The sequence below is a fragment of the Thermobia domestica genome, chromosome 2 (assembly GCF_964235325.1).
Source record: "Thermobia domestica chromosome 2, izTheDome1.hap1.1, whole genome shotgun sequence".
Lineage (NCBI taxonomy): Eukaryota > Metazoa > Arthropoda > Insecta > Zygentoma > Lepismatidae > Thermobia > Thermobia domestica.
Window position 1 is genome coordinate 20686646 of NC_137455.1, and position 72089 is coordinate 20758734.

At 37.2% G+C, this 72089-nt stretch overlaps 1 protein-coding gene across 1 annotated transcript; it reads left to right on the forward strand.

The window, feature by feature from the left end:
* Positions 1-2756: 2756 nt before the first annotated feature.
* On the forward strand, positions 2757-14198 carry LOC145678960 (zinc finger MYM-type protein 1-like). Its single transcript, XM_081749565.1, has 3 exons — positions 2757-2988; positions 7306-7407; positions 12739-14198. Exons 1-3 carry the CDS (start codon positions 2757-2759, stop codon positions 14196-14198), a joined length of 1794 nt encoding a protein of 597 aa, XP_081605691.1.
* Positions 14199-72089: the final 57891 nt, after the last annotated feature.

The window sequence follows — 72089 nt, forward strand, 5'->3', positions numbered from 1 at the left end:
AACCATAGAATGCAAAACTAATACTTCCCGGTTGTGTACCCATTTTCAAGATTTTCTATCCTCAATAAATTCTCTGTCTAATGACATTCAAACTTCTACATACTTGGTTAAATTTCTTTCTAACGGAACCCCTTGTTCAAGGACTCCGAGACCCCAAAGAGGTCTTTTTAACTTCATCGGATCAGCATTAAACTTTCTCACAGGAGTTGCTACTGAAGACCAAATACATTCAACTAAAATTAATTCCGAACAACTAAAGACACACGTACAAGAGCTTGAAAACCATGAATCTGTTCTCAGTTCTAAATTTTCTGATATTTCTCATCAGGTTGCAACACTTGCTGAACAAACTTCTTCTTCCTTCAAAGATGTGCAAACAACGGTTTCTGCTCTCATTGCCGATGAGACACGCCTACTTGAAGCCATGCGCACGGATCACTCCTCTTTTGTTACTTTCTCTAAAATGTATTTAAAATTTGACAACGCGATCCTCCTTATGCTTCGTCAGTTACTTTACTTAATTAATTTTAACGACATTTTTGACCAATGTAAAGAAAACCGGTTATCTCCTCAAATCATACCAGTTCATCAGTTACATTCTGACTTACATGATTTTAATCTCAAATTGGTTTCAAAAAATTTACGCGTCAATCCCGTTTTGACAGCACCGATCATTTACACCCTACCCCTTACCACTTGCTATTTCTTTCCCGATCATATCATTTTACACGTAAAACTCCCTGCTATTCCCCTCCATACGCTACCACGTTTATTTAAATTAGTTCCCTATCCGGTTGCGTCAGCTCAACAAAATTGCTATTTACAGCTTCCTTCCAATTTTGTTGTCTTCATGGATAAGCAAGCTATCCCTTTTTCTCCGGCTGATCTTACATCTTGTTCCTTGTCATCTAAACATTTCTTGTGCAAAATCCCTACTATTTATAATCATACAATAGCTTCTTGTTTACACACTTTGAAATATCAACATATATCGGGCTTACTAAAAAACGCCTGTTCTTACAGCTGCACCCTCACACAACAGTTTACCATCACCCAAGTAGACGATCATCAATTTATTTTAACCCGACCACCCAACAACCTTCATTATCTTTTCCTTAATGGCACTGCCACGCCATTATACATTAATAATTCTTTAAATCTCCGTGTTACTTTACCCTGTGACACAAGCCTCCATTCAGGAATTATCGAACTCATACCCCGCTCTCATTTCTGTCTTCCGACCACAATCATTCCTGTCCATTTAGTCCTTCATCATATCCATATCATTGATTCCGATTTACTCCTCTTACCCGCTGATAGGATTCTCCCTTATAACTCCCTTCAAAATCTTCCCCTTAATTTTAGCCACCGCATAACACCAATCACAGCTACCAATTCTTCCTATAAACCGCCAACTTGGCTTTCCTGGCTTCCCACGGACGACTATCCCACCATCTCTATCTCCTTCTCTCTCATCCTGTTTTCCCTCTCTATGATGAATACCCTCTTCATCTATATTTTACATCGTCGTACACACCAGTTACCTTTAACACCTACCACAACTCAGCCACCCGAACTAATTCCCCTTAACTCACGTTAACTCTCCTTCCGCATCTCTTCCTAAAAAAAAAAAAAAAAAGACAATCTGAAAACTAAATCAAACAACTTTTTGGTACTTACCTCGTACCCTGTCCTCCGCCATTTGCATTCCTCGTTCTAGATATCTTAACAAATCCTCTCATTATGATGTTAATAAAACACAAACCCACCACCACACATTCGCGGACGGCACACATTAATTGCCATTGCTACTCGCGTCTCCATTTTTTTTTCTTAACACCCGTATACAAGCTCCTTTTGCTCACGACTGGCAACCTCATGCAGTTTCTCCCGAATCATTTGTCTTCCAGGTCAACTTACGGTACCTTGGCCAGGAATAAACTACGTCTCACTAATATATATATATATATATATATATATATATATATATATTTCCCCTCTGTCCTACTTAATGGCAAATTCACTCTTCATTTCTATACTTCTTCTACTATAACGGAATCTTTCGCTATCCACGACCATACTTCCGTACACAGCACACACAGTAATAGTAAACATGATCATAAAAAAAAAAAATCAATAAATAAATAAATAAATAAAAATAAAATAAGGGGCTCGTCTCTTACAATTTTTTTTTTCTCTCCTTTCTTTTAGCATCCTCTTCTTTCTGGTTATACCCGGTGTTGCAGCTGGCGACTTTATTCCCATATCTTTATACATTGCAATCCCCCTCATCTTTCTCTTCTTTATCATTGGTGGCTTCTTTTACATCAAGTTTTTTTTAACTCATAAATTTCGTCGCTCCTTTACCCACCCAACGCCTACCAGCCACACTTACACCGTATCTTACACACCTCCCGCTGCTCCGAACCCAATCTATCTTCCTCTTTTTCATACCAATAACGTCACACACCCCGGAATCTCCGTATCTCCCTAAAGATTGATCAGGTGCCTTCTTCATTACAGTTCGCCATTATACATATTTTTACGTTATCCCTTTTGTTCCTTGTACGTTACTTTTGCAATTATCTCTTCTCCCTCTTTTCTTTCTTTTAGTCCTTTAAAAAAAAATAGGTTTTCACAATGGTCTTTAACAAGTAATTCAGTGCCTCCTGTCATGTAATTTCTTTTCCGCATCCGGCCTATTTTCACAAACGCACCTGGGCTACCCATCATCTTGCTACCCGTTTCCATGGATGATGCCTACCAAGTCGCAGTTTCCTTTTCTGGATGATGGACCTCTCGACTTCCAGACCACAAGATGCTGTCCATTCTGGCTCAAGGATCAAGCCTTCCAGATAGCAGACTTCCAGGAGATAGCCCTTGACTCTCGACGTGCTGCACCACCACGATCAGGATTTCCCGAGTTCCAGCCTTCCCGGATACACTATTGGGATCACGCTCGACATCTACACGGATCCAGCAGTTTTAGTGATTTTTTTTTCTCGTGTGTGTGTTTACTAGTGCCTCCTTCCTCTAGTGTTTTTGTTTCTTTCTTTTGTGCACCAGCCTCATGGTTATAAAAGTCAAACGATGAAAAATTTTAAGGGATTCCATGTCACTGGTTCTCATGAACAGTTGACCATTGTACTTTATTAAAAGGGGGATTATTATATTCCCAAAATCATCAAACGATGAAAAGTTTAAAATTATTAAACACTAATATACATCGTGATTTCTCCTTGTGAAAATTCTATCAAGATTAACAATACGATACAACCACGAAAAACAACACGTCCTACGCAAACGGATTTTTCAGTGGCATCAAAACATAAAAACCTTCAAAGTGATAATATCAAGCTTATTCAAGGTGATGGTGTCCAAAACATATTAGTTAAAATCTTCAAGGTGTCTATTTTAAATTGAAAAAAACATATTTTCCAGAATAAACAGTGCCTTGTTAAAACTAAAACAGTTTTTAGTGATACTATAAAACCAGGCATTTTTAAAAATTATCATCATTCGACCTACACCTGCTAAGAGTGTGGTATGGTACAATTATTCTGCGTCCAGAGGAACCACCCAGGACTGACAGCGGTGATGGAAGGCCTGTGTTTGTGAGTATGAGCTTTGCGCTGATGAACTTTTACATGACATAAATGTCGTGAGGGGAGGACTACAAGACATTATAAACACACGAGAGTATCAGGGATTTCTCCTTGATAGACCCTACCATCGTACTACTTATATTTCACATCATGATATTGTAAATATTGTTTGTATCTATATCGTTTACATTTATGGTGACGGTTTTAATAAATACCACAAATATATGACACTTGTCATTTTATTAAAATTCTGACTACTTAACGTGACAGTTTATTGTTGCTACATTCAGTAACATAATTAGTATCATAGTATTAGTATCATATTAAACATATTACAAGGAACTAGGGACAGAAGTATTCACATGATTCGACTCTGCTAGGCTTGTTACACTGATTGCATTGGCCGGGAAAAGACAGTATTTGTATTTCCGAACGATAAAAGCTGGAATGAAAAGACCTTTGGAGGGGGCGGTCGCCCCCTCCGCCCCCCACGTGGATCTGCCAGTGCCCGTAGCCAGCCCAAAAATTTAGGGGGGCCGGTAGAAGTTAGGGGGGGCCCGACCCAATCATATTATACTTCATCACCATATACTTATGGTTCATTTGCAAGCCTACTGTGAAATTTTATGGGGGGCATTCAAAGTTTAGGTGGGGCCCGGTCCCCCCTTGCCCCCCGTGGATACGGGCCTGGATGGATGGTATTCTGGCAAAAGCAGTCATGGTATGTAAGCAGTCATGACATCGTCAGTGACCACAATATTCATCACTAGAGACCGGATGTTTAGGCACTAAAAACCTGAAAAATAGGCAGGCAAATATGCACTGAAAATTTAAAAAATAGGCAGTTAAATAGGCACTAAAATGTAACTCAAAATAATGAAGATAAATACTTAATATAATTAAAAAATAGATTCAAGTCATAGATAATGTTCAAAGAATATAGAAACATATTTCTTTGTTAATATCTTCTTTTATTGTATATATAAAAACGAAGCTTGTAATGCATTCCATATATACTGGGAGAACCTGAAAGATGTGCACATACGTCAAGAGGTGATTCATGACATCAAAAGAAGACAGAAAGTCCCTTTGCATGTTGTCGAATTCCACGTAGTGTAGGAGTGACAGGAGGGCGAAATTTGAATCCAAAATCAAATCCTGATAATTGGAACGAGACATAAAGGTGTGCACATACTTCGGGAGGTGATTCATGACATTCAAGAGGACTTTTTGTCTTTTTTTCATGTCACGAATCACATCTCGAAGTATGCGCACATCTTTCGGTTTCATTCCAATTGTCAGGATTCGATTTTCGATTCCAAGTTGGCACTCTGTCACTCGTACATGACACGGAATTAGACAAAATACACGAGGACTGTTTGTCTTCTTTTCATATCACTAATCACTTCCCGAAGTATGTGCACAACTTTAAAGTACACTCTGTATATATATTGCAACGTACCAGGTGCTTGTGTTTACAAACACCCGATATACACATATATGTGTGTGTTATTTATGTTTATAAATTACATTTTTCCCAATGAAGGCTTAATTTGAAGAAAATGCATAGAATAGGCAACATTAGGCACTAAACCAATTATTTAGGCAGTAAAGGTCGAAATAGGCAAAATAGGCCAAATAAAATTGCCTCAAATCGAAACTATAACCCCACATATAAACTTTAAAACGTTATTTTTGATCATATCTTTAATATTAAAGAATAGGTATTTTGCCTAACATCCGGTCTTTATTCATCACCATACGATGTTAAACCATTTGCAGAAAGCTGGCTAGAAAATGAAGCTCGACATTTATATATGAGGGGGGCGCGGTGGCTCAGTGGTAGAGCGTTCACCTCTGGTGCTTGGGGTCCCGGGTTCGATCCCAGCCCCCGCCAAGTGAACTTTGTGGTGGACAAACACCGTGCTCGTGGGTTTTCTCGGGGTTCTCCCGTTTCCTCCCACTTTCTTCATTCCACCATTTCACTCATCTCTCATCATCACCGTCTCCTTTAGCCTAACCGGCATAACCGTGGGACGTAAAACTCAAAGATTTCATTTCATTTCATTTTCGACATTTATATGGCACATGATCTGACTCAAAAACATTTACTTGATCAAAATTTCTATCTGCTAATCACTACTGAATCATAACAAACTCTAGCCATTTCTGAAGCAGTTTATCACGAGTGATGAAAAGCGGAAAACTTACAATAAGAAGGTGCGACAAAATTGTGGTCGAGGCGAGGAGAAGCTCCATAGTCTGTGGAAAAGCCTCAATGATGCACAGGAAGGCTATTCTGTGCAGCTGCGGATCCAAGGGACGATCGCCCCCGCCCCAGAAGAGGGAACTTTCTTATTTTATATATATATATAAATAAAACCCATCCCAGAGTTTGGAGCTCTTAAAAGTAGCTCTAACTAGCAGTAGTACAATCCGCCGCCCCCTCAAAAGTCCGTCCTGGATTCGCCCCTGATTCTGTGCGTTTGGTGGGATTGGAAGACAGATAATTAGGGTGAGCGCATCTTGCGATTCAAAAGAAACGACTAGAACTGGTCAACAGAATGGATGTTGTATATCACGCTGATAATGCCAGACTGCATGCAGTACATCTTTAACGACCCGTCAGAAATGGAGAAAACTTGGGTGGTAGGTTTTAATGCATCCACTGTATAGCCCGGACCTGGCACCGTCAGACTGTCATTTGTTTCGGTCTCTGAATAACTCTCTGAATGTTTTTTTTTTCTACTATGTATTTTAAAATCTCGAAATTTGGTACATGAAAGATTTTTAATATCAGAAATATAGATGTCTCATTCACTTGCACTAATTTTGGAAACTCCGTCCGAAAGGGCTTACGTAATACAAGGCTAGCATAAATGATTTATTCATTTTGAAAAGGCTATATTTTCAAAAGTATTACACGTACACACATGAAAGATATATCAGGGGTGCCCACAATGGGGGGCTATGACGCAAACTGCGTCATTGAAATATTTGGGGGGGGGTTAAAAATCTATATAAATATGTTTGAGGGGGTGTAAAAATTAATCGAAAAGATTTTTTTTTTCATGGAAGAACACCTATGGATAGACAATTGCGAGGGGGTGCGTCATGGACATAAGGGGGGTGGGCACCACTGGATATATGAAAAGAACCAAAAACTCACCAAGTTTATACAGCCTCTACAAATGTTCAATATGTGCTCCTTTGGTGACACGACACATGTCCAGACGATACTCGAGCTCATACCATATATTTTGGAGCATAGTCCTGTCAATTTGCTGCACTGCAGCACTGATGCGTTCTTTGAGCTCGACTAAGGATTGCAGTAATGAGGGTACGTAAACAAGGTCCTTGGCACAGGAAGAAGTCACAGGGCGTTAAATCAGGAGATCTGGGAGGCCAATGGAACAAAGCTTAGTCATTCGCAGCAATACGGCCAATCCAGTGATGCGGAAGTTCATTATGGGTAGTCACGAACTGGAATGTGCCAATGAGGGGGGGTGCTAAACTCTACATAATACAAATTTGGTGTGTTTTCTTATATTTTTCATGTATGTACGTGGTGTAATAATTTTGAAAATATAGCACTGAATCATTTATACTAGCCTTGAATAACTATTAATTATTGTATCTTTCACTTCAACCATTGGACGTATACTCGAAGTTTAGTAAATAATTTCTTTTTAATACGCAGATTACGAATATACGATTCACTTGCACGAGTATGGTGGCACGGTGGTTGAGTATAGAACGCTTACTTCTGCTGCAAGAGGCCCTCGGTTTGATACCACACCATGTAAGTTGCGGTGGATAACATCATGATTGCAGGTTTTTTCTCGGGTTTCTCCCATTTCCTCCCACATTCTCATTCAAGCAATCTTTTCTCAATCATTAATCGTCTTTACTCATCTGTTTTCTTCAATCTACACGGTATAATCAATCATGGGGTGTAAAACTACAGCTTGCAGTTTCATTTCGCTTGGATGAATATTAGAGAATTAGGCTGAAAGGGTGAGGGTAGGACGTAGGTGGATGAGGAAATCAATAATAGGTATCAGTGGCGTATTTACGATTTTGTTTCGGGGGTGGCTTTGCTAACTTTCGCGGGGGGGGGGGGGGCTTTGCCTGAAAATGTGAAAATTCTGCAAGATATTTCATATACTTTACTATAGTAAATAAGATTTTGGGGGACTTAAGCCCGGAAGCCCCTCCCCTAAATACACCACTGATAGGTATATTTCATGATTGTTCTGAGCCGTTGCACAGGATGTCAACTTTTTTTTGCAAGCCTTAAACGAATAACTATATTTGCTTTGCTTGCACTGAATTTTAAAATTTTACCCTGTAGAGTTTAGGGGACAAAGCTTTAGTACTTTTAACTGACTGTTTTGATTTGTTAGAGCACAAAGACACAAAATCTGTTGGCACGTGACGTATTTTATTTATTAAATAGAATACGATTATTTGTTTTCTCTGCACGTTTGGAAATTTTGATCCCAAAGAGGGAGAAAATGAAAGAAGATTAAATATTGGCTAATGCAGGAGAGTTGTTTTAGAAACTTGGATTAAAGTATGACTTTGAGATGAGGAATCGTTAGTATTCGAATTAATTTGGACTAGCGAGTACATGTTTTTTGGTGCTTGTAACCAGACATTTCTGTGTATTCATTTTTTTTTCTATTTAATTTTGTCTGTTAACAAAACTAGCCATTTGCGTACTGCTTTATTTAGTGCAGATTGAAACAAAATACGCAGAGAAAAGAACGTATGTGGCGTACGTAAAAACGTAGGTTACATACGCAAATCCTGTAGTTTTTGGACTTAACGTACGACTATAAATAACATCCTGCAGCAAATGTATAACTGAAAACTTGTTTTATAATATGGTACTTGTACCGACTATGGCCCGGGTCCCTAATATGGCCCACATACAATATCTCTGCAGATTTACGTTGGTGCTACTAGATGACAATATAAACTATGTCCTCATGACAAGCGTAAACATATTTGCGCGGCCCAGAGGACATAGTTTATATTGTCATCTAGTAGCACCAACGTAAATCTGCAGAAATATGATGGGTGGGCCATATTAGGGACCCGGGCCATAATCGGTACAAGTACAATACTTTCCGTATAAGTGTTCCATCTATGCGTACTTTCCATACGAAAGAAGAACTTTATACGTAGGTTACATACGCAAATCCTGTAGTTTTTAAACTTAACGTACAACTAGTCTACGTAACATCCTTCAGGAAATGTATAACTGAAAACATATGATTTATAATACTTCCGTATAAGTGCTATGAATAAACATACTTTCCGTACGAAAGACGGACAGGATCTCGTATATAGGTGAACGAATATAACATAAGCTGACGTATGTAACATACGTAATATACGGAAGACCCTTAATGTCAAACATCATGCATGATCTAAGAAGGGAAAAAAGACAATACGTATGTAACACATAGATAACGTATGCTTCGTACAGATTTCCGTAGTAAACACAATGATTTCGTATATTTGAACAATATACCGGTGTCCGGATAACGGATTTTTGACTTGACTTGACTTGAGTTTAACGTCCCGTTCAGCAGCGAGGCTATATGAGATGTGGACCTACTGATTCATGTGGAATTCGAACCACATGAGCTCCCGCCGGGAATCGAACCCGGGCCTCCCACGCCAAAGGCGCGTACGCTAACCGCTTAGCCACCGAGGAGCTCATTACGTATTTTTCTCAGTATAGAGTCCCTAGAGCGTTCCATGGCTAAATGAATTTGCTTCCTGATTTTTCCTGCAAATTATACTTCCAATAATCCCACATTACCTTTAACAGATTTCACGTTAAGGTATAGGTTTAGTTTTGCATAATTTCTGCAACGACACATTAATAAATTTGCTTCTGTAGTGAACCAGAGTTCGGTCGGAAACTTCTTTAATATGAGTTGAGTAATATTTATATACATTAATCCGCTTGACAGTATCAATTTTAATTTTCATCTTTTCTTTTGCTTTAGTCCTGAAAATCACTTCATTTCTTCTTTGCTTATCTCGAGAAAACATATTTCCTCCTAGACGAACAATAATAAATCGCTAAGCTCATATTCACGTTTATCTAATATGAACGTAGGATTGTGAGAGAAATGTCAGATATAAACGTTTCCTTTCTGATGAAGCCAACCGCAGATAATTAGTGTTCAGATTAATGAAAGCAATTTCTTGGACGCAGATGCAAGCTTTCCGTGGACGCCAAGTTCTTTTGTATGACAAAATTACATCTGTCTTCTGCTATTAAAGCACTACGTTCTGCTGAAGTCTAACTTAATATTTCATCACACGATAGTGCAACACCTCATTTCTATATATACAAATGCATCAAATGAATAATGTCGTTAAGGGAAAAGAAATTGTCATCGTTATTTTTACAAGACTCTTATTGCCGCGTTAACTGGTAATTTCACGCGTGGAGGAGTCTGTTTTGGAAGCAGAAACTGGAAGGGAAGTGCGTATTATCATATGATCACACACGAGACAAGATTTGAGGCTGTTTCGTTTGAAAAATGTGTTATGAAAGTAACGTTTCTTCTGATTTTATTCGTAGAAGCAGTCTATCTCGTTACGAAAAGTCTGTCGCATCTCATTAAAATGAAATAAAATCCTTAGTTTTATGTCCCACGCTTACGCCAAGCAGGCAAAAGAAGACGGATGATTACGGAAAGAATTGATGGAATGAGAATCTGGGAGAAGATGGGAGAACCCTGAGAAAACCCACGGGCACAATGTTTCTGCCACACACTAACATAAACTTGGGTGCCTTATCTGGTGTATAATTGATAATTATCACATATATATTTCAAAAATCTGGAATTATAATCCGGAATTATGATTAAGATTATTTTAAGTCTATTATCTGGTTAAATAAAGTAGTAATTGGTAAAAAATTTCATAATTTTCACGGAGATCTTTGTATTTCAATAAATAAGATTTTCAATAGACTATATCTTCCATATTTAACTTCATTATACAAAGTCCATTCAATAAATAACCGGAGAAATTGTATAAAAAAAAAATAGAAAACTTCGACAGTTTGTACTTCATTGTTATTTTTTGGTGGTATCCTAGAATTATTATTAGATGGGCCTGGCACGCCTGTGTCTCGAACAGAATGCTGGGAATCAGTGAAATAAGATGGTGGCACCCTTGTAGGTTTCCAATAACGTGGAGCAATGGAGTGTCATTAGATTTCTCTTGGCTGATGGGTTGAAACCAATCGAAACGTAATCCCCATCAAGTTCTATGCACTTATGACAGCGCTGGACAAGTGATAATATGCCTCCGCTTCAGCATTTTTTACTGTAGCAAAAGCTCCCTGCACAAATTCATGCTCCTTTCTTTCATTTATGGTGTCAAATGTTTTGAAACCTACCCGTTTGAACTTATCTACCCACTCATACACAGGCCCGTAGCTAGGAGGGGGCGAGGGGGGGCTGAGCCCCCCCTGTGGCTACCTTCAGCTCCCCCTGAAACTTTCACCAGTGTTTTAAATGCTTCTATATAAAGAAACGAGCAATGCATGGAAACATTGTTTTTGTTTTATCGTATTCAGACTTTGGCCACAAACTAAAGTTATGAGAAATACTTTGTCGGAAGCAACATTTCATTTATTTTGCTAACTACACTCCTTCAGTATTTTTATAAAAATAAACCAGAATAAACCAGATGGTTTTGTCTTCTTATTCAGTTTCAACCCGATTGCAGTTGGTATAGAAATAACGCCGTTGTCAGGCCTGGTGGCTTGTGCCATAAATAAGTCATCTTCGAATTCAAGGAGGAAGGTTAGGGATGGAGAGTTGCTGTTGTAAAATGAGTTTGGGGGGGGGGGGAGCCACCAAACGAAAAGAGAATGAGAGGAAATGTTTTGTCTTTTTCCCCATCTCGCCAATTTTCATCGGCGTACAACAGAGGTTTGAAAATACAGATTTTTCATGGCAGTACAGTAAATCTTCTTCTACGATCCACAAGTACTTTCGTATGTAGGGTCAGTATAGTAGGCGGAGTGGCTGTTTTATTGTCCCTTCTACTGCCTCTCTTGGTGCCAGTCGGTAGCTATCAGATTTTCTTCGACATCAATAGATAACATTTGTTCATACGCGTAGTTCGTGTGCGTGCGTTAGAGAAGTCAATGTTCCGCAGTGGTGGGTGTTTGTGCTTTAGTGCCGCTCGGAGATACGCATAAGTTTGTGTCTTGGTGGAAGCTGTTTGAGTTTTCAGTGCATTAATGACTAATGACTTTTACAGTAATTAAGCGTCTGTTTTAACTGATTGCGTGCGCATCGTGATGTGTTTTGCGTTCTTTCTGCAAGCACAGTGAGTTTTTTTTTTTTTTTTTTTAAATTAAGATTTCAGTGTAAAAATGGATAAATTTATAATACGTACGAAAGTCACTAGTGACCCCGTTGTTTCCGTTCCATCATCAGCGAATGACAAAAACAAGAATATCAATACTATACCACAAGATATTTCAAAACCGGGGGAAAATATTAAACAAATAAAACTAATCTTATCCTCGGAATAAAGACGGACGATGCTTTCAAACGGAATGGTTTCAGAGATTTACGTGGTTGGAATATTCGCAATCCCAGGATGCTGCGTTTTGTTACGCATGCAGACAGTTTCAACCTTATGGATGTAAAGAAGTAGCTTTTACATCTAAAGGTTTTAGTAACTGGAAGGTCGCTCTTGACAAATCAAAAGCAGGTTTAATAAAACATGCCGCAACAACCACACATATCGTTGCGATGAATATGTGGGCAGAGAAACAAAAGCGCACAGCTGTAGGGAAACCAGTGTCACTTTTAGTAAATCAAAGTGTACTTGAAAAAAAAAATCAGTATTATGTAAAGAGCATCACGGAAATTATTCAGTTCCTAGCTGTGAATGAATTACCAATGAGAGGGACTTATAATGTTGAAGAACACGAGGAACAGAGCCTCTTCCGAAATATGTTTGAATATACACTAAGAAAGGACGAGAAACTGGCCGATTGTTACAAATTCCTCAAAATGCTTCCTATTTATCTCCGGAAATCCAGAATGATATAATTCAAGTGATGACTTTTTGACAGATACTGTTCGAGAAAATATTGTTGATGACATTAACAGTGCAGATGTGCCATGGTTCACTCTATTGGAGGATGGAACACGTGACAAAAACAATCGAGAAAATGTGGCTATCGGTATTCGATATGTGAAGGACGGAAAAGTTCGTGAGTCTATTTTAAGCATAGAAACTCTGCCATCTCTTAGTGCCGATTCCTTTGCCGATCTCACACTTAATGTTCTTCGGGACTATGGTTTAGATTGCACAAGACTGTTGATCCAGTGTTACGATGGGGCTTCTGTGATGAGCGGGAAGAAGGGTGGAGTGCAAGCAATAATACAGCAACGACTAGGACGTGATATTCCTTACATACATTGTTTCAATCACAGATTGCATTTAGTAGTAATTAAATGTGTGAACGATATTCCTCTTGTCAAACAACATTTTGATCAGTGTGTCATGCTTTATACTTTCCTTAAAAGAAGTAAAATTGCTACTTTGTATGAAGGTCGGAATCTTGCTCGTCTTTTAGAACACCATTGGTCAGGACATTTACGGGTAATACAAATAATTCGCGACAATTATATGGAAATATTGGAGGTGCTAAAGTTGGTTAAGAACGGGAATTTTAATGGGGATAAATTAGTAGAAAGTACTGGACTTATTCTGACTGTTGGGAAATTGCAGTTCCGATTTTGTTTATTATTGATGAAAAAAATACTTGAAATTCTTCATCCTGTTGATAAAATTCTCCAGTCGCATGAAGCAAGTTTAAGTACCGCACGAAATCTGGTTGATGCTGCTGTGGAAACATTGAACAATATTCGAAATGATGAAACGTTTCGAGATATTGTAGGTGAAGCAAATCGCATGATAGAAGATACCCACATTGAAGGAGCTTCTCAACGCCCTTCAAGGAAAAGAAAAATAAGTACGTCACTACAGGATTTTGTTGTAGCAGAAACAACTGGTACAGGGAATACAGAAGTTGAGTGTTTGCGACAGGTGTTCTACGAGTCGACTGATTTAGTTCTTATAGAAATTAACAGACGATTCCACAGTAACAATGCTTTGTTGGACGCAGTTACTTCAGCAGAAAATCTCGAGCTTCCGAAAACAGACTACTTATCTTCATTAGGAATTACCATACCGTCTAAAGAAGAACTTGCTGTTGCAAAGGCGTATGTTAGCAAATGTAATTTTTCTGACGCCTTCAGTGAAATATATAAGGTTAAAATGGCTTATGAAGATACTTATGCTCTACTTGCTTTTATCCGAACATTTGCATGCAGTACCGCGTTATGTGAATCTTCGTTTTCTGTGTTGGCCCGCATAAATAGCCCAGAAAGACTTTCCATGAGTCAGAAACGATTGGCCAACCTGGTGTTTCTTGCGTTTGAAAAGAAACGAACTGAAAACATAGACATCATGAAAGTTCTGCAGAAGTTCAACGCAATGAAGAATAGGCGATTGCAGCTTTTTTAAGTCAAGTAAGTAGACGCATTTTCTTTTTTCTTTTTTTTTTATAGAATCTTTGTGATTTACGGGCCACGGTTATGCTGAATAGGCTAAAGGGGACGGTGATGATGAGAATAAATGAATGAGCTAGTGGAATGAAGAAAGTGGAAGGAAACTGGAGAACCCGAGAAAACCACGCACACGGTGTTTGTCCACCACAAACTTCACTTGGCGTGAACAGTACCATCATTTCAGATTTTGCTTGGGGGGGGGGGGGGAAAGACCTCTTGATATATGTAAAATTTCGCGTTTTTCACTGATTACTACTAGTCCATTGATACAATCTATATAAATCTCAAACTCAGGGGGAGGGCAATTGCCCCTCCCTGCCCTCCCCAAATAACGCCCCTGGGCGTGAGCTGGGATCGAACCAGCGTGAACGCTCTAACACTGAGCCACTGTTGTCTCCCTCCCTATTGTTTTATTCACAAGAAAAATAAATTGATGAATCAGCTATACATTCATTATTTGTTATTGGCTTTGATCATTTAACTAAAATTTTAAACTTTTACACACACAGTACAGAATTATAGAGGAGTACAGATTGTCCAAATTGTAACTATAGTATAGCTTATTCATCTATTTTATTTCTGTATTAATTCCTTCATATGAATGCTTTATATCTTACTTCAAACAATTACATATCATTGTTTATTCAGTTTTCAATGTAATTCAATTTATACAAACTCTTAGAGTTACTTTTTCTCCAAATTTGTCTTAGAAAAAAAAAATGCATTTAATATGTAGTGAAAAGATTCTGAAATACGCAGTGTGCAAATTACTAGGGGAATGATGGAGAAATTCCTCTCTGTTAAGCTGGATGTCTTATATAAATTTTGAATTTCCCCATGATAATTTTCAAATGTTCAGTTTATTCCTCTTGTAAAATGTTCTTTAATTCACACATTGGAAATACGGATCTATAAATGTAAAATAGATGGGAGTAGGGGGATATTTTTAAATAGCAAGCTGGTCATCTGATATACAGTACATAATGCATTATACAGTATGTTTCACATTACTGACCTTTAATTATTTTCTGTATAGTTTTCGATTATTTCTACTCTGAATTCTTGTTTGGGAATACAATGATCGTAAGTTAACCTTTAAACGCCAAAGGACGCATCTGCTGCGTTTGACTTTAAACCTTAATAACTCAGCCCCTAATTAAGCTAGGAAGATAATTTTGGTATCAAAGTCTTCGTGAAAGATGAAGCTTGTCGCCGATATACATTTTATGTATGTGGGGAGTACCACGGCGGAGACGAGAAAGGTAAATTTCGTGTTTGTTTTTTTTTCGTTAACTTTTTGGGGGGCATTCTCCATTGGGCTGTACAGTGATAAAATTGCACGCTAATACCCTGCAAAAGTACTTGTTACTTATATGAGGGAAGTAGAAAAGGGACAAGGTTGGCCAAGTTTTTAAGTATTTTTTTTTTTTTAACGTAAATTACATTTATTTTCTGGACTTCCATATAAGATGAGATATTTTTTCACTGAATTGGTCTAGAAGCATAACTCTTGTTGTCTCGTTGCAATCTGTGTTCCATAACATATCCAACGGTGTTTCAATCATGATTAGAGGGGTCACCAGGGCCGCCAACGTGATTTTCTGTAACAGCTCTTCGAAAATTATATACAGGGCGCTTTATAGATTTTTTTCTGAATTTTTCTCTCGCTTTGCATTGCAGCATTTGCTACCATTTTTTAAAGTACTATTATAACAAGTTTATTGCATATACATTATCATCGTTTTGTCAGCATTGGGTGTCTGAATGGGTTGCAAGGGCCCCCCAAGTTCTAATTTTTTCGTATTTTAAAAAAGTTTTATGACCTTTCTTCTTCTACGATTAGGGTGGGAATTCCACAAGTGATACCTCGTTGGAATCAGTGTTCCGTAAGCTTTCCAACGAGCTATACATAAGGGGGAATTTGTAATTAGGGGGTCCCCTAGGTCCCCAGCGTGAGAGCCTACGATTTCGTTCAAATTCTTGCCAAGTGTATAAAGGTTAAGTAGCAACAATAGATATGAAAACGTGGAGTCAGGTTGGGCCCCCCCAGAAGTGCTCTCGGCCCCCCCTGCTTTCGAGTTCTGGCTACGGGCCTGCTCATACACTTGTGTTCGACTCAAAACAACTTTCACCATATTGCACTCCCATCCGACGGTAAATTTCCATTGCTTTCAACCAGTGTTCGAAGTGGAAAAAAAGTAGAGGCGGTATGTTTTACTATTATTTTGACTCAACATACCGTATATTTAATTATTGTCTTGATCACTGGAAAAAACAGAAACGGTATGTCCTCATTACTGAAAAACCAGAGGCGGTATGGCATACCACCGCATGCCGTCTCACTACGACCACTGGTTTCAACCCTTCGCTAACAGAAATCTAATAACATTCCGCTGCTCCACGTTGGTTTAAACCTGCAAGGGTGCCGCCATCTTGTTTCACTAATTTCCAGCATCCCGTTCGCGAGGCAGGCGTGCCAGACCTATCTGATAATAGTTCTAGGATATCACCAAAAAAATAACGAAGAAACACAAACTTTGTTGAAGTTCTGTATAATTTTTTTTATCCAACTTTTTCTGTTATTTATTGAATAGAACTTGTATAACTCAGATGATAAAGGCAGTCAGATACCTTTGAAACGTTAGTTCAAATTAAATAAAATAGTAACAAAAGTCTTTTTTGTTGAATTACTAATTGGTATATTTATAAGAAAAATCGTCCCATGTAAGTATAAGGCATAATTTCTAACACAAAGTCATAGAATTCCTATGAATTTCCATATCCAATATATAAGGACATCGTGTCATCTCTATATAGATAGTGATTTCTCTTTAAACAGATTTCATGAAAATGTAATATCAATATTTAAAATAATTAACTACTAATCCAATACTAATGCGCCATATCCACTTCCGATTGTGGTGGACAACATCGTGTCCGTGAGTTTTCTTGAAATATTCCCGTTTCCTCCTCCATTTTCATTCCACTATTTATTCCATCATTCGTCTCCCTTAGCGTACAGGACATAGTCATGAGACGTTAAATTTAAAAGATTTCATTTCATTTTTATTTCCATGTATCTCTACATTACAATATACTCACCAATGCGTCTATATTTCTCGTACCAGACTTCAAAACTACAGTATTAATTTTTTACAATCCTAAGTCTTTTGCGTAGTCTTTTCTCATAATAAACAACAGGACCATAATATTCACTAACGAGGAAACCGATTCAAGTGTGACTCAAAACTGTGGACGAGTTTATGCTCAAACGAAGTGTTTTTGTGTACAATTGAACCCATTAAAGGGAAAAATCCTCGATCTCAACCGTTACGGAGATATAGAGGAATAAGGGGAAGGCTGTTGCTCCGGTATTTTGCGAATTTTTGAGTATGTAAATGGTGGCCGTCCGAACTTTCCAAACATTTATAATTTCTACAATTATTAACCGATTTCACAGAATATGACCCTGTATTTTTGTTCACGTAATAACTTCTCTGTTCCTTTGGCAATATAATTAATACATTTACATATCACCCACCCTCTGACGGATGAAACTCTACCATTGCTTAGGAAAAAAGAAGTGAATAACCTCAACTGTGTTGCCAATTTGACATTCAGTCCTTTGGTCTTGAGTGAAGATCGTAGGCTACTTAGAATAGGTAATAAGACAGTGCACGCCGAAGTCCATGAAATAATTTATTATGGCAACGCTTCCTCATCTACCAATTGAAAGATCTCGGACACACCAGCTTGTGCCTTCTCTTTCAAGGGAAGTACGGGAAAACACACATCGATACAGCGCCAGAAGGGACACAGTTAAAGTAGAAAGGCTCTAAACATCCATCACCATACATGTTAAATCATTCAGACAAAGCTGACTAGAAAAAGAAGCTCGTCGTTTGTGTAGTACATCATCTAACTGAAAAGCATTTTCTCGATCAAAATGTCTATCTGCGAATCTCTGCTGAATTGTAACAAACTCTAGCCATTTCTGAAGCAGTTGATTACGAATGATAGAAAACAGATAACCTATGACAACAATGTGCCAATAATAATAATAATAATAATAATAATAATAATAATAATAATAATAATAATAATAATAATAATAATAATAATAATAATAATAATAATAATAATCATGGTTGAAGTAAGAAGACGTTCTATACTATGTGGCAAAGCTCACACTAACGCTCAGGAAGGTTATACGTGCGTTTGGTGAGATTAGAAAGGCATCGTGAATCACGAGCTGCAGGCGCCGGGAAGAACTATGGATTTGAACTTTTATTTCGGGTGCAATTTAAAAGAAACAGCCGGAGTTGATCAACAGAAAGAGTTTCTTATACTACTCTGACAACGCCAGACTGTATACAGTACATCTTTATCGACTCGCCAGAAATGGAGAGAATTTGGAAATTTTAATGCATCCATCGTATAGCCCGGACTTTGCAGAGCCGAATATAATTTGTTTCGATCTCTGCAAAACTCTCTGAATAATGTTAAGTTAGTTTCGGAAAAAGCCTATGAAAAACCATGTATCATGATTTTTTGACCAGACACCACAAAAATTCGAAAGTGCCAGAGTTCTGGTGTTACCGGAAATATGGTAGAAGGTAATCGAGAATTGTATACATCTGATTCATTAACATACCTATTCTGTCATTATTGGCATGTCACTTGTTGCAACTGAGAAACTTCCACGGTCTTCTGCTAACCTCTTCGTCTTCACACGCGATTGTTCTGTTTTGATATCGTCCATTAATTGTAGTCTTCGCCTCTCCCTCTCTTTCCTGTCACCATACTCTCTAACACGTCTCTCAGTTCCTTGTTATCCAACGTTCCAACCAGTATCTCTTCGTTCCAATCACCATGGCTTTTGTCTTTCTAACATTTATTTTCATCCCATTTCCATAATATTATTTTCAAATTACGAGAAATACATTCTCGATTTTTACCTTCAAACCTTAGTACTTCATTTAGACAACCTGATATGATAAATGCATATTTTTCTTATATTATTCACGAGAAGAGAAATAAAAACCCGGGCTCCCTTTTGACTACGCCACTGTTAGTATTCACATTGAATGAATCGAATGAAGCCCTGACATTTATTTGTTGTGTATTACGCGTATTAAAACACTCCATCATAAATAGTTCCTATTACGACTCTCCATCAAACATCTCAATCTTCCAGTATCTTTATTAAAGAAAGTAAACTGCAGACATGTTGTGTATTAAGGTTGTGACGCTCGTAATGTTTTCCTTGTTTTTTATGTTGTACGTTTATTGCATGCATTTTTCCTGCTGTAGTTGATGTATATATTGCAAATACGTGAGTGAACCAACATTGAAAGAAGGAATGTGATATGATTGTGTATGCGTGATAGAGAGAGAAAGAGAGAGAAAGCGTGTGTGTGTGTATGAAACAAAGTCATGTTGCGAAAAGTGCTGAAAGTGACATACCGCGACAGAAACCACACACATTAAAATAATACTTAATAATCTTTCCACTTAGATAGCGCTCATATAATATCATTGTAGCCAATCAGAATTAACTCGTTTTATGTGTTGCCGACAACACATGTGATCAAGAAAGATAAACTGTTTATACTGCATTGTCTTTTTATATGTGCTGATTACAGAAAAAAAGTAATTTTGAAAATAGTTCGTGACGAAAAAAATATATTGATTATTTCTGTTTCTTTAAATTTATCAGCAAAAATACGTTTACATTTGTTTTCTCTTAGGGTCCTTTCTCCCATTAGATTTTCTGTGGTAGGTGTATGTATATATCAGCCTAGAGTTCCAAGCAAGTTCGGTTTTTGAAATGAAATGAAATGAAATGAAATATTTGAGTTTTACGTCCCACGGTTATTGCTGGTTAGGCTAAAGAAGACGCTGATGATGAGTGATGAATGAAATGGTGAAATGAAGAAAGTAAAAGGAAACGGGAGAACCCCGAGAAAACCCACGCACACGGTGTTTGTCCACCACAAAGTCCACTTGGCGGGGGCTGGGATCGAACCCGGGACCCCAAGCACCAGAGGTGAACGCTCTACCACTGAGCCACCGCGGCCCCTGTTCGGTTTTTGACCTTGTCCGGTACGACCTCAAAACCGGACGTTAAATGTCCGGTAATTTTCCTTTTACTAATCCTATTTTCTGTTCTATTCATGTAAGTGACGATGAACATGGGTGTGTCGATGAACATGGTAAAAGCATAGCTTATAATTTGCTTTGATATCGACCTGTTTTGCGCGGAATTTGCTGAAGAGTTGAAGGCAGGGAAATTTACTAAACTTATCAAAACTGCTAAAAGTTAACAAAAATACATTTTCAGCAACGCAGCTAGCATTGCTTCATCCTCAGTGTCAGTTAGAGCTACATCTTCTAATTAGACATTATGAGACCTTACCAGCCCCAGAAAAGCTGATAAGACTTAGGTCTATTTTTCAAGTATATTTTCTGCATACCAAAATTATGTTGCCAATTATATTTGCTTTTCAGTTTTAAATACAATCTATTACTGATGGTAGACTATAAAATATACATGTGCCGACTCAATCAAAACTGAAATAAGAAAGTTCAAGAAATGCTTCAAAAGTAACTAAAGTTATGAAATTCGAACTCCGAATCGCTCAATTTTATGTGAAGTAACCACTTTCAGGTTTCCACATTTTTGACGAGGGATTATGTCACAATCTTAACAGTGTATGTACTCCAGGAAGATGTCCGGTATTTCCATTTTTCAAAAGTTGGCAACCCTTAATGCTAACTCTAAGTCAAGGTTATTGAACAGGAGAAAGTCAGGAAACAGGTACCAGGGGCGTCATTTGGGCTTTCAAGGATGGAACTGCCTCAATTGTACAAATATATCAATGAAAAATATGAAACTCTACTTATATCGGCGATTCTTCCTGCCTTCTCCCGCGATTATTAAATGTCGATTAAAGAATTTTTCGTTTGGTTAGTTAGCGTTTCTGTATTTTCATTTTCCAGTAAGTTCTCTAAAGATTACTGGTTATTTCTAGTTATTGTTTGCAGATTGTTTTCAGTGTTTATAAGTTCATCTTAACTTAGTCTAACGTTTTTCTATCTGATTTAACTAGTCATGACGATGTCAATGAATCTCTCGTGGCTAAATACTTGTGGTTCGCATATGCGCCTTCGGTCCGTAAGAATCCTGGTTTGATTCCTGGTGGAAGCTGGATTCCATGTTAAACCGTAGGTCTACGGCTCATATAACCTCGCTGCTAAACTCCAAACCAATGTAGATATCAGTGTTTTCCATTTTTCCTGTTGACTTACGTCACTATACTCTTCTTAGTCAAATACCTCGTCACTCTAATTAAATGGTAAGGTCGGTCGCAAATTCACCAGAGGCAGGAGAGGATGCGGGGAGAGAACACTTAGTTCATCAACCGTGTCTCAATCACAATTTTATCTAGCATGTGTCCAAGTATATATGCAATACGAAGCTTTGTTGCATTGCTCACTGTACTGTATCTCGGCTATAGTGTCCTGTCCTCTGCTCAATGTGCAGCCGGCCTAATAATATAGTAGAATTTCATGTAAAAATCACACACAACTACTAATTCCTAGTTTATTAATGTGGACTCTATTGTACTTGTTCTGCAATACCACCTGCAAGTTGTCTAATGGCTGTTTACTAATTTCCAATCAATCTGTATTTGAATCAACGGAACAAAATACGTACGTTGTTTACTGAGGAATTTATTGTGTCACACTCTACACAGGTTTTAGTATGCTCAGCACTTGCGTATTGGCGTCAGCATCTACAAGCAAGGTTATTGTTTACGATGTAACGTTTCCTTTTATTCCATTCATTGTGATCTTACCTTTCTGCGACTATATTTTGTTTGTTTCAACACACGTCTTGTAAACAAGAACTGATAAACTACATTAAGAAGCAAGTCCGGTTAATGCAAATTGTCTCTTTAGCCTCCATCCCCTATATGCAACACAAACAATAAAATCACATTTACGTATTTGTTTGTACTGAATTTGTTCTGATTTTTTCTATTGTTACAAAGTTCATTCTGTTTCGGTTTTGATCAAAATATTAAGGTATTTTTGTTGGTCTGTGCAGGGGGAAGAGGAAAACGGCGTCGTCCTCCCCCTCCCACACAAATACAATGAACTCCTGAACTGGATAGCGTGCCAACCGCGAAAAAAAAATCTCAAAATGGCCGCAAAAGGACACAAATCAACACGAAAATCTCTTTGAATAATTTTTATTTGCAGTAGGGGGCCTTCGGACAATGTTTCTTTCTTTCTTTCTTTTTCTTTTTCTTTTTTTTCTTTTTTTTTTTAAGAAACTGTTATATTCATGTTTCATAAATAAAGGCTTACGTAATAACTGCAGAACGATATAATTTAGTATAAGAAATCATTGAGATAATATAAAGAACTAGAGATGCCTTTCCCTATGTCACAGTGTTGATTCGAGCGTGCTCTCGATTATATCGTTCGATTCGAGATATCCACACCCAAGACGGCGTATTCTGCAAGTTTCAGTCAGCGTGTGCAACGAAAACAAAGGCAATGCTGTATATGAGAAGTACCTAAACTTCACAATAACCCTGCGAAACTTATCAATTACTAACATTTTGGTCCTTGTACATTTTAGAAAATACTAAGGATTTGAGACACAGAAAGCGAACTGTCAACACTGGCAATTCTTACATTCAATCACGATAATCTCCCATCATATTGGTCCAAGGAGTTATTCACTTTAATGCGATCGATCAATTAGTGTTCTCGCTTCTCCTTTGAAACATGCTTCAAATTTGAAGCATAGGTTGTACCGGATTTCAACCACTTCCGGTTTTGGTATAGAGATAAGGGAAAAGAATGAAATGAAATGAAATCTGAGTTTTACATCCCACGGTTATGCCGGTTAGGCTAAAGGAGACGGTGATAATGAGTAAAGAATGAAGGATAACATCTTAAGACGCTGAATTCATATTAAAAAAAAAAAAAAAAAAACGTATCTTGCCATCTTATACAGTTTTTTTTACCCTATTGCGATTGCCATGGGCACCGGAAATAGCAGATTTCTACAACTTCCGGTTGCAATCGAGGACTATAGATGGAAGTAGAACTTTTCTGGGGACGTTGAATCCATATAATAAAACCCTACTTTGCTATATTTTATCGTTTTTTGCACTGATATAATTAGACGAACAGATAGACGGACATAGCCGTGCTAGAAGGTTTCCCATGCTTATACGTAGCATTTACAATATAAGTATATCTCTCACTCATAAGGAAGTCTTATATACTTTTCCCTACTTTTGCTATGGAATGAGGCCGTTAATGTGTAGCCTACTGGTTTTTGTTCCGAGGTTCTAAAAATCATTGTGTAGCTCTCAAGTATGCTTCGAACTGCCATCAGCTATAAAGCATATTTGGTCATTACGTCGTTTCTTACTCTTTTAGTCCCACCTCAAGTTGGGTTTCGTCATTTAATAAAACAAATAATTCCCGTAAATCTATAATATGAACAAAAACACCAGAGGTGCAAAAAGTGCAGCCAAGTTCGTCAGCCTCAAAAAGTGTTGAGATGAGGATGGATGAGCCAAGTTCCTTGGCCACTGCATCTGAAAGGGACACTGAAACTTGGCGCGAGGTGTCTAACATATTTGAATACATTAAGATGTCTGTTCCTAGTTTCACGGCCGGGACATTTCAGTCCTAAGGCTAGTGGTACCCCCAAATCCACCACGCTCACAAACACCACCCCTAAGGCTCGTTAACATCATTTACTTTGACACTTCGTGGAGGAATATAAGTTTTCCTTGTCTGGGTTTCGAACCACCAATCGTACTGCAGTATTCTGTATATGTGCCTTAACTCATTAGCAAAGTTGATATTCCTAAGGTTGATGGTGGTCCCAAACCCACCACGCCCACCACCACTATCCCTAAGGTTCCTTAACATAATTTTCCTTGACACCTCGCGCCAAGTTCCAGTGTCCCTTTCAGATGCAGTGGCCAAGGAAGTTGGCTCATCCATCCTCATCTCAACACTTTTTGAGGCTGACGAACTTGGCTGCACTTTTTGCACCTCTGGTGTTTTTGTTCATATTTCACTTCTTTTTGTAGTTCCCCATGTCAATATCGTATATTGGAATTCTCAATTGTGGCATATTGCTGGATTTAAATTTAAAATTGTACATTTTTAAAGGAGTCATAATGTGTCACATACAACATTAGTTCCCAAGGGCTCTCCCACTGGGAATCGAACCCAAGACCTGTACAAGAAAGGCGCACATGCTAGCCATTAGAACAGCGGGGAGGATTTATTCTATCAAATATCAGTCAGAGCGTTATGTGCAAACGAGATTCCAATTCATTTGCCCGAACTACAAAATCACGATCGCTAACATTTCATTTTTCACTGCCTAAATACAAAGAGTATCAACAGGGCCCAAAACCCTTGATGCTGAATCCTCGCTGCTACATCACTAGACATAGCTGGTGTTTCAATATACCTAGTTGTTCTCTACTTTTTCATATTGCGAAATTACGGAGTTCATTACATGACCCGCATGTTGCGCAGTTTCATACTGCCTCGGGTTTTCCTTCCAATTATATACACCTTTCAAAAAGCTTGTAAACTTAATAATATTTGCCACCAACATATCCTAACTGTATATTAAGCTACATGAACTGGCATAAATTAAAGGGGTGCTTCCGGTTGACGTGGAAAGTTGAAATGATGAAGGGGGATGAAGAATTTTCCCATGTTATTTAAATGGGTGTTTTTTTTTTTTTTTTTAATATAATCTCATGTTTTAGGAACTTGGAATTGGAATAAAAAATTGAAATTCGGTATGTTTGTACGTTTTCATTAGTATTACCTAAGTAAATCAGTAAAAATAGACAATTCCAACTTTAGAGTGGTTTTCTGGGGAACTGAAAAATCTTTCCCATGGTACGTATTTATATGCGACACCTTTTACACCCCAAAATTATACGGCACTTCCTGTAGAGCTACAATGATTAAATTTGACGTGATTGTAGTTTTTCGGAACTAACCGACAGAAAAATTGCCAAAAGTGAATATTTTTAATTTTTAGGGAGTCTAAAGGGGAGATGAAGAAATTCCCCATGCTATTTAAATAGGCCTTTTTTTGGACAAATAATCTCATATTTTAGGTACTTGAAATTGGAATACAAACGTGAAATTCGGTTTGCTTCTACGTTTTCGTTAGTATTACCTACGTAAGTCAGTAAAAATGAAAATATCCAAATTTAGAGTGGTTTTATGGGGAACAGAAAAACCATTTCCATGTTATTTATATTGGACGTCTTCTACACCCCGAAATGTTTAGGTACTTCCGGCAGGGTTAGAATGATGAAATTTGGCACGATTGTATCCTCCCGGGTCTAACCAACAGGAAAATTGCTAAAATTGAATATTTTTAATTTTTAAGGAGTCTAAAGGAAGATGAAGGAATCACCATGTTATTTATATAGGCGTTTTCCTGGAATACAAAATCTTATCTTTTAGATAGTTGAAATAGGAAAAGAAACTTGAAATTCGGGAATTGTAAGCTTAAAAGGTGTGAGGAAGTAGGACGAGCAAAGGCGAGGGTGTGGGGGCGAACCCCCGAAGGACAAATTCAGAAAATATGAAGAGCAAAAGGCACGAAATTCACTGTTGATGAAAAGGATGATACGTAAGAGATTCTCACTGTTCACAGATAGAGACACGAAGTATTAAGAACATTTTTACATAACGACTGTGGTAACTATAATATAACTCTGATACCAATATATTTACTAAATCGGTTACATTTTGTTGCTAGTCTCACATAAATTCGAACAATTGGATTTCTCATTTCTTCGAAAACTTCATTAGGACAGTTTTTTGCCTATAAAAAATTTCCCAGAGCACATTCCTCAGATTTCGAACTTTTTCCATACTCAAGTTATTGTAGGGTACCTTTATGCAAAGTTTCAATTTTCTATTTCATTGGAAAGTACCTAATCAATTTGATGAGTGAGTGAGTGAAACGAGTTTTTTCCTGGCTAAGGACAGTTTTTTTGGCTATAAAAGAATTCCCATAGGACATTCCTCAAATTTCGGACTTTTTCCATACTTAGGTCGTAATAGGGTACCTTTATGCAAAGTTTCAAGTTCCTATCTCATTGGGAAGTACCTAATCAATTTGATGAGTGAGTGAGAGAAACGATTTTTTTCCTGGCTAAGGACAGTTTTTTGACCATAAAAAATTTCCCATAGAACATTCCTCAGATTTTGGACTTTTTCCATACTCCAATTGTTATAGGGTACCTTTATACAAAGTTTCACGTTTCTATCTAATTGGGAAGTACCTAATCAATTTGATGAGTGAGTCAGTGAGTCAGTGAGCCTGAAAACTGCATATTTTGGGGGTCCAATACTCGAATATGGTTGAAGGTAGGAATGTGAGATTTGGCATATGGGTACAACTGTGAGATATCTCCTAACATTCTAAATTTCATGTTTCTACTTTTAATAGAATCGTTTTTACGAAGCCTCGAAATCGGCGATTTTACCCAAAACTCTTGTTCGTGTATAATATGCTTACGGCAGTGCAGGCCAGTTTTCATTTGCTTCGTGGAACTTGGCTGCCATGCACTTCCGTGCATGTTGATCATCAATGCTTAAAGCAAGAAATATATTAAAAGATTGTTATAACAATTAGCAGCTACATATAAGAAAAAATAATATAGATAATTTGTGTACATATTTGCTCTTATTTCGTTTTATTTTTTTGTAGAGCTTGCAGTGTTTAATGCTGTAAAAATCTGTGTGTGCAAGGGGAAAATAATTACTGTTTCTCATGTCTCTTGAGTTGTTAGACTGTTTAAATAAGCACGTGGTATTCTGGGGAAAACGCTTGCAATTACCAAGAGAATTCCTTGTATTACTGCAGTTGCAGTAGAGATTGCGAGAGAGAGAGAGAGAAAAAGAAAAAGTCAAAAACTACCAAATACAGAGATAAACTTCTGAAAATCTCTCAACCCCCAAATGCTTTGTGTGACGTTTGAATGTTTGATAAAAGCCTTTCTCCTTCCTTTTCGCTTGGAAATCTAACAGTCAATGAATATTTAACAGGTTTCGGTGTTTCACACCTGTCTTTTTATCTGCCCTTGTTTCTCTTCACTTGAAAAAAAAAAAAAAAAAAAATCAGAAGTGCTTTCTGAAAACTTTATTCAAACACAAATATACATGTAGACTATGTCTGATGAGTAATTGCTTTTGTTTTCGTTTGCCATGTTTAACGTTTTGTGCAAGTGAAGAGCTTTGTTAGAATTTTCCTCGTAGTATTCTAAAAGCGAAATGAATGTTTTCCTATCTTCATTTCACACTGTATGTGCTTTTCCCTGTGTGTTTCATGTTTGACATTGGTACTTCAAAATGTAACAGTTTCACTACATAAGTTGAATTATACAGAGTTTTTCAAAATGATTGTCAGGATTATAAACGACCACTGCATTTCATATAATGAAGATACATGCATAAAAATACATGTATAATGTCAGAAACTCACCGAGTTTAGTTATAATTATTACAAATGTTCAATGCACTCTCCCCCAGGGGTGGAAAGGAGGGAGGACGTGAGGGGGACAGAGTCACCTTAGTAAAAATTTAAAGGAAAAACGAACAAAGAAGGATGGTAAAAAATTTTTAAAGTGACACAAAGATGTGGGCACAAGAACTTCTTTTGTTTCTTTGTTTAATTTCCTCTTAGAATATAAGAATGTTCTCAACAAAGTGCTTATATCAATGTCAAGATGATTTTCGAACACTCTTACGAATAATCTAAAAATGAAGTAATCCTACGAATGATCTAAAAATGAAATATGCTTTGGTGTTAGTTTTATTTTCCTTTTCATGCAACATACACAATATCTTGTACAATACTTAGGCCTAATACAGTGGTATAGCCAACCTCAGATTCTTCTTGATCAATAGCAACTGGATAAGCATATACAAACTATCAGGGACAACAGCTCCTGCATGTTGTTCATCTATGTTGTTATAACTCTCGTGGGCGGGCATAGATGCTATGTCTGATTGTATTTTTTTAGCTACTGAATTTATGGCTGCGAGAAACGTCTGCTGGTTGGAAAACTCTGACGATATTACTAACTATTCTTCGATATCTGTCTTTTCATTAGCAGACTGGAATAATTCTACAACCTGAACAGCAGTTTCGGATGGTACAGATGGGAAGATAAGAGGCCAATTTTTTCTGGTCGAGAGGACGAACAAAACAAATTCGATTTCCATAGTAACACAGCAACTTCTCTTGCAACTTGTTAGCAGCATAAGATGGATCGCCTAGAAGTTTCTGATATCATTCAATCACACTACAAAGCGAATACACGTCGCCACATTTCAAATCTTGTCATGCACAAATCCAAAAATGCTTTGTCAAAGCGATTGTTCTTTGAGGAGTTTTCCGGATTTGCCTTCAACTGCTTGTCCATTTTAGCAGGCAAGATGAAGTAGTATTTTGCTTCATACGTAATTAGGTCTAAAGCAGCTACCCGAGAGTGAACAGTTTGATCCTCCTTGGCAGTTTCTTTGATATTACTCTCACATTACTTTGTTAACACTTGGTGAAGAGATCCTCATCGATGGGTTTGTTATCGACAAAAAATCCACTGCGTCAAATTCACTTGGGGAACTTCAAGTCTGGTCTTTGGAAAAGAGTTTGAAGTTACGAGCCGAGATTTACCAGAACTCGCAACAATACCTTGCCTTTGCTTTTCAAGTCTTTGTAAGCTGGATTTGATGCACAAAGATGAACAAGTTTAGCAATACGACTTGGGACATTTCTCCTCCAAATAGTCAATATGAGAGGCAAGTCTATCAAGAACTTCATTTTCCGTCTCGTAGAGTTTTCGAATGGGATAGGTTTTTCTGATTTTCATTATATCAGAAGAACTTCCTATGCTTAAAAGCGCGTCCTTCTTCTGGCAGAACATGCAAGCATCTCAATTAACGAAGCTAGTTCATTTCCTCTTTACTGGTAAAACAAGGAGAGGTTTAATGTCTTCCTCTGTCATTGTTCCAATCTTTACTGGTAGAACAAGGAGAGGTTTAATGTCTTCCTCCGTCATTGTTCCAATATTTACTGGTAGAAGAAGGACAGGTTTAATGTCTTCCTCTGTCATTGTTCCAATCTTTACTGGTAGAACAAGGACAGGCTTAATGCCTTCCTCTGTCATTGTTCCAATCTTTACTGGTAGAATAAGGACAGGTTTAATGCCTTCCTCTGTCATTGTTCCAATCTTTACTGGTAGAACAAGGACAGGTTTAATGCCTTCCTTTGTCATTGTTTCAATCTTTACTGGTAAAACAAGAACAGGTTTAATGCCTTCCTTTGTAATTGTTCCAATCTTTACTGGTAGAACAAGAACAGGTTTAATGCCTTCCTTTGTCATTGTTCCAATCTTTACTGGTAAAACAAGGACAGGTTTAATGCCTTTCTCTGTCATTGTTCCAATCTTTACTGGTAAAACAAGGACAGGTTTAATGTCTTCCTTTGTCTTTGTTCCAATCTTTACTGGTAGAACAAGGACAGGTTTAATGTCTTCCTTTGTCTTTGTTCCAATCTTTACTGGTAGAACAAGAACAGGTTTAATGTCTTCCTCTGTCATTGTTCCAATCTTTACTGGTAGAAGAAGGACAGGTTTAATGTCTTCCTCTGTCATTGTTCCAATCTTTACTGGTAGAAGAAGGACAGGTTTAATGTCTTCCTCTGTCATTGTTCCAATCTGTACTGGTAGAAGAAGGACAGGTTTAATGTCTTCCTCTGTCATTGTTCCAATCTTTACTGGTAGAAGAAGGACAGGTTTAATGTCTTCCTCTGTCATTGTTCCAATCTTTACTGGTAGAAGAAGGACAGGTTTAATGTCTTCCTCTGTCATTGTTCCAATCTTTACTGGTAGAAGAAGGACAGGTTTAATGTCTTCCTCTGTCATTGTTCCAATCTTTACTGGTAGAACAACGACAGGTTTAATGTTTTCCTCTGTCATTGTTCCAATCTTTACTGGTAGAACAAAGACAGGTTTAATGTTTTCCTCTGTCATTTTTCCAATCTTCATTCAACATCTGTAACTACATGAAACAAGAGAATATTAAGCTGAACACGGAACACATACTCATCTAGTTAAATTTAACTGAAGATAGTAAAAGCAACCGATCATGATGTGTGCATTGTCCACTTGAAATACGACCCGCTTGGGAGAGTAATACTCTCGGAAGTACGTTTTTCTCGCACGCTATCCTAGCCAGCTGTTTTGTCATATAATTTATATCATGGGGGTCAAGGTGGAATAAAACGAGCCCTGCGGAGCTTCTAACCCGTTTCTACTACTACTACTTATCTACACATGAGTAAATAACTTTTTTGAGTATTATTTTCATCTTATTTTAATGAAAAAAGTGTTAAGAAAATTAAAATAAAATAAAAAAACTTTCATTGGGCTGGGTTTGAACCCACGCCAGAAACGATTTCCGTTACTCGTACGCCCGGCCACAAGGGGCTACATCAACTAGCGTTTGATTTCTGCTATATTTATGCTACGTGACAAGATACGGATAACGCCAACCAATCAGAACTGTGTACTCAGTTCCTACTTCCGAAAGTATTATTCTCCCGAGCTAGTCGTCTTGAAATACCTTCTCAAAATAGGTTTCTATCAACCACAGACTCAACAATTTCCTTCAATGTCTTCTGCTCGCAAGTTTCTATATGGCCAAATCCAATAAGCTATTCCTGCATCCACCATCTTGGTTCTCCACTTACAAAATTTACGCGCCTTTGGCGTGGGAGACCCGGGTTCGATTCCCGGCGGGAGCTCATGTGGTTCGGATTCCACGTTAATCAGTAGGTCCACGTCTCATATAGCCTCGCTGCTGAAAGGGACGCTAAACTAAAATCAACTCAACTCCACTTACAAAATTTAATTGCTTCAAATGATACATTTATAAAAATTTACAGTCTAAATGCTATATTAGGTATAAATATAAATAATGGTGGAATCCACCGGAATTACACTCCATTGCTCGAGTGACTTGCCAAGATGTGACTTATGAGGTTTCTTTTACCTCTATCGGTGGAATGCACGGTTGTATCAAGTGCTCTAGAAATGATCAGAACAGTGCAGGAAAGCTCAAGGGAGAATGGCGAGAACTGTTCTTCATATATTTAAAAAAAATCAGCTTTTATCTCCGAAACGACTTTATTGACTGAGCTGAAATTCAGTGATGCCGGAGTATCACCATTCGAATAAAAGCGCACTTGCCTTCAAACTTACCTCGTTGTACGGCTACTTCTGGAAGTAAACCTAACAACATTGGTACCGTTTGAAAGAAAATTTTACGTTCTACAAATTTAACAAGGAATGTTCCTTCCATATCACATCTCATTGGGGATATATAGAGCGAAAGAGGAAATATTAAGGACAAAACGTGTCATTTCTTAATGTTTATGTTAAATTTTCCGAAAAACCGTTGGACCTATCCAAAGCACGAATAGACAAAATTGTAAAACACAAACCAGAAAAAGAAATTCATCAATATATTGATTAGTTTCGAAGATGTGGCCTTTTATTAGAAACGCTCATTTTTTAGATCCAGTACAAGGAAAATGGGGTGTACGGATGGAACTTCCGCTTATATCAAGAGACAGGTGGTCTAGAAATGATCAGGATAGTGAACTTGATGATTTAGGACTTCCGGTTGCGTTTACTCTCTCGTGTTAATCCTACTACTTATTTTGGAGACTTTTCCAGATTCTGTCTCCCGACTTATTATGTTCCTTATGAACTTAAATCCAAAACTAGGATAGACAACTAATTTCTAGTTCTATAAGCATAACATCAGATTGGACATTACCTAATCAATTTTTCAGGATGGACTTCTACACAGTTCAGAAGTTCTTGAACATTGTCATTGTTCAGTCTTTTCTAAACAGGCTTCTGCTGATTTTAGTAAAATTGTCCTGCATTTATTCAGTCCATACTTTTCGTAAAATTGTACTGAATGTACTTAATCCATACTTTTTTATACTATATTTTTTCAACTCATAATTTTCATAAAACTGTCCAGCATTTGCTAAATCCGTATTTTATTATAAAATTGACCTTCATTTACTCAATTAATATTTACTTTTATAAAACCATTCATTCAATCCAAGAGTTTTCGTAAAGCTGTCCTACACTTGTCCAACTCATATTTTTTTCTTCGTAGAACTACCCTACGTCCGGATATCTCCGGTCTTAACAATCCATGAATATGAATGTAATGTTTGTATTCGAAACGTTGGAAGCTAATATTTTCATCTGGCTGATTTATTTGAATCATGTCACCAAGAAAGATTCAACTCTTTTTTTTTTCAAACTGTCTTGTGTTTATTCAATCCATACATTTTATGAAATTCTTCTACTTTTATTCAATTCATACACTTTAGTAAAATCTATCCTGCATTTATTCAATCAACAATTTCATATAATTGCCCTGCATTTATTCAACCTATATGCAACGAACTATAAAAGTTCGTTACTGAATTGTCTGTGTTAGTGTTTGTGTGTGTGTGTGTTATTTGCGAATTTTTGAATTTTGAACCCTCTATTAGAGCATTTAAAACAAAGAAGTGATGGGATTTTTTTTGCGTCAGTCTTTCCCTTCCCGAGATATTGGCCAAAAAAGTTCCGATTTCGGGAGATTTAAGAAGCCATATCTCGGGAACGGTAAGGTATAGAGATATCGTATTGATGTTGAGCAATACCTAAGAGGATGGTGAACATTTTGCTACCAAATAGTAACCGGTGGCAGATGGCCAACTGGCAATCATTCCCCAAGGAGCCGTATTTCGGGAACCATAAATAATAGAAAGATGATATTTTGCGAATTTTTCAATTTTGAGCCCTCCATTTTGTACATGTGTCTTCGTAAAAAAACATATCGTAGAACATCTTAACAGAACTCTTACACAAAACATGTGGAAAAAATTTAGTACTGAACGAAATTATAAATGGATAGATATATTACAAGAATTGTTTAATGAGTATAATAATAAAGTACATAGAACAATTGGTATAAAGCCTGTAGAAGTTAATAAGAAAAAATAATTCTTTTTTAAATTTCGTTCTGGCAATACTCTTGAAGCATTCTCAACTGGTTTTATTTTCCATTATTTTAAATAACTAAGAGAATACAGCTTCTTTTAGCTACTCTGAAACTTAAATTTTGAACATATGAAAATGTTCAAAAAGGTAATTGGATATAATTTTCTATCAAATGCTTTCTATAAGACAACTTCCCGATCAGAAGGGTATAAAATGCTATGAGAAGCTTGTTTATTCTTGATAAAAAAAAAAATGTCTCGATTGTACTAAAGAAGTTTTGATTCTTTTGTCATTATTCATACTTTCTGACATTTGACATTAAAATCTTCTTTTATTCAATTTCTCTGACATTAGGTTCTAAGAGGATTCTCTCTTTGCTTTCTTCTGGGAATTGTCTTTTGATTTCCAAGAATACAAAGGCGACGCTTGAACTTCAAGGTGATTCTAGAGGAAATAAGTCGAAACTCCGTCCATTGCAGCTGTTTCTATACGGAAAGCTCTTTTCACAGTTATTTATGGAATTATAGAAATTGTCAAAGCGAGTGAATTCAAAAGAGAACTTCCTAAACCTTCTTATTTTGAAAGGCCATTGATGCTATATCTGAATTTCGAATCAAAGATGTTTGAAAATTTTAAGTCTTATTCAGTAGACGTTTACGGTTTAAGTTATACTTTTCTCTGCTTTTCTGGCATAGATTAATTTTGTCTTACCGTGCTTAATTAAGTGTTCTTAACAGTACAGAAACTACTATTACACACTGAAAACTGTACGGAAAGAATGAAAGGAACATAAGAAAGAAAATTTACTACGACCTAGATACCAGTATTTGCTTACAAGGGACGTATGTGAATCGTGACAGCTAGATATTTATGAAAATTGGTACCCTGACTAATAGTGGATCGCTAATCCTCGTAGTGGTAGTAACTCAGTGCGGAAATGCCTTGTTTACCCGCTACATATAATATATATACACCAAGCAAAAAATGAAATGAAATCTTTAAGTTTTACGTCCCACGGTTATGCCGGTTAGGCTAAAGGAGACGGTGAAGATGAGAAATGAATGAAATGAAGAAAGTGGGAGGAAACGGGAGAACCCTGAGAAAACCCACGAGCACGATGTTTGCCCACCACAAAGTCCACACGGCGCGAGCTGGGATCGAACCAGGGACCCCAAGCACCGGAGGTGAACGCTCTACCACTGAGCCACCGCGCTCCCATACACCAAGCAGTGCCCAGGAGATGTTGTTGCGAGTTATACCCCCAAAACATCGGAAAAAGCCAGAAAATGAAAAATGTGTGAAGGTAACCTGATACTTAGGGAAGGGAGTCACGTGACCAAAAACACGGCAGTAATATCACACAAGGAGTGTTGCCATCCCAACACAAACTTATCGCTTTTCAAGTGATACGTACACGATTTTATGACATTAAAACAATTGGCTTAAAACGTGAAAGAAAATAAGCAAAAGGTGGGTTATCTGTGTTACCAAATAAGAGAGATATGAAGCTGTAAAGTTAGGAAATTATGGTGTCTCTACAATGAAACTAACAAATGTGTAACAAGACTTTACAAGGAAGAAATGTACAGTAAGGAGTAAACTGCAGCATGGAGAGCATCAAGTGACTAACAGGCTTGATACAGGATTAATCCAAAAAGGACACATGTTAGAGTAGCCGTAGAAAGAAGAAGTCCTATGTGACATAATGCACAAATGTGAAGCAGCAATTCCAATGGCGTTTGTGGGGAATCGGTATCTAAAACCATTCCCGAGAGCTATAAAACGCACAGTCTTGAGGTTGCAATACTACATAAAATCCTGCATGGCTTCCAAACCACAGAAAAGATGGCCTAGCGACTGAAAAGATTACAGGAAAGCTGTGGCACAAAAAATATCATATCTGTGACAAGAAAGTACGTCAGAATCGATTTGCAAAGCTTAATGACCTGTGATAGGTGTCAGTCGAGAGTATAGGGAACGTATATTTAGCAAGTGAGACAACGATGAAGATAAAACACACTGCATTCAAGTTACCAATACATACAGCAGAAAAGCCATAGATAGTATGGCAAAATACATACATTTCTCGCCCTTAGCCGCACACTCGATATGACATATCAAGCTTGTTAGTCACTGGATGGTCTGCATGCTGTGGTTACTCCCTACTGTACATTTGTTCCTTATAAAGTCTTGTTCTTGTTGTACATTTGTTCGTTTCATTGTATGGACCCCATAATTTCTTAGCTTTACAGCCTCATATCTCCCTTATGTGTTAACACAGATAACCCACCTTTTGCTTATTCTCTTTCACGTTTTATGCCGATTGTTTTAATGTCATTAAATGGTATACGTTCTATTCGAAAAACTATAGGTTTGTGTTGAGATGGCAACACTACTTGAGTGACACTACTGCTCTTGGTCATGTGTCCTCTTCCCGTAGGTATCAGGTTACCTTCAGATATTTTTCTTTTTCTGGCTTTTTCCGGTGTTTTTGGGGTATAACTCGACACAGCATTACCCGATTAGTGCTTGGCATATGTATTATACGTAGCGGGTAAACAAGGCATTTCCGCACCGAATGACTATCACTACAATGATTAGCGATCCACAATTAGTAAGGGTACCAATTTTCATAAATATCTAGCTGTCACGGTTTGCATACGTCCCTTGTCAGTGAGCTAAGCAAGTTCCGGCAATGAATATCAATCAAGATAGCCATCCACAGGGTTTGAACTCAGGACTTTCCAATCGATAGGGCAAGTACAGTAATTTGTTTTCTGCATGAACTGTTAACAGTATACGTAGTTAAATCTTTCGATTTCAATATACAAAATGTCGATTTGTATATTATTAAACGTTTTGAGAAACATTTAATTAATTCAACTTTCTAACGTGGACGTTCAAAAACTTGTATTAATTAACCAACTAACTCTATGGTCTGTGGAACCCAGAAGTTCAATATCACGTACAAAAAATCTCTCCATTGACTTCTATCCTTAGCCAAATGGACCCAGTTTCTACTTTGTATTCTATTTCTGCGAGATCCATCTTAATATTGTCCTCCCATGTGCGCCTAGGCCTTCCTAATGGTCGTTTTCCGATTGGATTTCCAGTTAAAACTTTGAAAACGTTCCTGCTTTCTTCCATTCTGCCTACATGACCTGTCTACCTGAGCAAGGGCGTCTCTGGCGGGAGGATCCAAATGAATGTAGGAGGTATGGTAGAGGAAAACAAGGAAGGTAGAGAAAGAATAAATTAATGGTTAGTATTAAGAGATTAATCCCTATGTCAAGGTGAAGGAGTTACCTAAAAACATATTGTATGTAAACTTAAATTTGTAGCAGTAATGGAAGAAAAGTATGATGAACGGGTGAGTTGAGTGATTTGATCACTACTGCACTAATCCTAAGTGCAAAGATCTAAAACTCAAATTTTCGGTTCCAAAAAATACGTCTAGTACGTACAGAAAGCATAGGCTGGGGAAATAAGTATCAACCCTCTCTTACTTATCTTTGATCTATTTGGACTTTAAAGTTCTCTCTTTCAGAAACTTTAAAATATGTAATTTTCTCCTTCATTATAATATTTATAAGTCAATATAAAATATAATCATTGTAAGTTCCATATGCAACTCGACTTTGGAACTCATCGGAAACAAATGAACAACAAATACTGGCGGAAAAAAGGCAGTACGTATGCATCATATGGATAATATATGCTCCGTACAGATTTCCGTAGTAAAAATATGGATTCCGTATATTTGTATCACGCACAATATTCCTCTGTCTGGATAACGGATTTTTCTCAGTGTAAAATGAGCTACTGTGGCTCAGTGAGACAGCGTTCAATTCTGGTTCATGGAGTACCTGGTTCGACCCCACCTTCCGCCAAGTAGGCTTTGTGGTGGACCAACACCGTATGCATGGGTTTTCTCCGTGGTTCTCCTGTTTTCTCCTACTTTCAACATTCCACTATTATCACTCATCTCATTATCACCATCTCCCTTAGCCTCGAAGAAGAAGAATAAGAATTTTATTGAAGTTCAGAAAAGTTTGCCTGTTTTTGCAAACTTTTAATGAATTAGTAATGAAATAATAATACGGGGTGATTCAATAAGAACGTACCAGGCTTATATCGCAGCTAATACTGCACGTAGAGCCTTCAAACAAAAAATTACATGACCAAATCGTATGTGTACAATGCAATAAAAATAGTAGCAAGACCAGTGGTGTCTCGTGAATACATCCAACGGGGGGCAACTTCAAAATTTGCAATGGAAAGTGGTATAACTGTTGGAATCATTCAAAAGGACATTAAATATCATGCAACTTTTAGAGGACAAACTTTGTCATATCCTTTCCATTTTAGCCGCTAGAGGTGTTGTTGCAGACTTGTATCTGACTACCCGTTTCAGGCCTTTATCTCAGCTAATAATGCACATAGAGCCGTCAAAAAAAAAAAAAAAAAAAAAAAAAAAAAAATTGAACCACCAAATCGTATGTGTAGAATGTAATAAAAATAGTAGTGACACCAGTGGCGTATTGTGAATATCTCCAACGGGGGTCATCTGCAAAATTTGACATGTCAACAGGGACTGGTTATGCGTCCATTGAAACAAGCGCACAAGAGGAGAAACGTCGAGAGGAAACACCCTCGCACTATCTGACTTTCACCTAGTAATGCGACCGTGTTGCTGGCAACGAGGTAGAAATATACCAAGGTATTTCCTCTCTACCTTTCTCCCATTGTTCGTTTGTTTCGATGTAAGCACAACCAACCCCTGTTTCTACGTCAAATTTTGCGGATGACCCCCGTTGGAGATATTCACAATACGCCACTGGTGTCGCTACTATTTTTATTGCATTCTACACATACACATACGATTTGGTAGTTCAATTGTTTGTTTGACGGCTATATGTGCATTATTAGCTAAGATAAAGGCCCTGCTACGGGTAGTCAGATACAAGTCTGCAACAACGCCTCTAGCGGCTAATTGGAAAAGGATATGACAAAGTTTGTCCTCTAAAATTTGCATGATATTTAATGTCCTTTCGAACGATTCCAACAGTTATACCACTTTCCATTGCAAATTTTGAAGTTGCCCCCCGTTGGATGTATTCACGAGACGCCACTGGTCTCGCTACTATTTTTATTGCATTCTACACATACGATTTGGTAATGCAATTTTTTGTTTGAAGGCTCTGCGTGCAGTGTTAGCTGCGATATAGGCCTGGTACGTTCTTATTAAATCACCCGGTATAAATTAGTACCTCTCTTTTACATTTAATGCAAAATTTCGGAATTGGTTGTTAGTTGATTTATTCGAAGGATTAATGATAGGTGCAAAGTTGCCATAATTTATTATCGTATATTAGAAAGTAAAATGTGTTAAAAAAAAAAGTCTGGTTACCTTGATGTGAAAAAGAATGTAGGATAATGTAGGGTCAATTTCTTCCACATTTTAGTTTTTCTTTTTTAAGTTCAATTTAAAACTAATAAAAGTGATTTAAAGAAAGAGAGAGAGAGAGAGGAAATTTTCCTCTTGTAATTTATTACATTGACAATTTTTGGTATCACACTGGTTGTAATTACCATTGCTCAGGGCACGTTTTCAAGGGAGGGAAGGATATGTAATGGAATAAGGATTAAAGCGTATATTGTATCACATGGCCATTTGCAACTTTACCAACTTTAGTGAGAATGACTCATTCGTTTTAATTTATCTTTCCGAGTGATTGGCTGTGCAGAAACATTTGTGATTGAATTGACTGTTTGGCTGAGTGTTCGGGTGGATGAGAAATGGAAGGGAGGTGGAGGGGAAGAAAATAGAAGAAGGGATGTTATGTGATACATATTCTCGTTAATATTAAATGTCGAGACGTGTTGGCGTCATTATCCTTTCACATGAACTCCACTAAGCAAAATGACCGATATATCTATATATTTTCGTATATATTAAGGAAAATCTTGCATTAAAGGGGAAATAATCGTTAAAAATTTAAATCTTACAGTTTAACGTCCCATGATTAGGGACTTTGGAATAAGGGAGATGATGATTAAAGTAAGTGTGAAGATGGTGGAAGAATTGGGAGAAAACAGAAGTACCCCAAGAAAAGCAACGAGCACCATGTTGTCTACCACAAACTTACTTGGCCCTGAATCGAATCAGGGATCCCACACACCAGAGTTAAGCGCTCCCTCCTGTGATTTACTGTGCCCCCATGTGCGTTTGGTGGAGAAGAGGGTGTTATTATCTAAATTTGAATTATGGTATCTTTAGACCTTTGTATCCTATAGGGACGTACTTATCCTCCCTGCCAAATATCAATTACTCAATTCGCACACTGCCTACAAGTAACGTAATCTTCAGTATAGGCATTTTGTCACTATTGGTGGATCATCTGCCGCACTTGATATCCTTCTACGCATTATGAACTGCCACCTGTTTCGCCCCATCCCTTTTTTTCCTGCCACGGTACCTTCTGTTACGTCTCTCGTGGTGCAATTCCTTCTCAACAAATATTTCAACCAGTTTATTTTACTCTTCTTAATTACAGCTACCGCTATTTTCTGCATTACTATTCCCAAGATGTTTTTGGGGACACGGTGGCTCAGTGTCGTGGCCTCCCTGCTGGTCTAGTGGCTAGCGCATGCGCCTTTGGTCTACGTGATCCCGGGTTCGTTTCTCTGTGGGAGAGCCTGTGGAATTTCAACTGCACTCAATATTTCTGTTTTCTTGTCCCTGTCGAGTCTATTAATCCTGATCAGTGACTGAAAATCTATTAATCCTGACCAGTGACTGAAAATCTATTAATCCTGACCAGTGACTGAAAATCTATTAATCCTGACCAGTGACTGAAAATCTATTAATCCTGACCAGTGACTGAAAATCTATTGATCCTGACCAGTGCCTGAAAATCTATTAATCCTGACCAGTGCCTGAAAATCTATTAATCCTGACCAGTGACTGAAAATCTATTAATCCTGACCAGTGACTGAAAATCTATTAATCCTGACCAGTGACTGAAAATCTATTAATCCTGACCAGTGACTGAAAATCTATTAATCCTGACCAGTGACTGAAAATCTATTAATCCTGACCAGTGACTGAAAATCTATTAATCCTGACCAGTGACTGAAAATCTATTAATCCTGACCAGTGCCTGAAAATCTATTAATCCTGACCAGTGACTGAAAATCTATTAATCCTGACCAGTGACTGAAAATCTATTAATCCTGACCAGTGGCTGGAAATCTATTAATCCTGACCAGTGACTGAAAATCTATTAATGCTGGCCAGTGACTGAAAATCTATTAATTCTGACCAGTGACTGAAAATCTATTAATCCTGACCAGTGACTGAAAAGGAAAATAAAAGTAAGAAAGTTTTTTTTAAGTGGTAGACTCCTTACTTCTGGTGCGTTAACTCCTTAGTTCAATCCCCGGCCGAGTAATTTTGTGGTGGAAGACATCCTGTTTCCTGTTCCGTCGTGTCATCGTGTCATGGGTTTTCTGTGGGTACTTCCGTTTCCTCTCACATTGTCATTTCACCAGTTCTTCCATTATAATTCATTTGCCTTAATCATTATCTCCCTTAGCCTAAAGGACATAAACACCGGACGTTAAACTGAATGATTTCATTTTATTTTCCCCCAAAACCTTCTCATTCATTTTCTTTTCTACTCAGCTAATTTTCTTCGTTCTTCTTCACATCCACATTTCAAAGGATTCTGCTCTTTTGTTCATCGGTTGTGCGTTGTGTGCATGTTTCCTGCCACATAGAGTACAATGCTCCACACGAAATATTTTATGATTCATTTTCCTTAACTCTTTATTCAATGACACGCAAAATATATTTTTCTTTTTCGTAAATGCTTCTGTTGACATTCCGATTCTTGCTTTTTATTTCATGTCCATACTTCATAGGGTTAGGATTTAAATGTCTGGGCTTTCGGCGTCTAAGGCCATTTAGCCCGTCACGTTTTGAGGGATGACGTCCCTCGGCGGGCCCGCAACCAGACACAGAGGTTTGGAGGGGGGGCATGAATAAGATAGGGGGGCCAGATCATTAAAAATTCTCTTACAAATATCTAAATTGTGATTTTTGTATTAATAATAGCATTTTGTATTGAGGTCTCGAGGGGCCATGAAAAGTTTAGGAGGCCAGGCCCCTCTGGCCCCCTCTAGTTGCGGGCTTGTCCCTCGGCAAGTACAAAATACGCGGAAAGGGAAGGAAGAAAGCGGCCTGGGGCCTGTAAGTTAGGTACCACCCCGGCATTTGCCTGGTGTGAATGAGGAAAACCCAGGAAAACCTCATTCAGGGTGGTTGGCCTGAAAAAGCGTTTTACACTCTTTCGACCGAGTGGCCCCACCGGGAATCGAACCCGGGACCTCCATGTTCTCATTTGTAATATTACCTAAATACTGATAATTATTCGCACCTGTTGTACTTCCTTCTACTTCTAAATTTGATGCCGACTGCTTTGTTGCAGTCATCATTCGTATCCATCACAATCACCATCTTTCTACGTACAACGTAAGCTTTATACCAACAGTTAACAGATCGAACTGGGATCATTGCTCTGTAATCTTAGCTCTCTTGAAGACGAAATAGTGTGGTGAGAAACGGTCTATACTCTAAGGGTTGGATGATTGTATGTGCACCGGATTCAAGGCCACCTTATGGTTCTGAGATTAGGTAAATATGTACTAGGTTCTGCCCTTTACAACCATGGTGTTGTATTAGCACAAAAAAAAAAGAAAGAAAGAAATCTCAAACTAAAAGTAAACAAAATTACACTAGTTATAAACCATAGCCATTTCGGCGTAAAATTTCTCGTATATGTTCTGTGTTCTCAGTGTAATATGGCCTAAACAGGACTTGAACCCACTATCAACATAACAACAATTAAAGCTAATTAGTCATAGAATATGCTTTGAGTTGCATTTAAAATATCGAGAAGATACTGCAACAAATTCAAAACACTACTTGCATGTTTACGTAAGCAAATTGTTACTTGCTATGTTTATATGTGCATTTTTTTCCTTTCTCTATTTCTTTAAAGTAAGATACCATACATGTATATACACCTTTAATTCAATCAGTTTTAAGTAACATTTTTTTCTTCAGCTTCGCTATGAAAATTGGGTTTTTAGAAGCTGAAATTAATTCTGTGCAAGAACACAAAACCAGATATTACGTAGAACAACTGCTCTTTATATGGTTAGATCGCAACATTAATGTTACGTTATTACACACTGCGAATAATTCATTGCCAACTGTGCAAAAAAGCGTTGTAATACATAATTTGTTTATTTTGTTTATTCTTTCTTATGAGCACAAGCTACGCCGCTTAATTTGTGATTCATTTTAGAAGAAGTTTCTTGCATAACAATTATTTATTGCTTCACGTTTGGATGTTTCCTAACACAACTTTCGGATAACCTAATTTAGAGTACAGTAATGCCGCATATAGGACAATTTACTGTACTTCCTTTCCACTGACTTGTAAGCACTTCCTTTTGGACTGCAACACATTCTTCTATTTACGGTAATGAACAAGTAGATAAATTAGCTAAAGTGGCTGCACTATAATTCACAAAATGTTCTTTCAAGGTCCTTGTTCGTTTATGCTTGAGTGGTAATGGAACGGTGCTTTACAAGGATGTAATCTCTCCAGTTCCTAGTATGAAATCCCATCACTTTCATTATTCACGGTTCATTCGCTCTCGGGATTTCATGTTCGTAATTGTCCCTCACCACTTCTAAAGTGGTTTTAATTATGCCGTACAATTCAAAAATGAAACTGACGTTCCATTTATACAAGATTTTTAGAATTATTTTTTCGAAAAATCTCTCTCTCTTGAATGGAGAGTTAGTAACATAATCTTAAAATTGGTCCATATAATGAGCGGTTAGCAAAGTAATCTTAAAAGAGGTCTTCAGGGAGTAATAAACTAACATCAGAGAAAATTAAATTTTCTTAGTTTAAGTACATTGTATCAACGCTAGATTAACACATTCAAATACTACAAAAGTGAATAATTACTTGGTGTTTGTTTCTACTTGAAATACGAAACATGTGTAACACTTGTATTGTAGAGGGATAAATAAATTAAAAATTAAGTTAATTAGTTGATAAGCGTCTTTTTGTAATTCTGAACCTATTTTGAGACGGAATCTATTTGTTAAAGTCGGATCCGAATCATAGTCGGATTTTTTTTTTTTTTTTGCTTTTTCAGGGGCGGATCTAGAAGGTAAAAACTGGAAGGGGGGGTCAGCCAGAGCCCAGACTATGATAGGTATATTATGAGTTTACTATAAACTTCCAAAAATATATAAATAATAGTTTAAATTATTTTTGTTACTCATAAGACTGGGAAGCCTATATCCCCTCCCAGCCCCGGGCAGATCCGCCTGTGAGTTTGGTGTTTAATGTCCTGTTGCAATACCGAGGTTATGAATTAGATTCCTGGGCTTTCGGCATCTAAGGCCATGTTAGCCGTCACATATGAAGGATGACGTTCCTATGCGATCACACTATCCGAGGAAAGGGAAGGAAGGAAAAAGCGGTCTGGGACTTGTATATTAGGTAACGTCCCGGCATTTTACCTGGTGTGAATCAAGGGTAAAAGTGGATCTGAAAAGTGTAGGGGGACGGTAGGTACCGGCATGACGTCACGCCGTTCCCCCTACCTATCTTTGACCATTGTAATTTTTTAGGAACTGGAGGAACACCGTACATATTTTTCAAGGTGCGGGGCCGGTATGACCCCGCGTTCCCCCTCACTTTTACCCCCCCTGGTGTGAATGAGAAAAACTCAGGAAAATCTCATTCAGTATAGCTAGACTGAAAAAAATATTTTACACTTTCGACCGAGTGTCCCCAACGGGAATCCAATCCGGGACAGCTCCACAAAAGACGAGAGCGAGACTACGCTACGCGAGGCCACTCCACCGAGGTTATGAAGGACGGAATTTGATATTAACGTGAGCTCCAAACCAGTGTTCCTCATCAGACGAAAAATGTTTCGTCTCGATTATCCGGTGGAAAACGAGACAAGAAGTGTAAGAATGAGACGAGACGAAAATCAAGACAATTCTCGTCTTGATACGAGAAGTTTCACGAGTCTTGTGGGCAAACGTTAGTTCACCAAAGTCTTAGATCTGAAACACTGTTTTGATAGATAGAAATTATAAATTGATAAAATGATCGTGCGAACATTATGAAGCACATATATGAACGTTTAAAGATACGCAAATCATTATACAATAATCTTTAGTAATAAATATATTTTAAATGTTGTGGTATCATACCTTTTGTGAACCTCTTGTGACGCGGGAGGATACCAATAACTTCTAAATGAAATTAACCTCTTCAAATGATGCCACATATTTATCGGGAAAATAATCCGATTTTTTTTTTCATGAAGAAGATTGCGAACTGAAGGTAAGTAAAAACAAGTGCTTCAGAATATTATTTTTTTCTTTCCTTCAGATCGCATGCACTTTTCTTCGTGAAAAAAAAAAAATCGGATTATTTTCCCGATAAATATGTGGCATCATTTGATGCCATATACGTGAAGAGGTTAAGAAAACAAATCAGGACGTAAATTTCGTACCGTCATTCTTTCAATGTAAGAGTTCTTTGAAGATACTTTTAAAATCTTGGATAATAATTTATTTAAAAAAAAATACATTTTACCGTTTTATATGCATGTTTTATATATTATTAGACTCACCAAAATTTCTTGTCAGAAAAGGGCACTAAACTAGGTATAATGTATTTAAAAAAAAAAAAAAAAAACTGCAACCATCTTCTTATTTTATAAAAGAAACTTGCGTTTCTGCGACTTAATTGGTATTTTTGTAAATTTTTCTCAAGCCCTTCTTTGCATGTGTGATATTTCTAGCATCACAAAAAGAAATTAACCAGATAATAATTAAGAATGTAAGAGTGTATTAAATGTACCAAGGTCTGCAAAACCTTGAACACTAGTTTCAGTGGGATTTGTCTCCCCCTACTTTTATCCTAAGACATCTTTTATGAGATACTTATGGTTGCTTGTCTTTTATTCTTGTAGGTATGCAGTAGCTTTGTGGCAGTGGTGTGATATAGAAAGTAACTGTAGTGTGCTGTGGTAATTGACTGTCATGTGCTTGAACTGTAAGTAACGAACAGATTCCTCATGGTAGTGTATGTGTGTAAAAAGTGAAGTAAAATCTGTAAAGTGTAAGTAAAATCTCAAGATTGGAGTAAGTTTTAGTATTTACAAACCTTTAAAACATTTCCTCTAGCGTTTGCTTACATTAAAATTGTTAGGTTAGGTAGGTTAGGGAAAAGTAGTGGTTAGATTATGGAAAAGATTGTGTCAGAACTGCAATCAAGAGACTTCACTGAAAGCATTGAAAGCTGTGAAAGACAAGAAAATTAGATTCTTTAAATTAAAAATCTAAATTTTTCCATCTTTCAACGTCTTCATTTCACTAAGTTGTCAACTTTGCTTTAAACCGTGAAGTCCAAAAATCCCGGTACGTGATCCTCACAGTTTATTATATATGTCCTAACAGTTTGGATATAAAATTATATAATTTCTACCAATATTAAGCCTATTAAGTTATAGCAATAAAAATTGTACTAAACTGCTTATTGTAATCCCAGCTTTTAAATGGATCAAGTGTCCTTGCCCACTGTATCTTTTTTATTTTGACTTGTAGAATACTGCTCTGTCGCCATATTTAGAACATTCGATATATATATATATATATATATATATATATATATATATATATATATATTATATATATATATATATATATATATATATATATATATAATATATATAATATATATATATATATATATATATATATATATATATATATATATATATATATATATATATATATATATATATAATAGAGAGAGATAAATTTTTCCATTAAATAGAACTAGTTAGAACATGTAACTTTATTTTTTCATTACCTTAGTTTAACAAATAAACAAAGCATAAAAAATGTAAAATAAAATGTTATTAAAAATAAATAGTGCCGAATGATGGCGCATAAATTTATACAATGCGCCATAACAAGAAAAACCTTTTACAAAATTCGAGACGAGACGGGAAATAATTCGTCTAGAATCGAGATGAGACCAGACTTCTACAGAATTTACGAGAACAGAAGACCTTATTGAACTATTTTTTTTACATACAATTGTTTTACACACATATTATTAGCAAGCATCAAAATAAGGTATTATATTATTGAAATGAACTCTTTGAGTTTAACGTCCCACGATTATGCCCCTCAGACTAAAGGAGACGATGATTAAAGCAAGTGAATGATGATGGAAGAATTGGTGGATTGAGCAAATGGGAGGAAACAGAAGCACCGTGAGAAAACCCACAGTCACCATGTTGTCGACCACAAACTTTCTTCGCCAGGGATCGAACCAGGGACCCCATGCACAAGAGGTAAGCGCTCTACCACTGGACCACTTTGTCTATCGTATTATTGGTAGCTCAGTGATATAGCGTTCATGATACCAGAAAATAATCGGGAGTCAGTTACCTCCCAGTCCAGTGAAATATCTTTTTCTGATTTTATTTTTTCAACCATGATCATCATCATATGTATTCTGCCATTATGGGTAGGTTATTTGCCATAAACGAGAAACTTTTCATGCACCACGGTTTTCAGCTAACTTCGTTTTCACGCACGATTTTTTCTATTTTAATACAGTCCATCAACTGTAGTTCCCTCTCACTCCTCCTTTTTCCTTCCACCATTCCTCCTAGCACGTTCCTTATGATACAGTTTTTCTCAGTCAATGTCCCGACCAGTTTTTCTTCCTCTTTTCGATTACCTCTGAAACTGATCTTTTCTCTTCCACTACTTTTTTAACATCTCATTCGTTTTCCATTCGACTCCATTTACACAGTTTGAAAAATAATATCAAACAAATCAGTTTCTTCTCATATTATGGAATTATAGCAAGTTTCAAACTATCTAAAGCAAAGCTAAATCTACGCTACTTTTAGTGCTTCTGCTCTTTGGGGGATTAATATATATATATATATATATATATATATATATATATATATATATATATATATATATATATATATATATATATATATATATATATATATATATATATATTTTTAAGTAAGATCTATTATTTTAAACACTTCTAGTTTCAGTTGAAGATAAGTGCGAACTTGACAGTTTTTCTAGGGAAGCTGAATCCGTATTTTTTTTTAAAAAAAAAAAAGAAAATTATCTCTATATCTTTTATAGTTCTTGCTTTACATGGGTCCATATTAAAACCAGAAATAGTCAGTGTCTTCCATTTTCGGTTGCAATATATAAGGCAGCGTTTCCCAACCTTTTTCAACTTGCGGCACACTACGGGTGTAACTTGGATTCTCGTGGCTCACTTATAGATATTATTTAATATTATTTGTAAATATAAAATACTGTGGTATTTTTTCTGTCATTATTGATCTCCTTCTCACAGAGAAGAAAGCTCGATCACTGTTTTTTTCCTGTGGCAAATCACTATGCTTATTTTTCATTCTAATTTAAAAACAGAAAACAATTGCAATGAAATATTGGACTCAGGTTTTTAAAATTACGCTTTCTTTTTCGAAAACTGTATTCAACCTTTTACTAAGAAGGACGATCACTAAATAACGAACGAACAAACAAATCTCTTTTACTTTTAAAACACAAATGTAGGTAATTTGTCGAAAGGATTGAATGATATTTTAAATTTTTAAGTTACGAAGTAGTCTGCCACAATAAAGAAGCAATAATGGTTATAACAATTACAAATACTTTTTTCAACATTAGAAGTGTACAGAAAAGTACATGAAACTTAAAATTGTAGATTCATAGTAGAGGTTCATAGTAATGTGCAGCGGCACACCGGTTGGGAAACGCTGATATAAGGATTAGACGCGTAATTACATCTATTTTCTTGGGACTCTAAATTTATACTAAAATCATTTCTCTTGTCTAATGTTGGTTTTCTCTGTAGAAATCGACATTGGAACCGGAAGTTGCAGTGAATTTCAATCACTTCCGGTTTAAATAGATGGGGTCTATTCTTATACGTATGTTGAATCCATATAAACACTTGTGTGTGACGGTACGCACTAAAAATCGAAAACAGTAAAAAAAAAAAAACAAAAAAAAAACAGTCACTTCCGGTCACACCAAGAGGAATGAAAGCAGAAAGGAAATCAATTCTTTGAACACTTGAATTTATTACGCAAGATCATTTGTTGAGAATTCGTCCGGAGGCTCAGTGTAGAGCGTTTATTTCTGGCACAGGTCACCCCTGGTCCATTTTTAAGCTTCTGCGGGGGGCTTATAGTGGACAACATCTTACCCATGTTTTTTTTCCGTTTGCTCCCACATTGACATTCCACCAATCAGCTCATAATTTGTGGAATTTTCGTTAGTAGGGTATAATCCAGGGACGTAATCCTCTTTCAGGGAGGCACTCCTCGTGTTTTTCTTTATACCTTTCAGGCGAGTATTTCTTCCAGCTCGAGTCGCCTCTCTCCTCTTTGTCGAGCTTGTATCCCAGATCTGATCTCGTCTTGCCCACGCAGTTACGGAAATGATACTATGATTGTGATTTTCCAATTTTCGTTTTACGAAATATTGGCACGATGAGTACAACAACGACATACGCCACTTCGTAATGTGAAGATGTGAATTCACACAATGATTGAACTATGAACTGACTATGTATTAAAACGAAATGAAATCTCTAACTTTTCATCCCAGGATTATGCTCTTTAGGCTAAAGGAGACGGAGAAGCAATAAAAATGAATGATTATGAAAGTATTGGGGGATTGGGAATGTTGGAGGAAACAGGAGTACCGTGAGAAAACTGACGGACAGAATATAGTTCACAAAAACCATATGACTTGAGATCGAACCAAGGACCCCCTTTCACCAAGGTGAGTGCTCTTCCGCGGATCGACTGCTTATATATTAGTAGTAAGTATTTTTAATTTGAAAAATTATTTTCTTAACTATGCAGGGTATAGGTAATTAAAATAACATGTATCTTGTTAAGCGGAAGAGGGGTTTTAAAGATATTTTTTGAAAGCGCCATATGACTTTTACTGGAATTCTAGCGGTTTTCTTCTCAGATATGGAGGAATTTTGAGAGATCTCGATAACAATAACTATTTGTGGTTACCAGCTATCAATGATGTCGTTCTGTGCACGGTTTTCTCGTTTTTTCCGAGTGCACCATTTTGTTGGGCTACTGTATGGATGATACATTATATGGATGGTATAATAATGAATGATATGGACACATGATGATTGGATCCCACCATCCTATATCCAACAGGGAATTTATATGAGACTTCGATCTTCAATTTTCATGTTGAATCCGACCCATATATGCTTTCATTCGGAGTCTAACCCGGGACAGCAACACTGTCCATTTAGTAATGAGAAAGACCATATTTTATTTCGCCACACGTTTCAAATGTAGAAAATAAACGTAATTAGTTTCTAAATCAGTTAGTTTATCTGTTTATATGGCGATAATCACTCAAACGTGATATTAAGTTGTTTTTTTTTTCTAGGATGTAACATCGTTTACATATGCACATGAATTTCAATTCGCTAATTGCATAGGGATTTTTCAATATTCGCCCTAAATGCGTATTAGAGGATTAAAGCCACGCGTATGGTTGTTCCAAATTGTGTGTATACATAACTGAAACATCGTGGAATTAATGACATCATGGTTGCTAAACATACACATTAGACTCTAGAGATTCATAGAGATAAAATCTATTTTCTATTTTTCCACATGAATACATATTATAAACGGTACGATTCACAAGTAGTTTGCAAGTTAATAGCTTTCAATAGTAGATAAATTAATATATTTCTCTTCTCAGAAAAGTGTGTTAATAATAATACTACTACTAATTATTATTACTATTTATTTACATATTTATTGCTTTTAGAAATCCGTACTTTTCAACTAGGAGGGAAACATTGTACAACATTCTTACAGAAGTTGGAATACTGAAAAAGCCCAATTAATTAATATATGTTTAAATGAATCCCAAAACAAAGTCCAAGTAGAAAAATTTTTGTCCACTAGTTTTCATGTCGAGAATGGCCTGAAACAAGGAGGTGCGTTGTCGCCATTATTATTCAACTTTGTTCTGGAATACGCTTTAAGGAAAATCAAAGATAGCAACCAGGATCTAGAGCTGAATGGTATTCACCAGGTATGGCATATGCTGATGATGTAAATATAATAGGGGACGATAGAACAATGGAAAGAAATGCAGAGGTCTTATTAAACGCATGTAGAAACATGGGTTAAGAACGGGATCGTAATAATGCAAATTATGGATGCGTTAAAATATCAAATAATACTTCCAACAAAGTGGGTACTTTTAAATATCTAGGATCAATATTAACAAACAAAAACCATATTCACGAAGAAATTAGATGCAGACTAAAAGCAGGGAATTCGTGTTATTATTTAGTTCAAAATCTCTTGTCGTCGCGAATTCTGTCGAGGAATTTAAAGCTTAAAATGTATGAAACGATAATCATGGCAGTTGTCCTGTATGGTTGCGAAACATGGTCGCTTATTCTGAAAGAAGAATATAGACTGAAAGTATTTGAGAACAAGATCCTAAAACGAATATTCTCAGGTAGATATGAGGAGGGTAGATCCTATCACATATAGTCTCGGTGGTGAAAAGGGACGTTAATCAATCAATCAATCAGAACATATTTAAATAATACAAATTTGAAATTATACTTTCAAATTTAAAGAACAGCTTAAATATGTAATTTACAGTCACAATTTAAACAAAATATATAATTTTGAGAACTAGAAGAATCTTAAAGAATTAACATGTAATATAAAACAATTAAGATAATTTCTGTTGTGCGAGACGTTTTCTGAAAATAATTTTGCTGAAAGTCTCAAGAGTACTCTATAAAATCACTTTTAAAAATATGCGGGATAAAAAAAAAAGGAAAAAGAAAAAAACAAATCTACGCAGAAAATAACGTTATGTAGAAATAAGTAATTATAATGCTTTTTTCGTGAAAATTGAATAAACTTCTTTTGTTTGTGTGTGAGTGGGGAAAAGAGTATCAAATTGTGTTTTTAAATGAGTTATACCCAGAAAGAAAAGAAACACCGCAAGCCGTTTTGTATATAAATAAGATTTCATGCTTGGTATGTCTTTCTTCCTTTGGGCACGAGAATGTTCACATGTGACTAATCTTATTCTAACTACAAAGATCGGTTGAAAAACAAGTATTTAAAAAAAAAAAAAAATCTTTCTTTGATGAAAGGTGACTTCCTCGTTGCCTTTTCCCTCCTATAAAGAGGTCTCACGTGTCGTAATTTCGTTGGACACTTAAAATTAAAAGGAGTAACTCCTTAATTACATGTGTTTGAAGTAAAGAGAACGCTGTTAAAGAGTGTTCTTTGAGTATTTTTACCCTCAGCACAGGGCCGTGCCGTAGGGGGGGGACAGCGGGGCGAAGGCCCCGGGCGCCGAAGTAAGGGGGGCGAAAAATTAGTCAGATAAAAGTCAAAAAGAGGAAAAATTGCTTGGAATATATGTATGGGGGCGCTGTCGTATACTCTCCTCCAGGGCGGCGCTGATTTTCCACGGCACAGCCCTGCCTCAGCAGAACTTTAGTGTAGTGAAGTGGTCATTATTTTTGGCTTTGGATAAATTGTTCATGTCATAATTGAAGGCACGTCTAGAAAGTAAGTTCCGTTTCCAAATTATGGTGTAGCTGGCCTGCGAACCCGAAGTACACATATGTGCCAAGTAGCTGGACACATTTCAAATGCAGAAACTTCATTGTTAGTAAAGACAGAAGTATATACGCTTAGTAGTAGCTCAAGTGGTAGAGCGTTAGTTTCGAATTCGGGAAGTCGTGGGTTCGAACCTGGCTGTCGACCATCCTGACTGGGGTTTTCCATGTTTTTTCTCAATCCTACCAGGCAAATAGCCGGGGTGGTACCTGCTAAACAGTTCCTAGGCAATACCTTTCTAAATCCTTTCCATTGCTATTGTTATTGTTAGATATTCAATATAAAATGGCTTCTGAACTGTATCTGGTGAATGTTAAATAAATAGTGGGTTGTGTTAATGTTTAGGAAAATCGAAACACACCACGTGTGAATTGGGTGGGCGCGGTGGCTCAGTGGTACAGCGTTCACCTCCGGTGCTTGGGGTCCCTGGTTCGATCCCAGCTCGCGCCGTGTGGACTTTGTGGTGGACAAACACTGTGCTCGTGGGTTTTCCCGGGGTTCTCCCGTTTCCTCCCACTTTCTTCATTCCACCATTTCATTCATCTCTCATCATCACCGTCTGCTTTAGCCTAACCGGCACGATCGTGGGACGTAAAACTTAAAGATTTAATTTCATTTTTCACGTGTGAATTGAGCTCACGTCAGCTTGAGATTTTTGAATGTTCTTAATGTGTCAGGAGCTGAAATCCAAACAATAAAGTACATTATGAACAGATCATAAATGCCTTCAGTGGTACGAAGATATGGGTGCACGACCATTTAGCGAAACACGGAACATTGTGCATGATAAGGAAAGGTTCCAGACTTTACTTGGGAAACGTTTCCTCATCATCCAATGATCCAGACCCATATAGGAGGCAGTTTCCAGATCTCACACTGTCGTATTTTCATTTCTCTTTTAAACCGAAAACTTTTCTTACTAATCAGAGCTTTCCGAATGACGATTAGATCAAACAAAATTGGCATTACTAGATTGTCATTGCAAGCAGGCACGTAGCCAGGATTTCGTAATAGGGGGGGGGGGGGTCCGAGACATGAAATACTGTGGTTATCACACCAGACTTCGATTATTCTAAACTATTTTACCGGTAACATATATTGGTTCGTTTAGTCAGGATTTCGTGATGGGGGGGGCGGAAAGTTTGATATGAAATATTGTGGTTATCACACCAGAGGCTTGATCAATTTAAACTATTTTACTAGCAACATATATTGGTTTGTTAGGACTTTAAAATTAGGACATATTAGCAAGGGCGCCGATTTCTATGTAAATTTCGGGGGGTCCATTCAGATTCAGAAGGCATATATGAGGATTTTAAAACAAATTGCATTCAAATATGCCAATATATTGTAGGCCCTATATTTATAAATACAACAAGGGGGCCCACATGACCCTTGGGGGGCCGGCCCCCAGGATCGGCGCCCATGCATGTTAGTAAGTATTTTAGTAACAAACTATGAAGAAATCTCGAATAAAAGAATATTTATAAAAATATGTTTTTTAAAAATTACAATATCTACGTTCCTTCTTCTGTTCATCCAAGTATGACAATTTTCCTTTCACTATGACCTCAACTACTGAAAAAAAGTACGAATCCAATAATGTCTTGTAAAATATTTTATATCTGCGTTCCTTTCTCTGTTGAATCAAATGTTAACAGGATTTGCTTTCCACATAACTGTTTTGTTTTTATTATTCTGTCAATTACTGTCTGTTCCAAATGACAAGTTAAAGAAGCAGTAGAAAACCGTTTCTGAAATAACATGTTTGATTGTACAGGGAAGCGATGATAAAAATTTATTTTTATTTTAGCTTTATTTTTATCTTTATTTTTAACGCTGATTCTTCCTTTCTTGTTTCTTTTTGTTTCGTCCTTCCTTAATTTTTTTATTTCTGGTCTCGAAGGGGGGGGTCCGGACCCCCCGGACCCACCCCTTGGCTACGTGCCTGTTGCAAGCAGTATCATTCTTCAGTACAAAATCTGGTGTCTCGTTTTGATAGTCACAAAGGGATGACAAATACGGTGGGTGATAGCCTAAGATCTGTACCACAGTGTAAAATAAATTGTTTTCTTTCATTACATTTTGTGCTTTTGTTATTTGGCCAACGGAATTTACGAGGTACGATCAAAAAGTATGGTGAATAATTTGATTAGAAACAAAGCAATGGAATTTGATTTAATCTCCTGCAAAGTACTGTCCTTGGCCAGCAATGTATTATTCCAACGTATAATCCATGACTGGAAGCATTTCTGGAAGGCTTCTTTTGGACGGGCGTTCAGCTGCTCTGTCGTGTTTTTCTCAATGTCAGTAATGGTGCCAAAACATTTTCCTTTAAGCACGGTTTTAATTTTTGGAAAGAGTCAGAAGTCGCATGGCACTAAATATGATGAGTAAGGCGGATGTAGACAGACAGGAGCACTCACGGATCAAAAGCAAGGTGTGACACAGCGCGTTTTCATCGTGAAGAAGGAAGCCATTTTTCCATTTAATCGGCGGTTAAAAATGCTTCCACGGACCCGTACGAGATGTTTAGTTCTTCGGAAAGCTCTTGGATAGTCATTCGCCTGTTCAAGCAAATCATTTGTGACACTTTTGCACATTTTAACCACTTTTTGAGGTTGAAGGACGTCTCAATCGTTGCTCGTTTTCAACCGACTCCTTGCCGCTTTTGAATCGCTCATACCAGTTGTAAACAGCCTTCAATGTCACTTCTTCATTGCCATACTCTGATTTTGACATTTCGTGAGCTTCTTTGTATTTTTTTTTTTTTTCAGCTTAGAACAAAACATTATTCTGGCGCGCGACAGACTCTCTTAACACGTCCTCACTCTTCTGCTTCTGGAAGCCAACTAACATGTCACAACTCGTTCAAAGTGACTGTACCAAAGGTTTAGGCTATCGGGATTACTAGGTGAAAAGGATACAACATTGATAAATGGCACAGTGCACCTACATTCATCGTACTTTCTTGATGACATCCTGTGCTTTGTGGATGATCTCTGTCCATAACATCTGGGAGGAGTTTGAACTCATTAAACTGTAGGAATACTCATACAAATCTTGATGCTGAGAGGGGACTTTCAACTTTAAAGGAGTATATAGATTATAATTGTAGATGTAGAACAGGATTATAGCAGAAAACACATAATGAACACAATCTAAAGTACTTTTTATTGATAATACTGAATGCAACGACATTGTCTATTATGTAATGGATTTTAATACGAAGAAGGAACACTTCTTTTTAATATCCTGTTTTAGAGAAATTCCTAGCCAGAGTTTGGAGTCAATATGATTTATTTTTGAATGCCTTGTTAAATAATACCGTATCATAAGCCAATTGATATTCCCTATAGTATATAAACTACGATATATCGTAAATAACTCACTCACTCACTCTATGGTCTATGGAACTCGGAGATTCAATAACGCGTTCACAAAAGCTTTCCACTGACTTCTATCCTTAGTCAACTGGATCCACTTTCTACTTTGTATTTCTATTTCTGCAACATCCATCTTAATATTGTCCTCCCTAGCGCCTAGGTTTTCCTAATGGACGTTTTCCTGTTGTACGTATTTCCAGTTAAAACTTTGAAAGCGTTCCTTCTTTCTTCCATTCTGGCTACATGACCTGGCCACCTCAGCCTCATAGATTTGATGACCCCAACAATGTTTGGTAAACGGTATAAATTATGTAGTTCCTCGTTATTCACCATTCCCGTTTCTCTTGGGCCCGAATATTCGTCTTAGTATCTCGTTCTCAAATACTTTCAGTCTGCGTTCTTTCCTGAGACTAAGCGATCACGTTTCGCAACCATTGCAATATAACCAAATGGCTTATTTGATTCTAATGTTAAAAATGGTCCTGCTATTTAATAGAAATAACAATATGACACTGAGAATTCTGATAGAGTATGAGTATTGAAATATTCCATTGGAGAAGCAATCAAAAATCGCTGGACAAATGGTCGAGAGCGCTGTCGCTGGAACGTGATCAAAAATCGCTGGAATGGTGATCAAAAAGCATTTATGAAGTGGTAGCAAATCGTTGGGAAAGTTGTCCACAACCATTGTGAAATTTATCAAATATCGCTGAGAAAGTGGCCGAGAAAATCACTCGAAAGATGATTTTAAAAATCGTTGGGAAGGTAGTGAAAAATTTATGGGAAAGCGATCGAATCGTCTGAGAAATTAAGGAGTAATTTAGTACAAAAGGCTTCGGTTAAAAGCTTGTTTCTAGTTGATAATTTATTTTAATTGAAAGTTGTTTTTTTTTTTTTTTTTTTAAATCTTACATTCTGTTCATTCTATTAAAAAAATCTTGGAGCCGTTACTCAGCCACTATGAGTATAACAATCGGTCATGGAGTTATTGCACCGTTTCTTTATTCCTAATTTACGGGGTTCGGACAATTTTGAAGAATAAAAAAAGTATTTGAGTGTAGAGGAGCCATAGACAGATCAGGAAACTCTTTGCTGTTAGCACATACAAATCCTGGTAAAAAGACAAGTTTCAACCCTACAGTGCATGATTTTTTTTTTTTTTTTTTGGTATTTAAGTGAAATAATATACAAGTATATGACAAGACACTTTTAATTAATATCCAAATAGAAAATTGTCCTAAAGTATTTTTTCACTCTGAAATACTGTAAAAAATACTTTTTATCACTTGTGATACACTATGCATTAGCAGTTCATAAACCTCAATATTTAGATACATGTTTCTAATATATTTGTATATGTTTCTTACTTTAAAAAAAAGTATAATCTATACTGAGTTCTAGGCGTACAGGTCTGGAAGATAAAGGTCTGTTCCTATTTCTAGAATTCTTTAGGTCTCTTAACGCCTTTTGCAGTCTCTTGGGAATTTATTTCAACTTGCCTTTTTACATTCTTCCTATTGCGTTGAAGCATAAGAAAACTAGACATTTTCCACAATACTCGTACGTTAGATTTGAGCAAGTGGGTAGCCTGCATCATTATCTCCTTTGTCACCAGAGTTGCCAGTGTCCAATCCTGCCCATCCAAACGTCTTTAGATGGAAGACGTACCGTTCCTGGTTTTCTTTTCTTCGTTTTTCTTTGCAGCTCTGGTTCTATTTCGCTGCTTGGTCGCCCACATTTGCTACCTCTCACTTCTCAACTTCTGCAAATCCAAAAGAAAGCAGCTAGTTTCATGATATCCTTATCACAAGCACCTTTGGCTTGTTGAACCCGCCTGTAAACCAACCATGAGTTAACCATGGCTATGTCAAGCAGATGATAGAAAATCTTGATGTACCATTTTTCTGAACCAGAGAAGGATACGATATCGTCCCATCAGACCCGATCCATGAGATCTACTTCATCCACATGTTTATTATACTAAATTACAACTGCTAGGTAGTCGACAATAGCATGCGCCTTTTGTTTCCTATTGTATCGTTGCACAGAATGATGTGGAAGCTTCCCAGCGAATGCTGACATCAACACAATCCATTTGCTATTTTTCCACATGACTGTGGATACATCGACATCGGAACATTTGCTATCTTACTATACCGCCTTATGCAGAGTCGTTTTGACGTATGATTAGCGTCATACTAAAGACATGACTACTGCAGGAAACATATGTTAGTAGAACACTTTAGTATGACACTAATCACTCGTCAGAACGACTCTGTATAAGGCCCCTAGAGTTTAACTGCTGGGTTCCTTTTGCCAATCCTTTTCGATTGGAAATTTACAATTAGGAATTCGGTTACGTCTCAAGTTCCTACTACTTGAATCCCACGCTGGGACAAATGTCTTACTAGTGGAAGTGAAGTATAGTAATTGAAGGGTTTGGTGCAAGAAGAAAGCATCTCCACTTTTTCCAGTATGTAGCAAATTAAAAAAAAAAGTTTTAAAAATTCAGTTTTCACCGAAACCAAACAATATTCAGCTCCATCTGACCCATTTCTTTGCAACTAGCGGGTGGAGCTGCCTCATTCTTGTCCCAAACGAAGCGCCTTTTTCTTTTGTATGTGATAGGGTGTGCAACTCAATAGCGGCACAAAGTGGAGCTGTCTCCTCCTTGCACCAAAACCTTCAATCGAAATAGAACTTGTGATTACAATTGTTCAGTACGCATCGTGTGAACCTCACAACTACATGACCAGTCACTCCTAAATCAGGTTCATCTTGTTCGACACAAGTACGAAATGCAAGAAGCACTAGATGTGAACATAGACGGAACACTAAATGTTGACACAGCTAAATCACTACGTAGTAAGTTAGACTGAGCAGGAATAAATGGTAAAATATCTAGTGTACTTCTCAAAACCAGTGGCGGATACAGGACGAACTTCTAAGGGGGGGGCGGTGGGTTGGAATACTGCTACTTAGAGCTACCTTTAAGAGGTCCAAACTCTGGGATCGGTTTTTGTTTCTTCTCCTGGGGAAAGCGATCACCCCCCCCTTGATCCGCCACTGCTCAAAACAGTATGTTCGCTTTGACTGTCACTTTCCTTCCTTGGAAATGCAGTAGATAAGGTGAAGTCTTCATCACTGTCAGAAACCAATACAGCGTCCTCACTATCACTTGATACATCTAGAGCCAACATGATTTCAACTTGGGACAATATCGATTTTCTTTCTCGAGTCATGATCTGAAAAAAATAGAAAAAAATATAGTAATTATAAATTATTTATACAAAAAGTGAGCCGCTCCAACCTTTTAAGAAAATACACCAACTTTGTCAGTAAATAAAGAGTCATTACAAATGTATGTACTGATATCAATATTGCAAATGTTATTCTATTGTCATATAGTAACTTCTACTATATTCCCATGTTTCCCAATAATCTGTTGAGCAGTGATGATTTCAGAGTATTTCCTCCGGGAGAAACTTCAGTTTACAGAGACGGGAAAAAAATTGAAAATGAAGTATTTTACAAAACGTTTGGAGGAGATCTGAAGTACCTGCATAATTTCGTGGCTTCGGGGGGACATTTTCCCCAGGTGAAAACCTGAAATCATCACTGGGGATCCATCAACTTACTTGGAGAAACAAAAACTTTGTGCGAAGTTTTGAATACCATATACAAAGGCGCCGATCCCAGGGGGGCCGGGGACCCGGGATCCCCCAAAGCTCATGTAGGCCCCCACATTGTATTTATACAATATTTGACATAATTTGAATGCAATTTGTCTTAAAAATCCTCATATATGCCTTCTGTATCTTAATAGCCTCCCCAAATTTACAGAAAAATTGGCGCCCTTGACCATATATGTAATTTAACATTATTTACAGGTTCTGTTATGCAAAATGAAATGTACTTATTTTCTGATTATGGGTCCTACTCAACCCATCCCCTTAATCAGTCTGTGACTTATTGCACACCGCCCTAAATACAGTATAGTCCAGCCCAAATATCACCATTTATCGCTAGTGACCAACCAACGAAATTGTCTATCTGTGCAGAAAACAGTAAAAAAAAAAAAAAAAAAAAAAAAAAAAAAAAAATATTCATAGGCAGTTCAATAAAAATGATAGTCTCTGTTCAACCGTACTCTGGAATTACCCGTAATTGCATGATGATGTATCATACATGAAACAAATGGTTGAATCCCTATGCTTCTCTCTCGTACAAAATCAAATTATAGCATACGTATAAACAATTAGGAAACTTACCTCATGAACTTGGAATTTGGGAATGACCAACAACACCTCTTGCTACATTCCGAAATTCGATGGTTATCTCGTGGAAGAGTCTTGACCCGTCTTTTCGACCTCCGTGATGAAGTGAAGTTATTTCTTTTAGACTCCAAATTAGAATTGAGTTGCCGTCTGAACGATTTCACTTGGCTCTTAATTCTAGCATACATGTTAGATATTTTCAGATTTTTAAACTCCCTAAATACAAGCCTTCAAGGCAAAAGTGCTACTATATTTATGGTTCAAGACATGATTGAAGCAACAATCAAGAACCTAAACGTTTCGTCCCACCGCCTAGACAAAAAAGAATATGATTCTTTCTCTTCCCTTAGCGATTTCATGTCAACAACTGAAGAAGGTCTTCCTTCTGATGTTACATTTAGAAACCATGGTCTTAAAATTCAGGGAATATTTCCCATTAAACAAAGAAAAACTGGAGTGGATAAAATATCCTTTCCTAGAGACAGAAAAATCAGTTGCCAAACAACGAAGAAAATCAGTTGACTCCGTTATGAAAATGAAGTATTCATCCTCCATATACTGACTAATTTCTGGTTACATGCTCGATCAGTGTATCCCGAAATCCCAAAAAGAGCGCTACGATGCTTAATGTCGTTTGCCACAACATACCGTTGTGAATCAACGTTTTCTGCTTTATCTTATCTGAAAAATAAGTACAGGAATAGACTTGCCGAGGGGGATCTTCGCTTAAAAGTTTCTTCGTTTAATCCTGACATTTCTAAGCAGTGGCGGCGATTGGACGTTAAAAGTGGGGGGGGCAAGACATGATCTGAATATTTGTATATCAATGCTAATATACAAATTTTCCTGGTTGATACTATAAACATTAATAGGACATTTCAGAAAAGTGGGGGGCAACTGCCCCCCTTTGCCCCCCCCTAATCGCCGCCCATGTTTCTAAGTTAGTAGCTGAAAAACAACACCAACCATCACATTGACTGAAGTTCTGGACCTCTGCAAGTCATCCACTTTTTATCATGATAACTTGTTGAAGCTAATACATTCTATTTTTCTTTTCAGAAAAATACTTTTTTCTATACCTGATGGGTAGGCTATTTTGGTTTTGTTTTGTCTACGTACTGGATTTATTTATATATTTGCAACATCTTGCTCAAGGTGTCCGGCCCCAGGCTTGAAACCCACAACCACCCGATTACGGAGTAGGCATCATACTACTCTAACATGATTATATCACTTTAAAAAAAAAATCTCTGAGTTTTACGTCCCACGGTTATGCCGGTTAGGCTAAAGGAGACAGTGATGATGAGTAATGAATGAAATGGCTGAATGAAGAAAATGGGAGGAAACGGGAGAATCCCGAGTAAACCCACGCACACGGTGTTTGTCCACCACAAAGTTTACTTGGCAGAGCTGCAAAGAAAAGTAAAAACACTATATACACTAACATGGGGGAAAATATAAACATAAACCGTATATATTACAAGGGGTCCTTCGCATGCATTGTAGACACCAAAGGGGGCCGCAGTGTGGAAAAGGTTAGGAAAGGCTTGTCTTTACGTTTTTCTTATTTTGGTGTCAGAAATCACCTCCCAAATATTGTCGGTGTTGTTTTCAAACACCCAATATGTATATGCCCTATATAAGATTTCCCATTCTTATTCATAGCGCAGTTTCGAAGTCTAATAATAAAAACGTATATATATAGTTTAACATTCAATGTTCTGGAATTTCCTTTAGATATAGAAGTTTTAATAAGGTTCTGTAAGTTTCTCAAGTGGTTATAACCTACATTATATCCATAAAAATATCCACTCTAGCAAACGAAAAAAAAAAAAAATAATAATCAGAGAATATTTGTATTGTAACAAATAGAAGATAAATCTTGAGCATCAATGAGAGATCAGAAACGCAGAACCATGTTCTGGAATCGGGAAAATTGGAACGAAAACTTCTAATTACATTTACTTAACTTTAAAATTAGCTGTTTCCTTCTTGAATATCCTATTCAAGCCCTACGTAATAAGCAGATTTTAGAGCAAAAGTATTCTCGTAGTAGGAACGCAGAACAGAAAGTAGAGAATTAGTTCCTTGTTAAATAGGTTTCCTGGTAGTGGAGAAAAGAGAAAAAATAATTAATTAATATACAAGTTCGGTTTTGCATAAGGTACACGAATAACCACTCTACCCAGCCATGGTTTTGTAATTATTTTCACTTTCAAGTTCATACTAATTTGATTATTTTGAATTTTGTGAGAATATATGGATACTATGGTGCGTTTGTGGTAGAGACATGTAGGTGGTTTCAGGATTCAGGCATACAGAAACTCAGATTCAACATTTGAGTGTTATTCCATGTAAAACTTCGATTATGTGTGAATTTATCAGCCAAATGAGTACGAAACTGCAATATTTTTGTACTCGTGTCTGTATTAGATATAATTTAAAGCGTAAAATCTACATTATTAGCTAGAGGTTATTATAATACATTATAATACATTTCACAGTGCAAAACTTTTAGAAATTCTGCTTGCTTAGAATTGGTTACTCCTTTCTTTCTTTTGTTCATCTTTACCTTTTATTTTGTTTTCCTTTTTTTTCTCCTGTCTTTTTCTCATGTCTGTCTATTTTCTTTATCTTTTCTTGCATTCTTTATTTTTATTTTTGGATCAAAAGATCCAATATTTCAATCAAAAAATTTTCTTGTAGTCCTTATATCTGGAGAACTACATACAGTGTAGCCAAATCCAAACTATCATTTAACTTTGTATGATGTGCTTATTCCGTAGAAAATAAGAAAACTCGATTTAGGGACCGTTCAAAAATTTTGTAGCTCCTTACCCAAAAACTAATTATTGGCTTAGATCGCAATCTTTTTATGATTTTTTTGATCATTCCCAGTGGCGTATTTACGATTTTGTTTCGGGGGGGGGGCTTTGCTAACTTTCGGTGGGGACTTTGTCTGAAAATGTGAAAATTCTGCAAGATATTTCATATACTTTACTATAGTAAGTAAGATTTCGGGGGGGGGGGAGCTTAAGCCCGGAAGCCCCCCTAAATACGCCACTGATCATTCCTAAAATTCTTGTTTACTTTTTCTTTGTATTTCACATTTCTTTCTATTTTAATTTTGTATCTTTTTATACTTATTTCTACTTTATAATTTCAAAATCAGAGTAACATAATTATCATCGGTACTTGGATAATAATTCAGTACTATTTTACATACATGCACTTACTGAGAAGAATCAATACATGCGCTGACTGAGAAAAATCTGTTATCCGGACAGGGGTATATTGTACAAATTATTAATAATAGTGTAGAATTTAGCTGTACCTATGCTCTACCTAAATCTACCTAAAAAGAACTTTATTTGTTACTTGAGCGAACTGAGTTCTTACCACTCCATTTCGGTTGAAATGCACATCCTAAAGATAATCGAGAAGGAGGTTCAAATGTTTTCTATAAACCTGTTTCTCCCGTGCGAAAAGCGAACGTTCAGTTAGTAAATATGTAAACCGAATCGAATTTACGATTTACCTAATTTCCTAAAACAAACTTCATACACACAAAGCATTACCAACGAGTATGGAACTCTCCTTTTTTTAATAGGAAGATCTATTAATATCAGAAGAACATAACAAGATGTTTGAAGATATACAGTATCTGACAGTGATGGAGAAGAAGATATTTTGGAAGATGCATGTGGTGGATCATGTTTTGTCTTCAATTGTATGTAACTGATGATAGGTATATTTTTGAGCTTCAAGAGACTTTCTCTTCCTTGGGTGGTGAGAAGACAATATTAGAGATGGCCACAAAGTTCCGGTTCCGGCGGAACCGGTTCCCCGAGGAACCGGTTCTTGGAGATCCGTTTTTCAGAACCGGTTCTTGGAGATCCGGTTTTCAGAACCGGTTCTTGGAGATCCGGTTTTCAGAACCGGTTCGGGATCCGGTTCCAGACCTGGATCCGAAGAACCGGTTCCAGACGTGGATCCGAAAAACCGGTTCCGGAACCGGATCTTCTAGAACCAGATCCGTTCAGATCCGAAAAGCGGTTCCTCCAGGAACCGGTTCTGGCCATCCCTATACAATATACCAAATCTGCCTAGATCAATTGGACAATCACTTGCTTAACAGTTTGGGTTTGACTTTCCTGCGTTAAACCGGCCAACAGGTCACCTTAGTTCTGTTCAATGTCATGTGTTTAGGAGCGAAATAAAAGAAAGAAAAAAATGTTCAAATTTGTCTGGGCTGCTAATAAATTTCTTGTATATTGTGAATACAGACAATAAAATATGACAATGTTCTGATGAAACCGTTCTCCGTGTTCATCACTTACTACGCCGAAGTTTTGAGGGGGAAAGTCAAGATGTGAGTGCAAAAAGTGTAATTTTAATGATACGTTGCATCCCATGAGTTGAAAACTCCGCATCATGTCACTAATAAGAGCTTCATAATTTTCAGTTTTTACATTTCCAAGAAAACCTGAACATACCGGTTTAAATGATAACCAACATAATTTCTCAATTTCAAAGTCTTCATCCTGTATGACTGCTTTAATCTGTGGACCAACAAATACTCATCCTTAATTTCGGGCATTTCTCCTTAAGGTGCGTGGAAGCAATACCTTCTCTATCTAGTACTTTAACAAAAATCGTCATCAACCCAAGCTTGATATGTAATGGTGGCAAAAATATCTTGAGTGTTCACAATTGGTTTACGAGATATGTTCCTTGTGCCAGAAATGACATCTTGTCTTTGAGGTCAGTATTTAAGGACGTAATGGTTTACTTTGTCACGGCTTCCCCACTCACATAAAAAACAACAATACTTGGATATCCTTGTTGCATTCCTGTGATAATACCAATAAGTTTCAAGTTTACCTACACATGCCAATTGATTTTTTTATATTCAATGAAATCCAATATTGCACTCATAACTTCATACGTCCTTTATATGAGCAGCGTATGTTACGGAAGCAATTGTATTAACATTTCCAATGTGGAGAAGCACTGCTTCAGACTTAGTTTCGAGCTGTCAATAAGTGCTATTCGGTGGGATTATGTTCATGTCCTAAAGACTGAAATAAGCCATCTACATCTTCACAATAAACAACTCCTCCGTTTTCAACAAACTAGTCATCAAAATGACTTTGTCGTGTTAAAAACAAATTGATTTTAATATCTTGAGCTAAGAAATTCCAATCTTGAAGCCTGGAGCCCAATACTTACCTCTTTTCTTTTAGGAAAATTTAAGTCTCGTATAAGATGGTTAATCTCTTCTTGTGTGATCAAGTAAGGTGACGATGACTGGGATGCAGATGGGTGAAAGTCTACACTTTCCCCGTTGCTTGGAACGTCTGAAGTATCATCTTCTGAATCAATAATGTAATATTCTGGAGCTTTAGACACTGGAAGATCTTCACTGTGGGGAACTGGTCGAATAGCTAACTTTAAATTATTGTACTGAATCTGATGTTTAGAGGAAAATTACTTTCCATCTGTCAAGCAAAGGTAACAATCAATACACGATCTATTTCTTCGCGCCAAATCATACGAACAGCAAATTTCATAAAACTATGTTTTCCTTGTAGCCAGTTTCTCAAATTCCTGGAACACGTAGTGCAACATATGTGCGGGACCCAAAACTTACCCTAGTCTCAACCCTAAAGTTAAAGTACAGTTCATAAGTCTTTTTAATTAAAGGTGTACATTTAATAAACATTTTCTTGAAACCTAGATGCACAGCACACACTACCACAAAAATACACAACGCGGCAAACCCGACCACTCCTATCGAAATAACAATACTCAGGAAATAACAATACAATCGAATCAAAAATTACGTAAATGCTAGAACATACGGCAGCAGATTTAGGAAACACAAATCTGAACTCGTTTATTATTAGATATTAATGGGATAATACCTGAAATGAAGATAAAGAGTGAGGAGAAATATGAGAAACCATTGCTCCCTATTATAACACAGAAAAAGTCTCGTATGCAGTAGGAGAAAATTGGAGGATGAGGAGAACTCCTTTTTAAATAGCGTAATTATTCCTTCTGTAAAGAAGAAAAATTGTCGCTTGGATGATTTTCAAATGAGAGTATATTTTAAGATATACTACATATACAACAATTTTTATTTTAAGCACATTTTTGCCTTTCCGGCTGGTGTACTGGGTAGCACGCGCGCCTTCGGTGTATGGATCTTGGGTTCGATTCCCGGTAGAAGAGCATTGAACGACACGATTCTACCTTAAACTGTAGGATCTCGTTTCATATAGCCTCGCTGCTGAAAAACTACACTAAACTTCAATCCCCAAACCAATCATTAATCATATTTCATCACCATCCGTAAAAATATGGTATTTCATAGTACAATATTTCAAACTTTTCAATTTTTCACAAAATTGGTAGGTGATACATCACAAGTAATTACAGTTTCGATTTTCTCATGCAAAAATACATAAGAAAAACATATTTTCATGTAAATGACAGATTTCGTGTTGCACAGTGTTATTTATATATTTTTCAAAGTTTATAGTAAGCGTTACATTTTATTCTTTAATGGATTTTTTTTTTTTTGAAACGTTAGATATTCCTAGTTCCTGTTAACGAAGTGCGTAAACGGATTTCAAATTAAAATGATTTGTGTAAACCAGGGGCGGATCCAGGACCGACTTCTGAAGGGGGGGCGATGGGTTGTCATACTGCTACTTTTAAGGGCTCCAAACTTTGGGATGGGTTTTATTTATATATATAAAATAAGAAAGCTTCCTCTTCGGGAGGGGGGGAGATCGCCCCGATTTCCCTCCCTAGATCCGCCCCCGATGTAAACTCATCTTACACCTATCGTAGTCTGGGTTCTGCTTCCCACCCAGTTTTTACTTCTAAATCCGCCACTGTTAATTCTTTATTAAAAATAAAATGTGAACTAAAAGTAAAATGTGTCTTGATTTTTTCATTTTTATTTTTTTTCTGTGAGGAACACAGCACCCTACGTTTCCATTTATGCCCCTCCAAAAACGTATTTCCAATTAAGGGTCAATCACAACTTTCAGTTATCTTTTATAAACGTAGTCATGTACTGTCGTTTTGGTAATGTCATAACATAAAGCTTCGTTAGAATATATTTCAGTATGAGTTTCATTTAAGGTCGCCGTAGTATAGTGGTTAGAGATTTCGACTCACGTCCGCGTGGTTCCTGGTTCGATTCCCAGTAGGGATGGCCAGAACCGGTTCCTGATGGAACCGGTTTTCTGGTCTGAACGGATCCGGTTCCAGAACTGGATTTTCGGATCCAGGTCGAACCGGTTCTTCGGATCCAGTTCTGAACCGGTTCCCAAGATCCACTTCTGGAACCGGGTTTTCGGATCCAGGTCTGGAACCGGATCTTCAAGAACCGGTTCCTCGCGGAACCGGTTCCGCTGGAACCGAAACTTTTTTATCAATCCCTACGCTAAACCCGAGCTGCTGGCAGACTGTGAACATTGTGCTAGATGAAATGGTGGAAGCGACAGGCAGGCGTCCAGGCGGCGGCCGCTTGTCTCATTTGGCTAAATAAACTGCGTAACTGGCAAACTCATTGGCTAAACAGGCAAACTGGCCAACTCATTTGGCTAAACACCCATTGCTGGACCATTTTTTTTTTTCCTGAAGGCACAAGCGGGTCTGGGCGGGGAGGACACAAGCGCATGGTCCTCTTTGCAGTGTTTTGAAGATGAACTTTGTGTCTCCTTTACGGGTCTTTGGGGGCTTTCGGATCCAGGTCTGGAACCGGTTCCTAAGATCCGGTTCTGGAACCGGGTTTTCAGATCCAGATCTGGAACCGGTTCCTAAGATCCGGTTCTGGAAACGGGTTTTCGGGTCCAGGTCTGGAATCGGTTATTAAGATCCGGTTCTGGAACCGGGATTTTCGGATCCAGATCCGGAACCGATTCCGCCGGAACCGGATCTTTGTGACCATCCCTAATTCCCAGCCGGTGCTTCCCAATTTTCGGCATCCACGCAGGGTCGTGAGGCGAACTGAGGAGTCACGTGAATGAAAGAGAACACTAGGTCTAGAAAGCTCCCGATACGACGTTTAGTGAGACGGCGACGCAGCGCGCTGATCACGTGCACACCGCAAGGTTAGACGTTGTTCAGTTGGTCGCTGACAGATGGCGTTAGGGCAGCTTAAGCCCTCAAATGGGCTGTTACCCCAAGTAGCTTGGTTTGGTTGTCTCTTTCATCTTAATAGGTCGAATGGTTATCGTACATTATTAATTTTTAGGTTTGCAAAAAAAAAAAAAAAAAAAAAAAAAAAAAAATCTCGACTGTCTCGGAAATTACGCATAAAGAATTACATTTATCCATAGCATTTTGTTCAGGTCAGTCACTTCTATCAATTAGTATGTGTCTCAGCTTCGGACATTTTTTTAAAGCTAACTGCTACTAATATTATAGAAATTTTAAACCAGACATCCTTTACAATGTAAAGTTTCCCAGGTAAATGGAAAATTTTCCGCTTTACATAATTACATAGTGAAAATTATGTCCAGTAAACATTTAACAGGACAGTTCGTGTTTATAATACATTCTTCATCGCTGAACTTCATATCACGCGCACAGCTACAGCAATGGAGTTTGTGTAAAGGAATGTCAGTCCAGTCGCTTGATTATTACTATTTTTTCCCAACTTGAATGTTCGTTGCATATTTGTCTCCGTACGTATAGATCTCACAGCGATTTTTTTTTGTAAAGAACTCTTTTTGTTCTTATCGTATTATTATGACTTTCTTATCTACGTTCCACCTGTAATGGCCGTGTCTTGAAGCAGTTGTTTCGCGACGTAATCACTTCATTCAAGGACAAATGCACTTGATTGCTACAAGTCTGAAATCAATGCGTCTTAAACAACACATGTGTTCGATGATTTTACTACGTTTTAAGTGTGTAAGCTAAATGTTTACTTACAAACTTCGTACGTTAAAAAATATACACTAACTCATGTAGATTTTGTGTAGAATAATATACTGATAATGTATGATAAGCTTAACTGTTAGTAAAAATATTGATACTGTTACCAAAAAAAAAAAAAAAATTCTGTGCCTATATTTGAAACAGAAATTCAAAATTTGACAACGCTAGCCACTTATAAAGCTTTGATTTCTCCTGTAGTGAAATAGAGTTTACCTATTTTATCTACGGGCTGTCTATGGCCGCATATCTTTCCAGTGTAGACACTGTTCTCTTCTTTTTAGACATCGTTCGTCATAGGGTGTAGGTCAAATAATGAAATTATCATGAAAACACTCAGTATGGCATCATACACTATTCGTCGCAAAAAAAAGCTGACATTTTGTTTCTGCAGAAAATAGTAAATGCAAAATTAAAATATCAAACTCTACTTTCCACACTTAAATTCAGCATACTCATCCGTACAACACAGAATACGAGTGTTTGCTATATTCCAAAACTAGACTTGGAATAGTGCTGAGGTCGCTGTTATACAAGCTTCCTAATGAATTCGACAGACTTCCAGCAGGCACGTAGCCAAGGGGTGGGTCCGGGGGGTCCGGACCCCCCCCCCCTTCGGAACCAGAAATGTAAAAAATTAAGGAAGGATGAAACAATAAGAAACGAGAAAAAGAAGATTCAGCGTTAAAAATATAAAGCTACAGCAAGCGTATGGTTACGCTTTCTTATGAGGAGATTTGTGTAGAGGAAACTGTGTGTATGTGTCGGGGGGGGGGGGGATCAAGTTGAAAATGAATATTATTGTAACGGAGCATTCCAAATTCCATCTAGCTCCATGCTAATCCTATGGACAACAAATGATGATCGAGAAACCGGTTCGATCAGATAGACTCTAAGAAAAACTTAAGAAACTCGGAATATTATATCTTTTTCAATGCTTTTTTTTTATATTCTTTTACTCGAGATTCTTTATTCTTTTACTCGAGAGGTGGTTCATTATTGAAATATTTACTAGCATATCCTCATTTTATTGTCCTAACAAACCAATATACGTGTTGCCACTAAAATAGTTTAGATTGATCGAGCCCCTGGTGTGTAACCAGAGTATTTCATGTTATCTCCACCCGCTCCAGCATTACGAAATCCTGGCTAAACGAACCAATATATGTTTACAGTAAAATAGTTCAGAATGATCGAGCCCTGGCGTGATAACCGCAATATTTCGTCACCCCCCCCTATTACGAAATCCTGGCTACGTGCCTGCTTCCTGCTACCATAAACATCTTTACCCGTGAAAGAATTTTCCGATCCGCAACTAAAAAGATTCTGGGTGCAGCTAGTTTCACGTTAGTTCCACCCCTCAACCGATTAAGATGAAGCTCGTACAAAAAGTTAGTGCTAAATTAGTGCTGAAGCCGCCAAATATATAGAACATTAGTGCCCTTATCAGAAATCAAAAAGATATACGAATATCTCTAAAGGCGGAATGATAAAAGAAAACAGTTGCTCCTTGATTTTCATGGTGAGATTAGTAGCACTAATTTTCTTTTTATGCGGTATCGTCCGCATTATTATTATTATTATTATTATTATTATTATTATTATTATTATTATTATTATTATTATTATTATTATTATTATTATTATTATTATTTTGTATGGGGTTCATCTTAATCTTTTGAGTTAGTAGGCTAGCGTGAACGTAGCTCCACCCGAATCTTTTTTTTTGGGGGGGGGCGTTTGTATAACAGCATAAATTATTTCAACATTATACAGCGTGTCTATAAAAGAACTCCAGGGTTTTGAGGCAAAATATTTTAATTAAGTGAAAAACGTACATACATGTGTTATACATGATTGGAAAGTTTTCAAGTTTTGTTTTTAACAATTTAATAAAGTTCAATATGAGCACCATGAGTGGCACGGCACACAGCAGACTTAGTTTCTATGAGCCAAATAACACATTGAGCCTTTTGTTGTGGCGTCAACATAGCGCGAAGCGCAACAATCCACACGGCACGGCACTGATTCACTGACTACCGCAGCCGCAACGTCGTCTCAAGGTCATTGCTCCGCAGCGCTGCCACCTGTTGATAAAAACATTTCCAATTAGTATGACTAAAACTTTTTGAGCTTGACGTTTCAGAGAAATTAACTAAATTTTGCTCTCTTTTATCGTTAATAAGATATGAATTTTTAAAACCCCGGAGTTCTTTTATAAACACCCTGTATTTCGTCAGTGCAGTAATAACCGGGACGACTCGTGAAGTCTGGGCTCTATACGAAACATAAAACAGCTTTCCTTCATGTGTGATGCATCGCAAGAATTCAGTATGATTCGTGGAACTTCCTTCCAAACGCATACTGGGGAAAATGTGAAACAACAGAAGTGCACTAACAGTGTTGCCAAACTTAGAATACATGGCAAACGAAGGATAAAAAAAGCACTTAAAGAAAATGTGAAACAACAGAAGTGCACTAACAGTGTTCCCAAACTTAGTATACATGGCAAACGAAGGATAAAAAAAGCACTTAAAGAAAATGTGAAACAACAGAAGTGCACTAACAGTGTTCCCAAACTTAGAATACATAGCAAACGAAGGACAAAAAACAGCACTTAAAGAAAATGTGAAACAACAGAAGTGCACTAACAGTGTTCCCAAACTTAGAATACATTGCAAACGAAGGACAAAAAACAGCACGTAAAGAAAATGTGAAACAACAGAAGTGCACTAACAGTGTTCCCAAACTTAGAATACATGGCAAACAAATGACAAAAAACAGCACTTAAAGAAAATGTGAAACAACAGAAGTGCACTAACAGTGTTCCCAAACTTAGAATACATGGCAAACGAAGGACAAAAAACAGCACTTAAAGAAAATGTGAAATAACAGAAGTGCACTAACAGTGTTCCCAAACTTAGAATACATTACAAACGAAGGACAAAAACAGCACTTAAAGAAAATGTGAAACAACAGAAGTGCACTAACAGTGTTCCCAAACTTAGAATAATGGCAAACGAAGGACAAAAAACAGCACTTAAAGAAAATGTGAAACAACAGAAGTGCACTAACAGTGTTCCCAAACTTAGAATACATTGCAAACGAAGGACAAAAAACAGCACTTAAAGAAAATGTGAAACAACAGAAGTGCACTAACAGTGTTCCCAAACTTAGAATACATTGCAAACGAAGGACAAAAAACACCACTTAA

Coding starts and splice junctions, on each gene's coding strand:
- LOC145678960 (XM_081749565.1), top strand. CDS start 2,757: ATGCCTACCAAGTCGCAGTTTCCTTTTCTGGATGATGGACCTCTCGAC. Junction 2,989..7,305: donor ACACGGATCCAGCAGTTTTA/GTGATTTTTTTT, acceptor TTTAATACGCAG/ATTACGAATATACGATTCAC. Junction 7,408..12,738: donor TCGGTTTGATACCACACCAT/GTAAGTTGCGGT, acceptor ACTTTTTGACAG/ATACTGTTCGAGAAAATATT.